General features: G+C 36.6%; 1 protein-coding gene and 1 non-coding gene across 2 annotated transcripts; one reads left to right on the top strand and one right to left on the bottom strand.

The window, feature by feature from the left end:
• Positions 1 to 13,281: 13,281 nt before the first annotated feature.
• On the bottom strand, positions 13,282 to 59,689 carry LOC132614818 (uncharacterized). Its single transcript, XM_060329365.1, has 26 exons — positions 59,394 to 59,689; positions 54,697 to 54,872; positions 52,429 to 54,612; positions 50,518 to 50,593; positions 42,815 to 42,937; positions 39,532 to 39,787; positions 38,976 to 39,446; positions 38,719 to 38,904; positions 38,333 to 38,623; positions 36,826 to 37,473; positions 29,504 to 29,897; positions 29,184 to 29,326; positions 28,809 to 28,958; positions 24,818 to 25,027; positions 23,527 to 24,087; positions 23,385 to 23,444; positions 22,469 to 22,797; positions 21,936 to 22,359; positions 19,695 to 20,159; positions 17,794 to 17,910; positions 17,510 to 17,631; positions 16,719 to 17,427; positions 15,454 to 15,708; positions 15,043 to 15,225; positions 14,511 to 14,852; positions 13,282 to 14,355 (listed from the first exon to the last, which is right to left on the bottom strand). Exons 2-26 carry the CDS (start codon positions 54,863 to 54,865, stop codon positions 13,606 to 13,608), a joined length of 9,618 nt encoding a protein of 3,205 aa, XP_060185348.1. The 5' UTR covers positions 54,866 to 54,872; positions 59,394 to 59,689; the 3' UTR covers positions 13,282 to 13,605.
• Positions 27,837 to 27,952, top strand: LOC132616405 (small nucleolar RNA snoR2/U65). The gene has a single exon (XR_009573186.1). It is a non-coding gene; the product is annotated as a small nucleolar RNA snoR2/U65 (small nucleolar RNA).
• Positions 59,690 to 70,432: the final 10,743 nt, after the last annotated feature.

Genomic DNA, 70,432 nt, shown 5'->3' with positions numbered 1-70,432 from the left:
TCACTTTTTGTTACCGATGTGTATCGCCTCACTCTTTTTTCTTGTACCAAAACTTTTAAAGCGTCAAGGAATAGCTCTCTTTCTCCCCACCTTTTCTTCTTCTTCACCAATCCTGAAAATTTACATGTTTCAAATAGAAACGACTTATGCTGTTCTCTATCCATTCTAGTTTGATTACTTAAGATTTGAAAAATAAATATATATTTAAAAAGAATTTTATTTATATGAACTAACGATACACCATCATTATTAGTTGTAATTATCAATTAAATATTTTAATTCTGTAAATATTTTTGATACCGTCGGTACATAGAACTTAAACTCAAGAACAACAACAACATACCGAGTATGATCCCACATGATGGGATTTGGGGAGGGTGAAGCGTATACAAACCTTACCCTTACCTTGTGGGCTAGAGAGGTTGTTTCTGATAAATCAGTAAAAGTAAAATTCAACTACATGAACGTATAATTGAGCTTTAGGCAGTGAGTCCCATTTGCCAGAAGAGGGAAGAGCACAGATAGTCACTTTGAAGACTCCTATTTAATGCATAGTCGTAGTTCATATATTTTTGATAGTCTAGCCGTTTCAAAGTCAACTTTAAGTTTCACTTTTTATCTAAAAAATCACCCAAATGTTCAAAGTTGTCTGCAATTCCTTGTTCGGCCTTCAACTTCAAGTTTCAATCCAAGATTCATGAAACTTAACCAAATCGAAAAGTTTTCGATTTAGTCCAAATAGAGTTAGTTATTTGTCAGTGCCTAGCTTAGTATTTGCAGTTGTGAGTAGAATTAGTTTCCTTATCAGTGTCCAGCTAGCAAAAGGTATTTCTTGCTACAAGGAGAACTACAAGTAAACCAAAAAATTCAGTTCTGTTATGAAATAATATTAAAAGTACACGACACAAGAGATATAGCCAAAGAAGTTGGGAGAGAGATTTTTATTGCCTCCCCAATTCATCAAATGGACCTCCTATTTATATGAGGAAAATGGTGGCCAAAAACATGATAATAGCTTGAAGGCCATGTAATGAACTTGGTGGCCAAGTAATTTCCTTGGTGACCAAGTATTCATGGTTTTCAAGTATCTTAAATGGATATCCATCACTAATATTTACAACACTCCCCTTTGGATGTCCATTAATAAATGATGTGCCTCGTTAAAACCTTATTAGGAAAAACCCTGTGGAAAAAAGAGTACACATATCTAGTAATACACTTTGAGAGCTGCCTCATTAAAAATCTTACCAAGAAAACCCAATGGGACAAAACTTTGGTTAAGGGAAAAAGAGTACAACACGTATTTCACTCCCCCTGACGAAGACCAAAATTTAGATGTCGGAGTCTTCGCATTCCAATCTTGAATATCTTCTTAAGAGTTGAAGTTGACAAAGATTTAGTGAACAAATTTGCAGGATTGTCACTTGAACGGATTTGTTGCATATCAATATCACCATTCTTGAAGATAATATACTCCAATATTGTATACCAACTTATCATATCTTGAGGTTGGTAGAGGATTTGTGATCAGATCTGTAAAATGATCATTTGACGAACTGGTTGATGATCTGCATCTTCATTCCTTAGATAGAGTTGCATCATCGCCATATAGTATTGTGGCAGTCATGCTAAGTACATTCTTGGCTTACTTTTATAAACTATCTGATGTTATCATTCTATGGTTTGACTGTCATGTATAATAACATGGTTTGACAGTAATCCTTCATGGAAAGAGATAACATATTTGGATCGAACTCTTATGTCAATCAGATGAATGCCTTGTATATCCAAAATGCTTGACAATATTTGTTAGGATAAACACATTCATGCCATACTTTCATTAGCAGCATGCAATTGATCTTATTTCAATATCTCCATATAGGAGTAAATTATATCATGCTTGTAGTTATAGCAAGATATATAAGTGCATCAATTGCATAAAGATATGGTACTTTAAGACCAATTCAATTTTCTTATTTCAACTTCTTTCAACAAATAATGTACTGCTTTTAAAAACTCTTCAAGATCTCCAATGATATTCAAGCCATCATCAACTTTGCATAATAATATGAAAGGTTCCGATTATCATAAAGAGACAAGGATAAACAAGACTATTTTTGTTCCCTTCATCAATGAATATTTACATTAATACGATTTCAGTACATCAACCTTGATTCATTTAATCCATTTAAGGACTATAAATCAGTTTCCCAAGAATTTGTATATGCTTCAGGCATTTTGAATCCTTCAGAAATTTTCATAGAAATTTTGTCAAGTAAGCCATATAGGCTGTGACAACTTCCATCATCATAAATTGTGACATCTTTGTAATGTCTGGACTTCAGGTCCAATTGCTTACAAAGAGGCATCATTTCACTTGCTAATTATTTCTACGTCAACATGCTTTAAGAGACGTAGAATTTTGATCCTCACAACCATATACTATATTGCGCGCTATATAGTATCAAAGATATCGTCGACGATATATCATTTGTATCGGTTCGCAATTCGACGTAACTTACTGAAATCTCATCACTTCATTATTTTCAGGTACCTGAACCTTTCATAAGGTTTATGAAGTGTTATGTCGTAGCTCTTCAAGAGCACATTGCCTCATTATTATGATCATTTGCTCCTCCCTTTTTCAAGGATTATTATATTTGAAACCGATTGGTCTACCATGCTCCATGCATGTTGTAGACTCTATCCTTCAGGGACTTTAGGAGCATTTTGCTGATGAAGTATGAAATAGTTGGGTCAGCAAATGCTTCCAACATTTGACTTGAATTATCTGAGGATCATACTGATGATAATTCACAACATATTTCTTAGCTGCTTATTCTCGCCCCCTTATTTTAGTGACATATGTCCCCATTTTCTTTGGGAAAATCCATTTGTGTGCATCATGGTATATCCATTAATCATATACTGCACATCAAATGCTATAAGATGGAAATATCTAGTTCCTGACCCTGAACCAAATATGAGGGGAGAATTTATCAAAATTTATTGATTTGAAGCATACAAGTGCTGTTGTATGCAATATATCATATCTTAGACCAACATCTGAAGCTCTGTTCTCATAAGCAATGGTTTAGCTATATTATGGAGGCATCCAATGCCAAACCAGCTTACATATAAACCAGCATTATCAAGATGAATTGTCTTGATTACATAATCTGGAAATTGTGCTTCCAACTCAATTATTTTGAGCAAGCAACTTCGTAAATGTCAAACTGCCAGTTGACAATAAACATACGTGTGACTGTCTCATAGATGCATCTATTTAAGACATCACATTGCAGATGAAGGGGCCCATATTCACCTTTTATATTTTCCATAATTTTAGGGGATTCAGTCTCAACATTAGCTGGTATAATCAACTTATCATGAGAACAAGCAACATAAAAGAAATTTTGAAAAATCTTCTAGTTTTTCAATATATTTCGAATACTTGATTAGCTCATCAGATTTAAATCAGGACGACCATAATGGCCTGGTCAACTGATAAAATTATCTGTACCTGTAAAGTTCAAGTTTACCATGACGAGTGCTTTTTATTTTAATAAACTTCTAGTTTACTATTGCATGAGATTGTATGTCAATAAACTTCTGGTTTATCATAGTATGTGATCTCATCATGCTTGGGTAACATTTCACATGCGTATTTCTTACCCGTAGTAACTTGATGATATTTAATATTCCGATCATTTGTAGTCTCAATACGATAACCATTATTATTGTTAGTAAACTTCAGATCTACCATAGTTTGTTTTCCGAACGTAACAATTACGATCTAGGATAAATGGTGCTATCACATATAACCTCTTCGAGAGACTTCAATTTATCTACCATAATCAGATATTATTGAACACTGATGGTGTCATGATACTTGTAGATAAACAATTAACTCTTCTGGTGCCCTTGATTATTAGTTTGTACTACCAAATATTTTTTAGATACTTCTGGTATCACGAAAGAAAATTTGGTTAGACACTACTGGTGTCATGAAAGAAAACAGTAATCAAATGGAATTTTAAAGACAATATTCAACTATAAACGTTAAACTATAAACTTCAATATTTCAAATATATCCATCAAGGAGATTAGCCATTGTCATTTGAATATTTTGTATCAAAACGGCAATCACGTAGTAATCACATCCTTCAGGAAGAGATACATTAATGTTGATTTCCTTGAAGGAAATCAATAACAACCAACCATAATGTATTAATGTGGTTATAGGAGAAAGCATTGTACTCTGCTTTCTTTTGCCTTAGAATGATACTTTAATAAAATGATTCAAGATGTTTTTGCGTACGACAGGTACGTGTTGCTATGTCTTAATTTCATACCACAAAAATAACATGTATATTCCTTGTATTTTATCTCCAGGATACAGGTTGTGCTATTTCTTCATTCACTTCGGGAAATGAAACCTAATTATTCAAATGTTCTTGTAATACGACATTCATCAATAGCTCGTTATTTTGCTCAAGCATAAGGAGACATTGCTCAGAATATTTCTCAGATATTTTACCCGTTCTTTCTGCTTCAGGAGTGAAGATTAAAATTTTACTACTTCGGGAGTAAAGTTTAAAGTTTTACTACTTCGAGAGTAAATTTCAAGGTCTTACTACTTTAAGAGTAAATTTCAAAGTTTTATTACTTCAGGAGTAAAATTTCAGAATTCTACTACTTCGGGAGTAGATTTCAGAGTTGTACTACTTCAGGAGTAGAATTCAAAGCCTTACTACTTCAGGAGTAAAATTCATAGTCTTACTACTTCTAGTAGAATTCAGAGTCTTACTATTTGGTGAGTAGAGCTTAAAGTTCTACTACTTCAGGAGTAGAGTTCAAAGTTTGCTACTCGAGGAGCAAATTTATGAGTTTAGTACTTCAGGAGTAAAGCATATAATATTCAGAATATTTCTTCTCAATTATTCTACCTCTTCTGGAGATGAATCATGATATTTTCACAATCAAATGCACATTCATATTTATAAGCTTTACTGCATACTATCACATTCACTTCAGAGAATGGATCTATATTTATAACATTTATTAAAAGTTCTCATTATTTAGGAATGGAACAAAATCATCTCTACGTGTTCTGAGCATATCAAATTATGATAGCTTAACACCTCTTTTGAGATGTTGCTACTTCAGGAGCAAATCAAGGTATCCATATAACGTAGAGTATTTTTCTCTAACATATCTTCAATTGTAATCACAATATGCCTGTGATAATATTATCACTTCTGGTGATTATAGGCGTAAATGAATTTAACCTCAACAAGGCATGGGAAATATTATCACTTTTGGTGATTATATATTCTTGTAAACTCTGCTGGAGATTAACTAAACCTATTATTATCCACTTTATAATTTTTCGAATGAATCGCAGTGATATGGGGAACACATGACAGGTCTAATACGCTTCATGATATGTGATAAAATAATATTTAAGGACATAAGTTCCATAGCGTAAAAGACATCTGAAAATTAATTAGAAACATATAGAGATGGCCGCATAATGTTGGTGCTAACCATATGTTTATCTCAAGATGCAATACTTCTTTCTTTATAAAAGGTTTTCACCTCAAAAAGCTTGAAATAGTCATTTACAGTAGTTTAAAAATCAATAAGCACTTAACAAAAGAGAATCAAGCTATGCATGGATTAATTGATTCATCCTACTCATACATGAATTTCATATATTAAAATTCAGTTTTGCAATTCATGATTTTGACTAGATTATTTTCAGGCCATGTAAATCTTAGAATATAATATCATGTAAACTTTACATATTTATCTGTAACTATACACAAAATAGAGATATAAATATGATACCACAGTTAGGGTGGCTTTAAAGCAAACGTACCTTCGATATTTTCATAGTATTTATCAAATATGGCAGAGTCTCGTGCTGATAACGTGTTATTAAATAATATTAAAAGTACACGACACAAGAGATATGACCAAAGAAGTTGGGAGAGAGAGATTTTTATTACCTCTCCAATTCATCAAATGGACCTCCTATTTATAGGAGGAAAATGGTGGCCAAAAACATGATAATAGCTTGAAGGCCATGTAATGAACTTGGTGGCCAAGTAATTTCCTTGATGACCAAGTATTCATGGTTTTCAAGTATCTTAAATGGATATCCATCACTAATATTTACAACAAGTTCCTATATGTTAAAATTCATTTTTCTTCTACTTTATGATTTAATTGATGGTAGAAAGATTTACATCCTTTTAGTCTAGAAATATTCTAGAACATTTGGTTTCCTTTTAAGTCTAGTTATTACATTAATTATAAAATATTTAGTTTTCTTTTAGTTTAGTATCTATAAGGAAATAATAGATTTTTATTTTATTCTCTTTATTTCTCTATAAATAGAGATGTAGTCTTTTGTTTTTCAATATAAGAAACAATGTAATAAATTAATGCAATGAGTTTTCATTCATTCTCTCTTCGATTTTCTCTCTATTTTTTTTCCATTCCCTAACACTATATTCATGGATGGTAAGAAGAGAAAGTTAACACCTACATAATTAAACAATGAAAGGGCAAAAAAGATTGTGTGACTTTTGTGCTAAAACAGTTTAAGCTAGGACATAATTATAAGGCTTAAAGTGGTACCAATTTACGGTACCAGTCCGGGAAATTAGAAGAATTGGATGGAAGAAGAGAGAATAGAGAAGAAAGAGTGAAGAAATGAGAGGAAATTTGAATATATCATATATATTGCCTTTCACCTTTACATGGATCCTATTTATACTTCTCTAGATCACATGCTATGCATGACTAAAAGTGCAGCAAAAGAAATAAAAACACAAATGAAATGCAATAAAAGGAATTTGAATTGTAACTACTCTAACTACCTTTCCCGCCAAAATGAAAGAACCAAATGATGTGCAAATATCCCACGCCTATGTGTACTACTGTTTAGCCACTAGTATGTGTATAAACACTCCCCCCTTAAACAACACCCTTGTCCTCAAGGGTGAAGGAAGGAGATCTGATTTGCAATGTAGAAGCCAACTCTCAAGTGGTATAGGAAGAATCCAGGCCAGACCACTGAACTAGACACTGGGCAACTGCCTTATTACCCCTTTTGATCAAACATCTATCCAATATTAACTCAGGTTCATGACAAAGAGGATTAGATAAGTCAATAATGGAAGGGTGACTGACAAAGGAAGGGAGATCATGACATAATTTCAATTGGGAAATATGGAAGGTAGGATGGATAAGAGCTTCAGGTGGTAAGAGCAACTTGTAGGCCACAGCACCAACCTTTTTCACAATAGGGTAGGGGCCAAAGTATCTAGAGGTAAGTTTGTAGTAAGGGAAAACGGACAAGAACATTGCCTCTAGGGTTGTAATTTCACAAACACCCAATCTCCAATCTAGAACTGCGTATCAGTCTTGTGAGCATTAGCTAAAGACATCATCGTCTGTTGAGCTCTTTGTAAGTGGAACTTAGCAAGCTGCAACTTGAACTCCCTCAGCAACATCATGTCCTCAATAATAGCATCTCTAAAGTCACCAGGCAAATAAGGAAGATACAGTGGTGGAGGGTGTGAGGACCCACACCCCTTGCGATGTGATGACCACTGGGCCCTTGCGCCCCATGAACATACATGCATACATGACATGACATGAAATACTCAGGTATTGTATGGGCAGGTGCCAACAGACAATTCGATATACGCTGCAGCGGCTGGTATCGAACCCATGACCTCCCCCCTTTTGTTCTCCCAAAGGAGACGACTCTCACCAACTGAGCTGCAGGCGCAAGGGCCCAGGGGTCATCACATCGCAAGGGGTGTGGGTCCTCACAGAGGGTAACCATAAAGCAACTCAAATAGAGAAGTATGAGTAGCAGAATGTGGATAGGAGATGTACCACCATTCAACTAAAGATATAAATGACACTCAATGTCCAGGACTTTTAGCACAAAAATACCTCAAATAGGTCTCAAGGCACCTGTTCAGAACCTCAGTCTGACCATCAGTCTGAGGATGGTAGGGTGTGGAAGTCTGTAATGTCACCCCTTGAGCAGTTAAGAATGCCTTCCAAAAGTTACTCACAAAAATAGGATCCCTATCACTGGTAATAGAATCAGGAAAACCATGCAGTTTGAACATATTGTCCATAAAATAGGCACCAAGGACTGAGCACTGTAAGGGTGGGAAAGTACAATGAAGTGAGCTGCTTTAGTGAGCTTATCACCAATGGCCCAAATGACAGTCTTGCCCTTTGATTTAGGCAAACCTTCAATGAAATCCATACTAATATCTGTCCAAGGCAAGGTAGGAATGGGGAGGGGTTGGCTAAGACCTGGCTAGGCAGATGTATCATCCTTATTTCTCTAGCATTTATCACACTTGTGAATGAAATCCACTATATCAGTCCTAATTCCCTTCCAATAAAAGTAGGTCAAAATCTTCTTTGTGGTGGCATAAATGCCAGAGTGACCCCCAGAAGGGGTAGAATGCCACAAGGTCAGTATTTTGGCCTTCAGAGCAGCATCATTACCAATAACAACCTTCCCCTTTCTCTTTCAGTTGGTCATTCAACCAAGTATAATGTTTCTGAGGACCTTGCACTAAGGATTGAATAAGGACTTGTATCTCAGGATCATTGGCCCAACTAGCCTTAATTTCATCGCATAAGGCAGGTTGTACAGAAGAAACCATCATAGCTAAGAGTTCAGCACCTTGAATCCTAGACAAGGCATCAGCAGCCAAGCTTTCCTTGCCCTTTTTGTACTCTATCTCAAAGTCAAAGGGAAGTAAATTAGCCAACCATCTAATCTGAGAATCAGTATGAATCTTTTGCTCCAATAAGTACTTCAAAGACTTTTGATCAGTCTTGACAATGAATTGTTGGCCCAAGAGGCAGTGGGACCACTTAGTGACAACAAACACCAAGGCTATTAATTCCTTCTCATACACAGATAAACCAGCATGAGCAGCAGCAAAACCCTTGCTAATGAAGGCAATAGGATGATTTGCTTGCATTAGCACTGCTCCAATTCCTATGCCACTAGCATTTGTCTCCACAATAAAGGGAAGAGAATAGTCAAGCAAGCCCAAAACAGGTGCAGACACCAAAGCTAGCTTCAGTTCCTTGAAAGCTTGTTCTGCAGCATCACACCACACAAAATTGTCCTTATTGAGAAGATCATTAAGGGTCTACTGATAAAACCATACCCCTTAATAAATTTCCTGTAAAACCCTGCTAAGCCTAGGAATCCTCTCAATTGTTTGAGAGTAGTAGGGGTAGGCCATTCCTGTACAGCCTGAATCTTCCTGGCATCAGTAGAAACACTTTCATGAGAGATGAAGTGACCCAAGTATTCCACCTGAGAAACTCCAAAGACACACTTTGATCTCTTGGCTAATAACTGGTTTTGGACCATTACATCAAAGACCAGTTTAAGGTGGCCAATATGGTCATCTAAGCTCAAACTATAGATCAGGATATCATAAAAAAAAAAAACAGTACAAACTTCCAGAGGAATTGCTTAAATATATGATTCAGAAGGCACTGAAAAGTTGAAGGTCCATTAGTTAGACCAAATGGCATTACTAGGAACTCATAGTGACCCATATGAGTGTTATAAGTTGTTTTTGGTATGTCCTCCACCACCATTATGATTTGATGGTAACCAGACCTCAAATCCACTTTAGAAAATATGACAGCACCTTCTAACTCATCTAAAATATCATCAATGATAGGAATAGGGAACTTGTCCCTAACTATGCAGTGATTTAATTCTCTATAGTCTACACATATCCTCCACGATCCATCCTTCTTACCCACCACCACCACAGGGGAAGAGAAAGGGTTATTGTTGTACTGTATGACCCCTTGCTGCAACATGTCATTCACTAGTTTCTCAATAACATCCCTTTTCATGGCAGTGTAGCTGTATGGCCTGATATTAACAGGCTTGGACCTTAGTTGTAGGACAATTATGTGGTCAAATGGTCCTCTTTGTGGAGGCAAACTAACTGGCTCAGCAAATATAACTTGATACCCCCTAACAATTTAATCACATCATCTGGCATTACTTCCTCCTTAGACAACTATAGAGAGAAATTCTAACCAACTGTTGCTTCCTTACCATGAGATTGCACCAATTGCAACATGAAAAACTCAGCATCCTTATTAGTTAATTTGTTAACTGCTTTGGAACTAGCCATCTTACAATTCTCAAATACTCCCTTTAATACATGATGCTTCCCTTGGTAATCAAATGACATAGTTAAAGCATTGAAGTCCATAGTTACAGGACCCAAAGTTTTCATCCATAATGCTCCTAATACCATATCATACAATCCCAAAGGAAAGATAATCAGATCAGTGCAATAAGTGGTACCTTGTACCAGCCATTTAAAGTTCTTCATAACACCTGATGTATCATAGTCCCTGAGCCCTCTTTTCCTGCATCTCAGCTGGGGAAATAATCCTCTTAGGTCGAGGGTTTGCAGGAGCAGGTAATGCCAAACTATTTCCCTGGATATGAGCACCAGTTTGAGATCTATTGAGTGAAGTCTCCATTGGTGGTTTCCTTCCTGATCTAGACTGCATTCCAGTTACTTTTTGAGCTCTAGCATTAGCTAACAAGGTAGCTTCTGCTATTCTAGCCAACCTATATGTCTTAGATAGGGTCTATGGATCATGCATGATTACTGCCCCTAATAATTCCTTTTTTTATCCCCATAAGAAGTATGAAATAGCTTGTTCATTAGTCAAATTACACTGAGCTAATAGTCGATCAAATGAGAATTGAAATTCTCTAACAGTGCCAGTTTGTTTCAACTGTTTTAACTCCAGCATAGGATTACCAAATTCATTTCCAAAGGTTTCAGTCAATGCTTCCAAGTACTCTTCCCACCCAGGTAGCCCTGGTGAATCCCTACACTTCACATATGATTGATGCCATGCCAATGCTTCATCATCCAAATGCATAGCAACTAACCTCACTCTATGGCTCAGAGGTGTATCATCTATTGAAAAATACTGTTTAATCCTATAGAGCCACGTTTTCAAATTCTCTCTATTAAATCTAGGGAAAAGCAAGTTGTAATTGCGTGAATTACTGGAGTACTAAGGATTGGGGCCTAAAATTCCTGGCCCATTAGATTGCGACTCCTTCGTAGAGGAATTTATTGCAGTTTCCTTAGCTTTGGAGCTTTGATTCAATTGAATTCCATCGAATGTGTCCTTGAGTGTATGCACTAAGCGAAGCAGCTCAGCTTGTCTCTGATCCATATCTTGCTTTAATTCCAAGTGTTTTTGCTCCATTACAGCTCGCAGATCCACTTGTTGAGCTGCCAAATCTTCAAATTGCTCTTGTACACCAACTGGCACAGATCCAGGTGTTGCATCAGTGGTTTTTCGAGGTGGTGCCATCGAGAAATCAGCCAGGCTCTGATACCAATTGGTACCAATTTATGGTACCAGTCTGGGAAATTAGAAGAATTGGATGGAAGAAGAGAGAATAGAGAAGAAAGAGTGAAGAAATGAGAGGAAATTTGAATATATCATATATCTTGCCTTTCACCTTTACATGGATCGTATTTATACTTCTCTAGATCACATGCTATGCATGACTAAAAGTGCAGCAAAAGAAATGAAAACACAAATGAAATGCAATAAAAGGAATTTGAATTGTAACTACTCTATCTACCTTTCCCGCCAAAATGGAAGAACCAAATGATGTGCAAATATCCCAAGCCTATGTGTACTACTGTTTAGCCACTAATATATGTATCATAAAGGCACTTGTTCTCACTAAAATTAGGCAAGTGTGATGAAGTGAAAGAAAACAATGTGAAAATGATTGACAAGAAAGGTGAAATGGAAGAAATTTCAGTTAATTAATTAATTACTCTAATTAAAGAGTTATTTGGTAATCTTACCCTTTTTCTTTCCTCACATTTTTTTAAAGTAACAATAGACAACGGAATTTGAAAAATAGTTGAAAACCCCGTTAAAGAGAAGGGTGACTATTAATAAATGAATTAATAACCTCTTCGGACTTTGAAAAATTTATTTATTTTGGAGCAAAGAAAACGTATTAGAAATTCCCTTATTTTGGACCGGAGGAAGAATTTCTTTAGCTTCTCTAGTCTTTAATAAGGCGCAAATTGAGGCAAACAGACTAGATCGAAACCCCTGCATGAAGTGCTTTTGGATCTCCTTGACAATAAGGAAGATTTTGACGGGGGGGGGGGGGGGGGGGGGGGGCACATATTAAAGTGCTTAAGGAAGTTGTACTCAGAGCTGTGGGAGTGATACTTTACCGTTAAAGTAGCTAAATGGTCAAGTCTTTTGGGGAACATTTAAGTTGTTTGGGTTACACTAAAATCCCAATAATTTTCCTACGTAATTTGTTATAATTTCCTAAATGCTCAACGTTGGCTTAGTACTTTTTGATTTAGTCCAGATATAATAGTTACTTACATCGAAAAAGTGAGTAGCTACTAATTTAGCTCTTGTTGAACCACATCTTGCTTATGCTAGGTAAATAAATCTAAGAAAGAAGAATAGTTTGGACTAATCAAATGCCTTAAATCACAACATTGAATAAGGTTTAGAGCTTCAACCATTTACCACCTTGCATCACTTATCTTGTGGAATCTCAATCCCTCTATAGGTCCTCACCACCAAAAAAGTTGCAAACAATAATGAAGAGAAATAAAAATAGAAAACAAGATCTATATAAATTCAGCATACGCTCGTCTAAAACTATTTACATTAATCGTAACCTTATAGCTTAGTTTTGTCAAATTTCTAAAATTTAAAAAATGCTTTGGTTTAGAAAAAGCATTCTTGGAGAATAGCAGTTCGTGTCTGGCTAGCCGATTTGAAAATCATTTTTGTCAATATTAGAGCAGTACCCTTAGGAAAAAAGTGTTTCTTTGAAAAAATTACCTTTTTTTAACTTCAGAAAAAATAACTTTTATTGCTACTTGAAGCACTTATTTTCTCTAAAAGCTTGACAATATACCTCAACTTTCTAAATAAGCATTTTTTTAATAAATAAAAAAAAAAAAAAACACTTTTGGCTTCCTAGGAACTTGGTAAACAGACTTCGTTGCATATCAAAGAAACAATAAACTAAGGGGTCTCATTATGAAAAAGAGACAACAAGATGCTAAGATTTTGGCAAGATCTCTTTGTAAGCTGAGGACAGAAATTGGATGACCACACGTACCATAAATATAGTAAAACTCACAAAAATAGAGCAAAATATAAAGAACTTCAACCACTTAAATTGCTTATCAACAAAAGAATTTTTTACAACATTTTACATGTCCTCTAATGTACATTTCTTTTAGACAACAAAACTACAGTCAGTTCACCCGGCCTCAGTTCAGTTGGAAAGAATTTGCACAAATGAACAAATAAAATGATGCCAAAATTTGCAGATCATCAACTCATCAGACCTAATCACCTCTTGTGTCTTCAAGAAATCAGGCTGCTTTCTACTAAAGCTAAATTTGGAGGACAAAAATTTGAAACTGAATATAATATACAACTGCATCTGGCGCCACTGACTGTAAGAGGTCTCTCTTATTACATCAGTGGAAGGTAACCTCCTCCATGACCTTTCCTCAGGACAAGAGGCCCAGCACTTTCAGGGATTTTATCGAATGCTTTATTGCACGCATCAACCACATCGGTAAACCCTGTTGCTATGGTAGCCAGTTGGTATCGCAACCTCAAGTCCCTAGTCCTTCTCAACAAACATCTGAATGATCTCCCAAGATATTTCGCCCATTCAGCCGGGAGCCCTCCCCCTGTCAACCACACAGAAAATTGTGATTGATCCCCTCTTGCAGCCACTTCAGCCCTATAAAATCTAGCAAGTTCAAGAAGCATTGAGGGTTGAAGAGGGAACACAGCCACAAATTCAGCCACAAACTGTTCAACGAGATCTGGTCTGAGCATTTGATTCCAAAGTACAAGAGCCCATTCACCTGGCTGGTTAAGGCCATAAGCTTCAGCAACAATTACTGCTTCTTGGAAACGGGATTGTTCAACCAGTGCCCTCCGTGCATTAGTTTCAGACAGATAGATAAAGTGTAAGTCTGGCATCCGAATCTGAAGATAGAGAAGTGATGCCTGCGCACAACCTTGGCGTGTTTTGTTTCCAGCATCAATTGAAGAGTAAACTTCAGCAGCTTCAACGAAGTACCGCATGGAAGCCAGGAGCTCATCAGTCTGATCCTTGTCAGAACGGAGAGACCACTCCTTACATGATTGCTGTGCTCGTGACTCCAGAAGCAAAGCAGTCTCATGTTTCATATCAAAATGCCTATAAACCTAAGGGAAAATAAAGAGGTGCACGTTATTTACTCTCTAAAAGGTGCATTTTTTTCTGCTTTGAGGTAATGAAAACAATTTTTGGGAAAGAAACCAAAATGTGTTAAGGGGGAGGATAAAGCTTCTATTTGACATGAAATTGCACAAGTACCAACCATGGCAAATGCATCATGATCATTGGGATTAAATTGCTTGAGTAATGTGAGAAGAGCCATTCTGAATCCTCTTACTTCCTCGGCAGTGCCATCATTGTCATCGACAGCAGCTGAAAACTTCTGAAGAAGAAGATCGAGCTGACCATTTTCAATAAGGATACCAAGAATGAAACTAAGTGCATGGTAGTTCCCCACTCCAGTTACCAAGCGAGCTAAACATGGAAAATCACCCTCAGATACATAAGCCTCCACCTTTTTGAATGCAAGATCTACAAGAACATCAACTCCATCGAGGCATGCCGAGGACTTGTAGAAATGGTGGGACAAAATGAGAAGCTCAACCTGAAGAACAATTTTTGCAAGAGAGGACGTGACTTCAATTAGGCTGTAATACTAAAAAACCGAAAGCAAATAGCTTCCACCATACAGACTTTATATTGAACATGCAAACACTAACTTAGGCCATGGTTTACAGAACAGGGCTTTTGAGATGCTGACAAATGGGAGATCATCTAAACAAGGATACACTTACTTCACAGGCATGTGGTATTCCTTGATAAGTGGCAACTAAACGCAGTAAAGCATGGCCAACTTCTGGTTCAGAGGGGCAAAGCTCAGCCCACTTCAAGAAATCAGAAAATCTCCACAATAAAGGAGCAGGTCCCTCCTCTTTTTGAGATTCCATGTAACCTCCACGGTGTGCTGCTAGCAAACCCTGTAATGAGAGAATTTGTAAATAAGAGAACACCATAGACAAACTGAACTTCATACTTTTCATATAGACGACAGCTTTGTTACTTCCTGTTTTGGTACTGGACAAGGCCTAATGTAACTTAGCAATTTCTACGACCGCTTAAATTTGATGCCGCCACAATATTCAGGCAATTAAATTTTGAGTCTGTCCACATGCTCCCAGAGGAATCAGGTACAAAAGAAAATGTACCTTCAAAAAAGATTCAGCAAGAATTTGAGCAATACTAGCTGCAGGCATATAATGCGATTGAACTAAGACCTTTGCTTCTTCAAAAGAGTCTTGCGCTTTTAGAGAAAGCAATTGTAAGAGTTCAATAGGATGCTTTTCAAATGCTTCTGAAAATGGAAGACCCAACACATTTGCTGCCTTCACAACTGATATTATTCGCCTGCAAAGGCCGCGTCCCCTACCTTCAGTTAGGAGTAATCCAAAACTTTCCAGTACCTGAAGTGAAACAAGATATTAATCTTCTTTTCATTTTAGTCTTGCAAAGAATCGAGGACAAGTGAAATATCAAATGAAAGCTAAATTATAGTGTCAAAGTAGAAATCTGATCATAAATAGCAACAGAAGCCAAGTCTAGCCCATTTTATGTTGGTGGAGTACCAGTTGAAAGAATGTCAAACTAAACATTACTAAGAGCCTGTTTGGGTTAGCTGATAAGAATTACGTGTTGCTGAAATTAATTTAAAGAATAAGCAGTTACCTGTTTGGATTACAGTGCTGAAATTGATAAGAAGCACTTGACGTGTTTGGTAAACAAGTGTTGTAAGCTCTTCTTTTGGTAAAATGACTAAACTATCCTTAATATTGTTTAAGAAAAATTATAAATTTAGAAGTATCTTTGTAAGGAAAAGGATGATGATGGATACGGAACAGAGAGGAGGTTACCAGTTTTGTTTTGGAAAAGGTATTTTGATAATTACATAGTTTTTTAAGGATAAAATATTAAAAATCTCGGTCAAATTAAAAGTGCTTATAAGCTGAAAATCCATAAGTAAGGGGTGATCGACTTATGTCTTTTGACTGATTTTGATTTATAAGCACTTTGAATGTATATCAAACGCATAGATAAGCCAAAAGGTGCTTACAAGCCACTTTGACCAGTTTATAAGCTTAGCCAAATACCCTTTATTGTAAAAAGAGGTAAAGCTGAGATAAGCAAATGATCTTCCTATATCCCTTTTTCCCCTTTTCTCCTTCCACCCACCTCCTTACACTCCCATCCCTGAGTCTTCCAGTTTTTTGTGAAATAAATGCACTTCCAACTCTGGAGCCTCAGAGCAATTTGTCCGAAAACTAAAGCAAGAAACTAAATGCTGAAGTGATGTACAGTAGGTCAATGCAGAAATGATTAGGGAAAGAGGGAGATGAAGGACGGTCAAATATATTTTTCTGTCAACCTAAAAGACCTGGATCAAAAGAAAAAAAAGGAGATAAAACCAAATGACTACCTGGAGAGGATCAATCACGTGTTGATTAGGGAAAAGATGGTATGACTGCATAACAGAACGAAGTTCACCATCGAGCACCAATATTGATACTTTGTTATTTGGGGTGGCAATTGCAGCAAGCTTTAGGGCAGCATCCACAAGTGTGAATTCAGACGGTATGCAACCTGGAGACAACTTATGTTGAAGCTGTCGGGAAGCCGCAATTTGTCCAAATTCCAGAAGTGAAAGGACAGCCCGTTCTAGCTCTGCAGGTCCAACTCTTTCCTCCCACTTTGAGAAAGTTGCTTCTATTTTAAGGTTTTCACCGGGTAGCTGTGAATCCTCCTTCATATTAAAATTAGTGGAGCCAGTTTCAGGCTCATTACTTCTGTCCACTGGATCAGCTAAAGACTTTCTTGAGGGTACAAAGCCTTTGGCTCTCCTTTTAACTTTTGCACTGCCCAAAATGGTACCTGAAGAGCTAGAATCTGACATGTTACTTTCCCTTATATCATTCCTCTCTCCAGACTTGATTCTCACTGAATTAATGTGGCTATCCATTTTAGTAATAATGCTTGCAGTTCGGTCAATTATGTTAGGCCCCTTGCCACTTGCAGGTTCACGACTAGAAAGGGTAAACTCTCCCTCGCTTTTCACTTGAGTCTCTGATTCAACAGCCAGTAGCCATGCTCTAGTTTCAATTTCTCTCAAAAGATGCAAGGGACAAACTCTGTTACATTTATCCAAGAGTCATATCAAGAGGTATTACAAGTGAATAATATTCAAACAGGGAAGCTCAGTAAAACACTTACGGACTGCATTGAGTAAACATCCCACTCAACCACTGTAGAGAAAGCAACAATAGTTCATGAAGTTCTCTGGCGGGGAGATCCTTTTCCGGTGCCTCTGCATGCTTGAGGAAAAATAATCCCGCCTACAGATAAAGGTTCATCGCACCCAGATAAGGAAATTCAATAACTCACAACAGCAATCATCAGGTGAAAAAGCATCCAGACAGACTAAATTTACATATTTGAAAATAAAATAAACAGCAGAGTAGGCTGATGTCACGTGTCTAACAATGCAACTAAAGTACCTGCAACGGTGGAAAAGAATATCTAAGAAAGAGAGTCTGGCAGTGACCCCATAAAGCAGCCCTTTCTTCCGGAACATCCCAAAGAAACTCCTTCCACTCTGTAACCATGGACTCAGCCTTCATGCATGAACAAAAACACAGGGAGAGAAGGAGAGAGTAAGAGGATCAGATTGATAAATAATTTGCTTTCATGAGTCAACAACAATGAAAAAGCTATGCAACAAGTAAAGGATGGACAAATCTTTAGATAACAACACAGCAGATTGCAAGATATGGTAAATGCATTATATAACAGAAATCACACAAAAGAAGAAACACCAAAGGGACAAACAATTACACCAACAAGATAGGACATATCCATGACACTGTCCAGATCGAGACCAATGATATCTCAAGATAGATTATAGTTAAAAGATCTTAAGAAAAACACTGAAAGCCAGGGAAATTAAGAAACAAGGGCACAAGAATTCTGGATCATGTATATCTCATACACAGGTCCGGTATACTTCTCTAAGAATTTGACTGATTATTGCTCTACAAGTTTTTTTTCCTGTTTTAAATGGTTGATCCAGCATTTAGTATTACAATTGTATCCACGTGGTCGTTCAGTAGCAATTTTAAGTTTTTAACTTCCAATTTGTGAATGTGGTACAGAAAATGTTGCATTTAACATTAGGCGCTTAATCATCGTTCATTATTATAAGAAAAAAGTGATCTTCACAGTCAAGATAGTCCCTTTCGTCCTCAACGCCAAAGACATTGACTTAAGTTTGATTTTGGTAAGCATACTGACCTATGACCAAACAGATATTTGATACAAGTTGTTTTAAGTTTTCATAAAGTCATCCTTTTCTTTTGGCAGTACTTCCATATGTTAATGTCATTATGAATATCTTTAACGAAAGACTCATTTGACTTTCTAAGCCAACTAAGGCTTTGGAACATAGAGTTTGATGTTTTTCCCCAGTTCGTACAGGAAATCTTTGATATCTACAAACGAGAATTGTGTTGCTTAAATTAACAAAGAAATGGCTAATGCGGAGATGCCCCACTTCTGTAAATGCCATGTAGGCTTAAATTGATTCCCGTGACTATTCGTCTCGCTCCTCCTTTATTTTCCCCACAATTAAAAGCACCGAATACTTGTTAACAACACATTTTACTATGTTAATTTTTTCTAAAATTCCACCAATGGGAATGCATACGTTTCTTCTTTCATCGGTCAGTCGAGAAATCAAATCAGTAGGCAACTATATTCCTCCCCCAGGTCAAGAGAAGCAAGCATAGGGATTGGCTATATCCTTTCTTTGCATGAAATAGCTCCTTTCATCTTGAATCACTTTAGTACCATAGGAAAATCTGCTTCTGATACTATCTAAGACATTTTATTTGATAAATGACACAATATAAGACTATCGCGCATCAGAACTTTTACGTCTTCACTGACTCAATAGCGGAAACACTTGAAATGAATTTCTCTGTCCATTAATGGACGGCACAAACTGTGAGGTGGCTTGTCTCTTATGTAGCCAAACCAATACCTGCCCCCCCCGGGCCCCCCCGGGCCCCCCCGGGCCCCCCCAACCACACACACACCCCAAATATCCCCTTCAGAAGACAGGGAAAAGGAAAGAGAAGGGAAGACGGAGTTCCTATGCTACAGGACACAAAGGGGTAGTTTCGAACATGGACTAATTATGCAGGGATTACAATAGAGAAATTTTTATTAGGTAAATAGGATTGTTATATGGTGAACAATACTACAAGGGATTGTTGATCTGGAAAGAAACAGAATAAAGATCTTCAAAAAAATGTCTAGCTATTTTTGTACTGCGAATGTAAATTGAAATGTTTGAATTAAAAACAAACAAAAGGAGAGTCCTAAATAGTAAGAGGAATACCTGTGTTTCAGTAACATGGTGCGTTGCAGATTTCCAAGACCCACCACTGGCCTCTAAATGCTTAGCCCAATTGCGTGCCTGTTCCCAGTGTCCATGTTCCTCTAAAGTTGTTAAAAGCGAAGCATCATCTAGTGGCTCGTTTCCAAGATGTAGGCCATCATTTTTGCGGAGAGAAGGTTCTGCCAAATTTACTTTCCAGTAGAGCCGTTGATAACATGTTGCAGCAGAACCTCCATCCCCAAAATCAGTGGCAGCGAGGAGGTGTAATAAGCATCTTCTTTCATAAGGTGAAGGACATCTTGAAAGCATCGCATCAGCAGCTTTCACAGCAGTAGAACTTATCCATAAACTTCCAATTTTTCCTCCTTTTCCAGCTTGTGTGTATACGTGAGGTTCTTCCTTAATTCTAGCAGAAAAGGATCCTAGATGAGCTGATGCTTCAGAGAGGCGCATTTGAGAAAATGCCTGGACACGAACAGCAAAATTTGGGTATATGGAATGAGACAACTGTTTTTATATTCACGACATATGTCTTATAAAACTAAACGACTTAGTTAGACGTTACAAACAATAGGAACAGCATCATTTTGTTCTGATGTAGTATTATTTTTATCTAGATGTCTGCCAGAGACCAGTGAGATTGTGTCACACGCAAGGAAGCAACAACACTTCCGTTCTGATTTAGTATTAATTATATAAGTGTCTGCCAGACGTCAATGATATTGTGTCCCAACATTTAATTTTGTTCTTCTTTCTGATATCTGGAGTTACAAGAGATAATAACTTCAAAGAATAAAGGAAATCTTTTATATAAAACTAAGAAAGTAAACCCTTGATACTCTACTTGACAAACATAGCGTGCAGCTTTCTCATACCATAAAAAGATAGAAATTGAAAAAAAAAAAAAAAAGAGAGAGAGACTTAACAGCTAGTCAGGTCAGTCAGAGCAGTTTTGTCTTGATGCATTTTAAGGAAACAAAAGGGTAATACTCATTGCTAGTTACTGGCCAAGGAGACGAAGAGGTTCTTTGGGTTTAGTATGTCCTATTTCTGGTAGTTAGTCTTTTTTCGGTAGTTTAAGGCTACGTATAAAACACGTGAGTCGCTATCCAATGAACTACTCATGCCAAGTCCCCCTAAATTTATCTCTCCTTTCCAAGTCCATTGCAATTAGCAGATCAGCATGGAAAAAAAATAAGGATACCAGTATCCACTTTCAAGGAAGCACTATAAGTCGTGAAGAAAAAAGAAATGAAGGCTGGGAGAGAATCTCACTTCACAGTGTATATCTCTAAATTGCACGAACTATGGGGAACTAAGAGAAGGCAGAGAGTTGAGTAACCATATCTACAGAAATCAGGGATAACTTGACTAACACGACAACCTCTGTTACAGGCGCACAAGCAAGGAAAAGGTATAACATAACTTGATAATTACTACATAACAAGTCCCCCCAACCCCCAAACCCCAACCCCAATTGCTACTGAATATATAAGTCATTAGCTTATAAGTATTAGTTACATAATCTTTTTGTCCAAACAGTTAAAAGGATCCTGCATATACATTGGAAACATTATTATTCACGAGTAGTAGCTGGAAAGTAGCAATTCTAAGAACTAATTTGAGACTCTTTCCCAAGAACTTTGTCATACGGGGCAAGTGAAAGTTGCACCTTGGAAAGTGAAAAACCATGAGGAGACTACTAAAATATCATTAATGTAGAGAATCAATTATGTCATGAGACAATCAGCTGGGTGCCAATTTGGAAAGCTGTGAATCTCAACGTTCTATTTGGCACTGCTAAAGTGTGTGATCATCTCATCTAAAAGCTTAAGTTATTAGAGACGACACTTAATATTATATTCTTAACACGCCCTCTCACGTGCGGGCCTGATTCTTTTTCTTGGTCAAGCACATGGAAATTCTTTTTGATAAAGGATGGCGGAGAGACTCGAACCCAGGACCTCTTCTCTGGTACCATGTTAAAGTGCGTGACAATCTCATCTAAAAGTTTAAGTTGCTAGAGAGAGCACACTTTTATTTACTTAATTATTATATTCTCAAATGACACCATTACAACTGCCAATATTGTGCTTTCAATATGGCAAACAACAACAAAAGACAGCAAGAACATCGATGAAACGTTTAACACCAGGAGGCTAAGAGATTTTTCAGCAGTGAGAAGTTTCTAGAGTAATGCCCCTTAACTTCAAAAAGGTAATCATCAATGGTTCAACATACCTGAAGAGCTCGGATGAAAGGTAAGAGCGAACATGAAGGAAGAAACATTTCAAAAGCCCTGAGCAGAGGAAGGAATAAATGTTGTTCACAAAGCACAGCAACCATTCTAGACAAAGAACCAGCCACTTCATCAGTGTCATTTGAAGCTTTATCGTCTTGATCAACTTGCTTTTCACATTCCTCTCCAGCAGTCATGTCTTGGATTCTCACATTTCCATCTGCCTTTCGTACATCAGGCATTGTGAAAACTAAGGAATGCACTGACTCAGGCTCCATGAGCCGCCTACGCTTTGGGTTTTTGCGATTATAATGAACTGTAGGTGCTTTGGCAGATGCAGGGAGGGAATTTGTGGCTTCCACAGCAGCCGCGACATTGTTTGCAATCTGGGAAGCAGCATTATTAACTTTGATGGCTGATGTTTCCCTGTAAAGGATGTCCATGGGAAATAAAATTCCGGAAAGTGTTGAGCGTATATGGAAGAAGGTAGAATTTTATTAATTAATGGAAAAGAAACAGAAGTTATGATGGCAACCTTGCTGCAGTTATTTCTAGCCAAACTGTCAGGCAGGACAACGAAGAGACATCTGGAAAACAGGAAGCGATTGCAGCCAAAAGTGACCAGCATAAATTCTTTGCTTGCAGGAGAAGAGCTTCTCCAGGCCTTGCTTGCCTCTCACATTCAGCGATAATTCCAAATAGTTCGGCCGGTGTACACACATTTTCATCTGGAAATGATGTCCCATTCTTCTTTTCTCCTGTATCTGAACTTGAAGAAGAGCTAAATTTCTTCCTTGATTGTATACTCTTCAGAACTGTTAGTATGTGGGTTTTCAGACGTGCATCACCGAAGTCCTTTAATGCCTGACATGTAGCAGATAATTCAAGTGAGACAAAATTATGAGTTAGCAACAACAGGTCATCTCCTCTTTCTAAAATAAAACTAAAATGAGATATTTGTAGCAGTAACGATTTATCAAGGGAACATGTAGTCAGAGCTAAGAAATGGACCTTGGGCCTCACTCAACCCAAAAACTAGCTCTTGAGGTGAGGATCGCCCAAGACCATATAAGAAGACCAATTACCCATTTCCACAATCAATATGGGACTTCTAACATGCCCAAGACCAGACATCTGAAGCGTGCACAGTATAACATAGGGGTCCAACATCGGATAAGCCCATTTCAATTACCATAATTGGAATGGGTCTGTCCTTGATACGATGATAAAAAATGGACTTTAGCTCTAACTCAACCCCAAAAGCCAGTTCAAGAGGTGAGGATGGTGCGGTGAGCGTGATTGGGTAGTGGTATTCTTATATGGTCTTGAGCAATCCTCACCTTGTGCTAGCTTAAGAGGTGAAGATTGCCCACGAACATATAAGGAGATAATAGCCCAATTTCCTCCACCAACGTGGAAAAAATAATAGTGAGAATAGATATGAAGCTTACTACTTCCATCACTGTCTCCAAGGTGTAGCCTCCAATTTGAGCTTCTGAGAGAAAACCAACCTGGCAAAAAAAAGAAACACACATAAATAGTCCACAGCGAGAAAACAAATAAGTTCAACAATGATGTTTAATAAGCTCATACCCAGTCATTGTCTCTTGCTAATAAAGCAAGATATCTAGTGCTCACAGGAAGTTGATGCGCCTGACAAAATATCGTCACCAAATTCCAGTGCTCGCTTGCAGCTTTTTGCTGAGACCTCAGTTCAACCCCATCTCCGTTACCAGTTAACAACCAAGAGCCGCACGTCACTCCATTAGCTGATGACGGAAGACTTGATGCTTCCAAATGTTGCAGGACAAGCATGAGAGCTCGAGATGGCTGTCTGTCAGAGATTGTTAACTGATCACTTTTTTGATTAGCTTGATTGAACCAATCATTCTGGCAATAATCATCTGCCAATCCTCGTGCTAGAGATTCGGTAATATTATTGTCACATGTATTTGAATGAAATGAAGAACCCCTGGGGGAAAGTTGCTGAAGGTGATTGGAACAATGGCCAGATTTATTAAAGGAATCTATTCTTCTCAAAGCTGCAACATCAATTTGGAGTGTAACAGGAGATAAACCACACAACTCCAATAGAAGAGCACAAGACGCCACCAACACTGAATCAGCGAAATGCACAATAGCAAGGGGCACGACCTAAATATGAAACCAACAAATGCTTAAGAGGAATAGATATCAAAATACGTTATCATCAGAATGTGAAGCTCTGAGGGCTCTTGCATGTGACTTCAGCTTGTTTTATATCAGTCTATCACACATAATTGGACTATTTGATCATAGCACTCTTTTATTTCAGCAAGTCATAGTCCAGCAAATAAAGAGTGGCCTTCACGTGCACTCCAACCAAAGAGCATCATATAGAGAAGGTGCATCTTCTACATATTTATATTCTTTCAAAGTACATTCATCTTAGGGTAGCTCTTATAAATTAAGTTCTTCGTCCTTTTTTAACTACCTTGAAGCATAAATAAAATACTTTACAAGAAGCTCGCAGAAAAGTAAGACCTAAGACAGAAGATATGAAAGTGGAACTATTTGAGAGTAATTTGATTCAAATGAAACAACTATGAACTATTAATATCAAGTACTTTCACTAATATACTGTCATAGAGGTGCAATAGGTAAAGCATCTTGAAGTCATTCACACAAGATTCTTCAAAATTCTTTCGATTACACAATTGGCTCCTTAAGATAATGCTGAAAGAGTAAAACGACACTTCAAGAACTGTAGTTAAAAGAGAGATTTTGCTCGCATACTAACATATGACTATGAAAGGACAAAAGAAGTATATAGTGTTGACACGCCTGAAAAATAGAAAAATATGAATGCCAATTTGGTAATTGATTAGAAGAAAGTGATCCTTACAGATGAAAGAAACAACTGTTCACTCTGTGTAATAGGTGAAAGAAGCATCTGCACATCTGACTGGATGTTGGTTTGTCCTTGCACTGGAATCCCATGCTGCCTACGAGAACTTTCTGACTTCAACTTTTGAACTCTATTTGACAGCAGCTGATTAAAAGCTGCCAATGCACGTCCACGATGTAAATGGTGCTCAATTCCAACTCTAGATTCCTACAGCCAGAAAGTGACTTGGATAAGGGATGATAACAGGAGCACGGTTTAAAATTAGGAAAGGAACCGGACTACACGAAAGGCAAATTGTGAGCACGGCAAATTGTGAGCACCTTAACGAACTTTCAAATTCCATCAAAGATATTTCCAACCAATGAAATCAAAATACAAGAGCAATAAACGTTAGTTCTTTCCCACTTTCCACTCGGAGAATAAAATACAGAATCAAAAACACATCACATGATAAACCCATTTTTGAGTTTGACATCACATGAAAAAGAGAAAACAGAAGATACTGAAAACTCCTTTTTTCCGTTTGCCCTTACCACAACATATTATGTATCCTATGCAATGAGAATTACTATGCATGATTTAGTAGATGAAAGATTGAACTTTTCTCTAAATATTTCTTCCTTCTTCATTTCCGTATGCATAGTCTACTTTTTCTTCTAGCAAAGAGCATCCACATATGATAATTAGATGGAGAATCCATGTTTTCCCTTTGGAAATCTCACTTTGCTTTTCCGGCAAAAGGGGGTCTATGATCCATGATATGGGGCACATATGCCACTTCTGGATATGTGGAGGAACAAATAAGTTCAAAGCCAGGCACGAGTCTTGTCAAAACAATTATAAGGCTGGACATTACCGGTTTCCAAAAAATATATATATATATATATAAGGCTGGACATCCGGACGACTAAGATTGTTCAAGGATGACAGAGTATATTGACATGCATTTCCAAAGACTATAAAAACGTCAGTTAAGGAGAAGTTCAAACTTTTTGTTCTGGTCCTCTTTGCACGACTTGATTGATCAACAATAATAATGCCTAATAAACGTGTACAGCATAATTGTTATGTTTATCTTCTTTATTCTGTTGTGTCTGGTGAATGAATTAATAATCCAAACATACATTAGCAAGAATCTGGGTCAAACATATCATTGCCATGTCTATTAGGAATAGTATGACAGCTATTGTTTCATAGAACCGAGAAAACACCGAGGGAAAATGGTGCACGATTCTAAACACAGTGGATAATGGGCCCGCCCCTCTACCCTTCTCTACCAGATTCGGAAAAGATAGTATGACGACTATTTTTTGTGTTGCATGCGACATTTGTCCTATGAATGTGCTAAAGTTGGTCAGCATTTTAACATTGAACTCGTCATCATTAAATAAACTACCAAACTAAACATTATAAACTTGTCCTTGACTGACGTTTGTTGGAGCTTTAAGCGCAAATCTGAATTAAAGTGAGGTTACAGTGAAGAAAGGCCCAGATGAGGGAAAACAAATAATATACATGTAATTTACAAAAAATAACTATGCATGCTAACTGTGACAAAAACACACAGGATAAAGAACGAGAAGCGTATTTCATAATGATTCTCCTAAGCTATTGGATGTTCAAATGGTACATACACCTCTTCTAAACTAGTTAAAAAATCAATACTACGTAGTACAAATAAACAATACTCCCTCCGTCCCATAATAAGTGTCACCTTAGCCAAAAACGCGCATATTAAGAAACCAATAATACAATGTGAAGTTTACTAAATTACCACTCTATAATAAAAATAAATTACTTTTTCCTCTTGATTAGAGCATGCACAAGTAGTTAACCTTTTGACATTATGTGGCTTTTCCAATCATCATTTAGATGTTACTTTAACTTGTCAGTTTTTGTCCAAGGGTAGAGCTGGAAAAACCTAGTCAATTTATATCTTGATTTCCTAAGATGACATTTATTATGGGCCAAGCTTTTTTGGCTAAGGTAACACTTATTATGGGACGGAGGGAGTATCTCCCTAATTTATTTATTTTTGATGACAAGGGAACCCGCAGCCGCTACCCTTCGGGTGCGCACAGGGTAAACCCCGCTCATGTGCAATAACCCACAAACCACACAGGAGAGATAACCCGCTCTAGGCAAGCCTCGTGCGACGAGCTCGACCTAGAAGGCGACGGCAGGGGGTTTCGAACATGAGACCTCCATTATGGGAGCCCCATGCTCAACCAACTAAGCCACCCTTGCGGGTGGGAGTATCTCCTTAATTGATTCTACACAATATTCTTTTTTTCTTTTTTTGATAAGGTCTACACAATATTGTTGTTATTTCAATGTTGCAACATCAGCTCATTTATTTAACTCCATCTTCCATTTCTTATTTTAATCTGATCTTGGGATTGAATATGGTTCTTGTATTGGTTTCCGCATCCGTTGTCTCCTCAAAAAGAGAAATGTTGGTAGCGCATGGAGGGGTATGGATGGCCCTATGGTAGCAAAAGTATTGGGCTTAGGTTGCACGAGGGTGCCGACCTTATTGGTGGTAACGGGAATGTGCAGTGCCCTGGGGAAGCAATGACACCTCGAGGTGCTTGACAATGGGTTTTCTCTCCTATTATGTCACTTGTAGCCTGCACACTGACTACTTTCTCACCAACGGTTCTGATACCATAAGAGATGAAAATACACTAGAGGAAGAATGAGAAGTCTATTTCATAATGATTTTCCTAAGCTATTGGATGTTTAAACAGTATACACACACATTCTAAATTAGGAAAGAAATCAAGACTATATAACTTATCAAAAGAAATCGAGACTACATAATTAAAAATAAACATCTCCCTAGTTGATTCTACACGGTATTATACAAAATATTCTTAATACTAACAATACTTATATGGACAAAGCATTGAAAATTTGCAATTACTTGAAAATACATGAAATACTAACAATATTAAAACATTAGTGATAAATTTTTACTAAATTTATAATTTCACACAACAAAATAAGCGATGACCGACAGATACTATGATTGGACCAATAACAAGTTTTAATTTAACATTTCGCATTTTGATATGCATCTGTGTATGGATCTTTAATTCCTTCACAGAGCCGTTTCGTGCGATTACATTTTCATTAGCTCTCCAAATTATTATTTTTTCTTACAAAGAACAAAATGATTAGACAGGATATGGCACAGCTTCAGCTGACTGAGGACATGACCTTAAATAGGAAGATTTGGAGGTCGAGAATTCGGATAGTAGGTAGTAGTTTTTTTTTGTAGCGATGTGTGAGAGAGAGGTGGGGGGATAGCTTTTCCATCTCCTTCTCTACTTGCCTTAGTACTATTATTTTGGTATTGCGTAGATCTTTAACCTTTTGTGTATAGTACGATGTGTTGCTTCATTTGTTTGGTCTCTTGATATATTGTTGTCTTGTTTCTCTTGCAACCCTGCATTGACTTCGTTTCTTTTGAGCCGAGGGTCTATCGGAAACAACCTCTCTACCCCGTAAAGGTTGAAGTAAGGTCTACCTACATCTTACCCTCCCCCGACGGCTAAACCCCACTTGTGGGATTACACTGGATATGTTGTTGTTGTAGTTGGTCTCCCTCTAAGATAGAGCATGTGGATGTTGAGGTGTGCATAGTGCCCACATTAAATGGCCAGTTAACTGACGGAGAGCACCTAGCTTGAGTTGCACTGAGGACTAAGCACGCCTCAAGCGGGCCTAATTCTTTTTATGGGCAAGCCCGTAAAATCTTTTTTTGACTATAGGTGACGGTGTGATTCGAACTCAGGACCTCTATCTGAGACCATGTTGAAGCGTGTAAACATCTGATCTACAAGCTTAAGTTATAAAAGAGCGCACAATTTTATTTACTTAATTATGTTTTGAACAAACACAATATTAGATAAGGAAACAGGACAGGAAAAGACAGTATCTCAAAAAGTCGACATAAGTAAATGATCATAGAAGCATTACTCACCTTTAATGAAGAATCATACAGCTCCTCCTCAATGTTTTTCTGGATGTCAACTTCCCAGGACAAGGGACTGATGTCAGAAGGAACAATGTCCCTCAGCAGAGAGGGATCATCCACTGGCAAATCTGCAATTGATTGCCAACCAAGTGGGCCCTACCATAACAGAGATATTACAACCAAGCATGAAACAGGCAAGTTAATAAATTTGATAGTTAGAGTTGGTGATAGTAAACTTAGAAACTACCAAAGATAGACTATTGTCTCCATAGTATATAGTAGTTGGAACTTGGAAGAACCTACTTTGCTTTCCTTCCCATGAAACCTTTTTATAAGAGCAAGTTATTAAGTTAAACAACAAACTTAAGTTTCATAGGCCACCTGCACATAAAGCTGAATTAATCTCCGGACAGCCTTAGGGAACCAGCAAGGAAGCATCTGTGAGAGTGAAGTATCATGTGCTGAAGAGAAGAACACACCCTCGCGCCAATTCAAATAGTCTAATAAATCAGAATAACCAAACACTGCAGAAGACACATGGTTAATAAGAAAAAGGTCTTAATCAGATAAAAGTGCAACTTTGGTTAGGCCCATGTGATAAACACTTAAACTGCCATCACTAGAAAACTTCTTGAGGTCCTTCCAGGTGGCAAGCAAATTTAGGGGCACAAACCTAGAGAAATTAAAAAGTAGCAACTCACATTTCGGTTTAGGACCTATACTGCTGCAAGTTGGATCTTGTCCAAAACATGCTGCAGTTAGTGTACGACACAAAGTAGGAAAGCGTTGGAGGAATGGCCTAAGATTCTCCAATGTACACTGCACAGAACTATTGAGCCTGTTCACGCTGCCACTGCTCAAGCAGTCTTGAATTGGAATTGGAGCATACATCAATGTGGCCAAAGCTGCCATTTCTCCTGCTCCTTCCGCTATGTCATCAACAGTATGTATTACATCGTCTATCTCCATGGTGCTGAAACTGTTACCGGCAACTAAATTATGTGATACAACAGCACGGGCATTAGAGAATGACGCTTCATACTCTTTCCCCTTGACCCTTTGCAAGAGCAACCACTTGGCCCATTGGTTATCTCCCTGATGATAATATAGATAAAAACAAGAAGGTTAGTGAATTGGGCCGTCAAAACGGACAAAAAGATAGTTCAAAAGTAACATCTTCAGTTAAAGAGAGATGGAAATATATAGCTGCATAAAACAATAAATCTTTTTACAGGAAATCAGCAATTAAGGACAAAGCATAATCAAAGGCTTCTTAGAATGAAAGGGCATAAAAGACCTCAATGGAATGAGGTGCAAAGGCAAGTTCTGAAAAATGTAACTAGAAGTCCACTAGTCAAATGAACTTGAGAACTATTGTTTTGTTTGACCTCCCACTAGTATTTTCATTTAGACATAACTTATATTCCACGTAGTGGAAAATAGTGAAGTTCTCCGATCAGGTGCACCCTGAAAGACTGCAACAACGGTCCAGGGAGGCTATAACAGCATCTGGCTTCCCTAATATAAACCACCTAGGAGTAGTGAACCGAGTTTTTTGTGAGAGCTGGAGAACTACAAAATGTTTTTGAGATATACTGTGCGTGATAAATCTAGACTTATATGTCAACCCAAATCAGAAGGAAAAGAGAAAGGGCTAACCAAGTGCAGATTTTCCCTTTTCCACAAACAAGTCAAAAGAAAAATAAACAAAAATGAGGGCTCCAATGAAATGAAAATGAAATCTTCAAAAGAAGAATCTAAGGCCGTCTGGATTGCTGGGAAGTTGAAGGCCCAAATGTCTTTCAAAACTCCCAGTTTCCCGAAGTACCAAAATAAAAGAGAGAGTCTTGTCATTTGACACATGCTGATGCATAAAACCCTACAGGAGTGCCTTACTGGAGTAATTCACTTGGAGTTTTCCCTACTGTGGCTGCTGCATTATAGCCTATTGATTGGGATAGAACAATTCCCTTCATTGTCCATCTCCAACATGTAATTGTGCTTTGGCTCAGAGAAGTGAGCCGCACGGAGATGGCTCCAGTGCCTTTACCAACTAGTATGTCAGAAGCATGAAAACAAATGGATCTACAAAAAAAAAAATTGTGAAACAATTCACCAATAGAAAAAAGAGCAACAGAAATGTTAACACCTTACTCTTACACCACATGGACAGGCTTTACAAGCTTGATTACAAAAATGACAAATTAAAGTTCATCACTCTACAAGACATTTTCCGGCTAAGCTAACAAATTTCCATTTTCTTTGGTTACTTTATAGAATACATAACGCAGCACGAATAAGTCGACCATGTTATGGACTGGATAAGTTGCAGACCGTCTATTTCTTGAGTGGCTCAAATTGGATAAAAACGTATCGCAAAGTGATGTGCTCTATTTTTTAGGCTAACTGTCTAGTTGTAAATGGCACTGATAGATTCAGTTTTGCAGAAAAAAAACAAATTAAAGTGAAACATCATACTGAAAAAACCACAAGTAAAAATGTGCATACGGACTATGATCTTAAATTGAAAGAAGCAAGTTCACTTGCTATTAACAAGGTAGTACTCCCTCCATTTCATAATAAGTGGTGTTTTTATCTTTTCATTTTGTTTCAAAATAAGTGGTGTTTCACAAAATCAAGAAGGCATTGATTTTTTTGTTCCAATTTTACCCTTTTTTAAATAAATTGGAGTTTTCCTCACCAAGAAACCATTAAAGAGCTGCTTCTTTTTCAAGGCTGCAAAGAAATGGATCATGGGCCTAACCCAACCCCAAAAGCTAGCTTAAAGGGAGGAGGATTGTCCAAGCCATATAAGGAGTCCACCCATCCCTTAAACAACCAATGTGGCATATTTTAACACCCCACCTCACGCCCAAGGCTGGACATCTGGTGCGTGGGCAATTTTAATATGGGGCCCACTATCGGGAAACAATAATTGGTAAGAAAATGGATCATGTGCCTAACTCAACCCCAAAAGCTAGCTTAAAGGGAGGAGGATTGTCCAAGCCATATAAGGAGCCCACCCATCCCTTAAACAACCGATGAGGGATATTTTACAAAGGCATTTGATTAAGTATAAATTAGTAAAAACACATTTTATTTGCTACGACTAAGTAATTTTCTTAAGGGGTGTGCCCAAGCTAAAAACACCACTTATTATGAGGAGGAGGGAGTATATCAACGATAAGTACCTGAAAGAACGAGTTTCAAGAAAACAATTTCAGACCAAATAATCATGAAAATTCAAAACAAGATTAATAAACAAATGTTGAACCATCTTGGCTTTGCTTGCACAAAGACGACAATTATCCCAGTAGCATCTACAGCATTGCTCAGGCAAATACGTTCACAGAGCATGCATGAAGCATTTTTATTTACAGGTTTTTTGATGGACATTTTGAAAGTAAAGTGTGAGAATTTATATAAAGGCAAGCAGACATCTTACTAAGTCCCAAATTAATCAGATTAATGACAGAGGAAGTTAATTGCTGTAACTTGATGAAAATAAAGTCTTTTGACAATCATGAATAAAGGAAAGCCTTGATTAATATTACCTATAGATAATGTGCTCAAGCCACCTTATTCCAACTGTTGATTTGGTATTAATGACTAAGATTGAGATGCTGATTTGATATTGATGATTAAGATTGATAGCTTAATTTTAGGAATATATTGTATTGATGTGAATGATTAGGAATTGATTGTGTAATATTGTCTTTCCTTATTTAGTCTTAGAACTCATGTATAAGTACCCATTCTTATGGATTGTATATTCATTCAGAAATACAAGAAGCCCTTTCTTCTTGCTAAAAATCTTCATGGTATCAGAGCCATTGCTGCCTTTTTGAGGTGAGTTTTCTCCCTCGCAGCACTAGGGTTCCGTGTTTTATCAAAGAGGTCGAGGTTTTCTCTCTCTTTGTGGCTGTCCGCACAAAAAACGCCTCCCGCTCAGTTCGTTTCTGGATTATTTTTCTCTGTTGGGTCGCTGGAACATTCTGAGCCTATCCCTATCAGTTTTGATTTTTTTACGATCACCGGAATTAGGATTCCGGCGTGGCAGCCAACTTTCCGGCGATTTTTTTCTGGAATTTTTTTTTTTTCCAGTTCTCGGGTCATAGGCCTATTTTAACCCTTCCCATCCAGATAATATGGGTGACACTACTTCTGGAGAGACTTTGTCTCAAGATGAAGTTCAATATCTTCGCCGTCTTCTGAACAAACTTGGCTCTTCTAATGTTGCTAGCCCCAATTATGTGCAGTCAGGTATTGCTTTTAATGCTCAGCTTAATTGTTGGATTATTGATTCTGGTGCGAATAGACACATGACAGGCTCTTCTAAAGGCCTTCAAAATTACTCTCCTAGTCCCAAAGGAGATTATGTCAGAATAGCCAATGGCTCCCTAACCCCTGTCTCTGGAACAGGTTTTAATCTTTTGTACTCCTGATATTACCTTATCATCCATTCTTCATGTGCCTGATTTTCCTATTAACCTATTATCTGTTAGCGCTATCACCAAAGAACTAAACTGTAGTGTCAGATTCTTTCCTGATTATTGTGTTTTTGAAGACCTTCATACAGGGAAGAAGATTGGCAGTGGTAGATTGCATGATGGCTTATATTTGATCGATGGAACTAGAGACTCTGGTCAGGCCTTTTTTGTAGGAAATAAGGATGTCAACCGAGAAATAATACAGTGGCATAGACGGTTGGGACACCCATCTTTTTTTGCTTTAAAAAAGTTATACCCTGGTTTATTTTCTAGAACTGAGTTTGAATCTTTGTCTTGTGATGCATGTGAATATGCCAAGCACACTAAAAACTCTTATCCTCTGAGTGACAATAAAAGCACAATTCCCTTTTCGACTATTCATTCTGATGTCTGGGGTCCTACTCAAACACTTTCTTTGTCTGGTAGTCGATGGTTTGTTACTTTTATCGATTGTTGCACTAGAATGACATGGGTATATCTGTTAAAAGCCAAAAGTGAAGTTTTCTCTTGTTTTAAGTCATTTCATAAGATGATTTGTACTCAGTTTGAGGCTAAGATAAAGATATTTCGAACTGACAATGGCACAGAATACATGGATAAAACTTTTGGAGCTTACTTGGAGTCTTTTGGGATAATCCATCAAACTAGTTGTCCTTATACTAGTGCACAAAATGGGGTTGCTGAAAGAAAAAATAGGCATTTGTTAGAAGTAGCAAGATCCCTTTTGTTTACTATGAATCTGCCGAAGCCTTACTGGGGGGATGCCATTCTAGTAGCTGCCTACCTTATCAATAGAATGCCACTTAAAACTCTTAATTTCCGGAGTCCTTTAGAAGCTTTAAAGGGTAAAAATGACTATACTGTTCCTCCAAAGATATTTGGGTGTGTTTGCTTTGTTCACGCTAGGAACTCTGGGAAACTTGAACCTAGAGCTCTTAAATGTGTTTTTATTGGGTATTCTCCAACACAAAAAGGGTACAAATGTTATCACCCTCCTTCTAGGAGATTCTTTGTCAGTATGGATGTTACCTTTCGGGAATCTGAGCCCTATTTCAGTATTACACCATCACCTCTTCAACGGAAGAATTATAAGGAAGAAGAGATGGTTTTTCCTAGTTCTATTGTTGAAACTACTGCCACAAGGGAAAGTGAAATTGGAGAAAGAATTCAGGGGGAGACTATTGAAACTACTGCCATAAGAGAAAGTGAAAGAATTCAGGGGGAGACTGTTGGGCGTTTGGATAGGCCTGATTTGATTACTTACTCAAGGAGAAATAGAGCAGAGAAGAAGCCATCATGCAACCTGCCGAAGCCGAACCTTCTTCTTCTGGTGAATTATCTATACTTCCTAATGAGTTAGATTTGCCTATTGCTCACAGGAAAGGAGTCAGATCTTGCACTCAACACCCTTTATCTAACTTTGTTTCCTATAATTCTTTATCGCCCTCCTATAGAGCCTTTGCCTTGTCTATTTCTTCTGTGTCTATTCCCCAGAATTGGAGGGAAGCTTTTGCAGATTCTAAGTGGAAGCAAGCTATGATGGAAGAAATGAAGGCCTTATCAAAGAATGAGACTTGGGAACTTGTCGCATCACCACCAGACAAGAAGTTGGTTGGTTGCAAATGGGTCTTCACTGTAAAACATAAAGTTGATGGTTCCATTGAAAGGTTCAAAGCAAGATTGGTGGCTAAAGGATTCACTCAGACTTTTGGAGTGGATTATCAAGAGACATTTGCTCCTGTTGCAAAAATGAATACTATTAGAATTCTTCTATCTTGTGCAGCTAATCTTGACTGGGACTTGCAACAGTTTGATGTGAAGAATGCATTTCTTCATGGAGACTTAGAAGAAGAGGTGTACATGGAGATTCCTCCTGGTTTTGGTACTGAACAAAGTCAAGGAAAGGTATGCAGACTGAAGAAAGCCTTGTACGGATTGAAGCAATCTCCTAGAGCTTGGTTTGACAGATTCTATAAAGCAATGATCTCCTTTGGTTACCAACAAAGCAATGCGGATCACACCCTCTTTATACGACATTTAAAGGGTAAACTCACTCTTCTCATAGTTTATGTTGATGACATAGTAATGACAGGAGATGACAAAGAGGAGATGACCCGATTGAAGAAGTTGTTGGCACAAGAATTTGAGATCAAGGATCTAGGAAAATTGCAGTACTTCTTGGGAATTGAAGTTGCTAGATCAAAAAGAGGAATCTTTATTTCTCAAAGAAAGTATATTCTGGATCTCTTGAAAGAAACAGGTATGACAGGTTGCAAACCAGCAGAATCACCCATTGAAAGCAATCACAAACTACAAAGCGGAGTTGGAAAGTCAGTTGATAAAGAGAGATATCAGAGGCTAGTTGGAAGACTCATTTATCTCTCTCACACTAGACCAGACATAGCCTATTCAGTCAGCCTAGTGAGTCAGTTTATGCATGATCCTCGAGATCCTCATATGCAAGCTGTCTTTCACATCTTGCGGTATCTGAAGTCTGCTCCAGGAAAAGGTCTACTTTACTCCAGACATGGTCACCTCCAAATAGAAGCCTTTACCGATGCAGATTGGGCTGGGTCTTTAGATGACAGAAAGTCTACATCCGGTTACTGTACACTCGTAGGAGGAAACTTGGTCACTTGGAGAAGCAAGAAGCAAAGTGTAGTTGCTAGATCAAGTGCGGAGGCAGAATATAGAGCTATGGCCCAGGGTGTTTGCGAACTTTTGTGGTTACAAAAGTTACTAGAAGAATTGAGATTGTCTGAAAAAAGGAAACTTTCCTTGTATTGTGACAACAAGGTTGCAATCAGTATAGCTCGAAATCCAGTCCAGCATGACCGAACAAAGCACATTGAAATTGATCGACACTTCATCAAAGAAAAAGTCACAGGTGGTGTCTTAAGTTTATTCCACGTATCATCAGAAAAACAACTAGCTGATGTGTTTACTAAAGGCCTCAACAAACGGACTTTTCATACACTGGTTTGCAAGTTGGGCATGTGCGACATCTTTGCACCAACTTGAGGGGGAGTGTTGATTTGGTATTAATGACTAAGATTGAGATGTTGATTTGATATTGATGATTAAGATTGATAGCTTAATTTTAGGAATATATTGTATTGATATGAATGATTAGGAATTGATTGTGTAATATTGTCTTTCCTTATTTAGTCTTAGAACTCATGTATAAGTACCCATTCTTATGGATTGTATATTCATTCAGAAATACAAGAAGCCCTTTCTTCTTGCTAAAAATCTTCACCAACTAAACTTGCACTAGACCTAACTACTACAAACAACAATTATCATAAAATTATACAAATATAGAAGCGTCTATCACCTATTGCACGGTTCCAACAGTCAGAGTTTGACACATCAGCTTTTCAAAAGTGGAAACCATATGAACATGGGTCTCCATTGTGGCAAGTAATAATCAATAATAAGATTGGAATTCTAAGGTTCTCACATAATGAAAAACCATACAGGACGTAAGCCAAAACAAAATATTCACATAATGATAAGTCGAGTTTACTCACTGCTGCACCCTGCATCCAGGAAACTGATTCATGATCTAAAGCCAATTTGTGGTGGTCAAGGTAAAGATCCAGGAAATTCAGCAAGTTGTGCTGTGAACAGTGGTGAACGATAACCTTATGAAATGCTTGGATGGAATCTGGATGAGCTCTGGCATCACTAATAGCTAGTACAGATTCTGACCAGCTCTCAGCCGGCTCATCCGTCGGTAAAGATTTATGCACATCACGGATAAAACCTGACTGGGAAAGAAGAGACACAATATCTGCAGTAGCTCCCCAGTAATCCTTCAGAAAAATAAATTTCTTAGCAAGTTCCCGCTCCATAAGCATTAGCAACCACATGGAGCACATGCTGTCCGCAGAAAACCTGAATATTTGGACACTCGGCACATTCATGCAAACAGCATCCACCTCTTCAAGAGAATATATGTAACTGCCACAGTCTTGAGGTTTCTGAAGATCTTCGTCAACTGATGAAGAGTGTATACCATCCAAACTGACACTGAGGCTTCCACTGGTTAACGCATATGACGGGATTACCTCTAAAAGTCTTGATACATCCAACCAGTCACTATGGCGAATGTGGTAATCAAGTTGTGACTCCCACAAAACATTGACCCCCATAAGGAAAGGTTGATCCAGCACTATCTGTCGGCAAATAAGATTACGGTTATTGCCAGCAACACATATTTACAGAACAAAAAAATCACCAAAACTAAGATGGAATAATGAAATAAAAAAGGATATGAAACAATCAACAATATCAAAGAAATTATCAAAATAAATGCTTTTCCAATTTGATTGCATAATAATTCAAGCTTCATTTTCCAAGTCATTATGGAGGGAGCTGAGGAAGAGGAGTGGCACGTGATGATGTAAAATTCTTGAGTGACTATCAAGAGGCATTTAGCATAACTAATTACTATTTTTTAATAGGAAAAGTCAAATAATTTCAAATTACGGTGATTGTTAATGTATTGAAGCATTAACTGTAATGATTGCAGTTTCTAGACCTTTATGTGGCAATATATCAGAAAGAAATCTGTTTGGTTTACAAAAATTCCAAAAATATTCTTGGAACTGAAAATCAAATTGTTTCATCGGAAAACGGATTCCGAGTATAAAATATCATATACATATACTTTTTTGAAAATCTTAAAAAATCATTGAAAGGTAAATTTTTGATGAAAATCAGAGAAGAGAGTGATAGTTGAGAACTTCAGTCTTCTTAAATCAGAGATGAGAATGCACGAAAGTGAGTAAATTTTTTAACCCGTCCTGCATAGTCTTAAACTCTTAAACCCACCACACCATGCACCCGCACCCCCCCCCCCCCCGGCATCCCTACTTATGACCAACTTTTGCCCCAAGTTGACCGAACTCATCTTTACCTAAGCAAACTTTGGCGGGACGGATGACTCAACCCATTTTTACTGGTTCCCAACCAATTGATACCCCTTCTGATAAGAAGGAAATTTGTGGCAAGCATTAGAGAAAAGTTACTTACACAATCAACAACTCTCTGATCCCAGACATCAAACCACACTGCAGCAGCACTCCAGTAACTAGAATGATTACTATCATCGTCAGCTTCGGGAGCAACTGGTTGTTCGTTGACATTCATCCATGAACCCAGCACAACTCCATCAAGTTCACCGCAGGCAATAACTAGGTCTCTACCCAATGGAGCCAATAAGTGCAGTTTTATTTCTTCTGCTGCATTTCCATTTGATTCTCCCTTGAACTCTTTGTGCCGGCTAGAGAAGGTACTCCAGAAACTGCTGCAAGGATAAATTCTCTTTGTGCAAAAACAAACTGTCAGCTCGAAATTCAACTCCGATCTAGACTCATAGAGCCAGTTAGAGGAACTTTAGTAACAATAATTCCACCTACCTCAATAAGTGAGATCCTCTCCAAAATTTGCCACTCATGTTGTCCAAGATACGCAAGCCCTTTCATGACTTCAACAATTTGCATACGTAGAGATCTCCGGACGGTACCGAAAACTAACTGTTTAAGGCTGGTTCCAATATCTTCCCCCAGCCTTTGAAGTGTTGCTACAGCAAGTCCAGTCTCACCCTGATCATGAACAATAGCTGACTCATTACACATACAAAATTTGTCTATATGAATAATCGGAAAAGACCTACCTTCAGGAATAAGTCATAAGCAATAGCTCTTCCAACATCACGAACTTCATTGAATGTATCTTGATTTTCCTGATCCAACATCAAATCTCTTGAACGATGGAGATGCAGCTTAAGAACGGCCAAAGGAAGACGACCAGCAAGTATAGCGTCTTTGACAACTGTTTTGACATCCAGGTTATCTATCTCCCACCGTGCAATCATATCCTTTGGATTTTCTATAGAAAAGACTCTTTTTTCTTCAGATATTAAAGATGGTTCTTTAAAAGTGTCCAAAGAAGATATGTCCTTGCAATCAAATCCATCCACAGGCATCAAAGCAAGGTCTTCGCCATTATTTCTCTCCATCTCAGACGCAGGAGCCAGTCCTTTTTGGTTTGAAGCCTCCAAAGATAAGATATCAGCAGGAAGATCGAGAATCCTGGACTCGTCCTGTGACAAATCTGTCTCACCTACAGCTTCACCTTGATCCACCTAGAACATGAGATAAAGGAGATGTAATATCTATCAACATCAAGCAACTGATAATAATGAACTTTGGAGGACCAGACTAAAATACCAATTCTTGGCCTAGCCTTTTGCATTTGTATGTGAGTCGCCACTGCAGATTCCTTATGATCTCCAGAAAGTGAGCCATCTTCTGAAGCCTTTCCAGATCTTCCGTCCCGTCAGGTCTACTATCTATCAACTCTGAAGAAAGAAAAGAATTTTGCACACCTCCAGCTTTCCAGGACTCCATTCCATCTTTCTTATGCTGCAGTAAACCATATTCTCGTATCATCTTGGTGGCAAAGCTAGTTCCTAAAGCAAGAAGCCTGTATCAAGATCTAAGCATAAGAAAGAGAACCTAAGTGAATTCAGACAATAAAGAAGACGTCATAAAAATAAGCAATGACTTATCTTACTCAACCATTATAAACTAAACACATAGCTAAGAATATCATCTTGGTAGGACCACAATATTGTTCAACCAAGCTTTATAGCTTTATAACAATTAATGAGAAAACCATCTTCAGAAATTATGAAGCGACTGTTGAAGAGTATTCCCTCTGTAATATCTTAAGCTAGTTCAGCATGATCCATTCACACAATTTAACTTGATACCAGAGCAAGCAGAGGTATTGGCTTCAAGTCACAAGGCAACAATCAACAAAATTATTTCCGCATACTTGGCCCAAGGAAATCAAGGATGCACGTGAGGGGGGCATGCTGTAGACCTTTAGTTTTTTTTTTCCCCCTTATTAGTAGAACAAATTAAATATATACATGAAATGGTTCATGCAATCCTAGAAATGTTTTTTCTGAATCCTAGAATGATATGCTCCAATTCAATAGTATGTCACTTGCTAACTGTGGGATTCCTAATGTATGTAAACGTCAATTAATCAATAAATTTCAAAAATCAAAAAGTACATATATGAGTACCCGGTGTTTTAAAAGTGAAAAGTGTAACGACTAGGTCTGTGGGACTTGAAGCAAAAAGCAAGAAGTGAAGTGCATGCTTCTTCGAATTGAAACACACAATTAGTGAAAAATTAAAATGCGGCAAACATAAAAATGCCAATATTCATCCAACTGTCACAGTTAAAATTCAAAGAATTGTTTTTTTGTTGGATCACTTTGTGCGTAATTGTTTGAAGTGCATGGTTTCACCCATGAAGCGGTAATCCCTCGCTTAGCATCACTGTGATGGCCTTTAGTAGCACCCGAATAAACTAGCAAAATAGCCAGGGAATTTATAACAAGATCCAAATATGCATTTCCAACACAGCCCAAAGTATTAATGTATTCAAGTCTGAAATATGTAAGCTAGCTTTAGGGAATGTAAGATTAGAAGGATTTGAAGTTGTTTAACATTTAAAAGAATTTTTGGTTGATCATGCAAAGAAACATAGCAAATGGATAGCACCTAAGGGTGCGGTCTAGTGGTCAATGAAGTAGGCAATTCCTAGCAAAGGCCAAAACACTAGGTAATTTCTTCCCATCTGTCCAAGCCTTGGTGGATAGAGTCACCAGGTACTTGTGCCGGTGGGAGGTACACGGTACCAGTCGCGCTTAAGCCCTGAAGCGAGGCTCAAAACATGTTGAGCACTTCGCCTCGCTTTATGTGCGCTTCAGTGTCATCATCAAGGCTCTAAGACATACTTTTCCTTGCCAATGAGCCTCTTTTGAAGAGATGACACTAGATAATTGATATTTCACTTTATCGTAATGTTTTTTACAATTTCTTTGTCCATATATTTGTTATTCATGCGTATTATTATTAGTCTTGGACTAAACATATGTATATTTGTATTTTTGCGCCATTGAGCCTCTTTTCAGTAAAACCCCCGCTTTATTTGCGCTTTGCGCTTAAAGCCCCAGCTGACCATAGAGCTTTTTTGCGCTTTTCACTTTTGATAACACTGCACGGTACCCCGTGGAATTAGTCGAGGTGCGCGCAAGCTAGCCCGGACACCACGTCTATAAAAAACGTAGCATTGATAAAAGTTTCCAAACGTATAGGAGGACGATGAAAGAACAAGAATTTACAAGGAAAATAAGAAGCTTGATTATGTAAATCGCAATGTTGGATTCATCAACAACAAAGAGAAGACAAGCAACAGAAAAGCAGCTCCAGCAAGCAGCAAGAAATACTGCATTCCAAAACTGTAGCTAAGCTTTTCACCGTGCCCATAATAAATCCCACCTCCCATTGAGCATCTCCATCATGATTGGAGATGGTACTAACAAAGGAAAAGATGTTTTGCTACCCATTGAAAGGATACCTTCCATAGGTACAATCTCAAGGATGAATGTGGCCTCTTATTGTTGGCACCAGAGGCGCATGGGCTTTTTCTTGAAGCAAAGAAACATATTAATTTTTAAGAATATATTTAGATGAATGCATTACTGAGTAATGACTCGGAGTAGGACATCAGAAATTAGCAACAGAAAACGAGTTGGAAACTTAATATTCGCATCTTTACATATGAATGAGAAATAAAACAACTACTACTACTATTAGTATGTCTCAACCCAAACAAGTTGGGCTGAGTTAGAAATTTAAAAGGTCCGCTATTTTTTGAGAATGTATAAAAGGTCTTTTCTTAATTTTGATAGACAAAACCTGATGCTTTTCTTTTATTGTAGGTGTTTTTCTAATTGTTTTGTTTATAAATTGTTGTTGTGTTGTTATTTTTACGTTTAAAATTTTTTCATTTGACCATTTCTCATAAAGCGCATGACTTAATTTCACATTCGCGTAAAGGCCAAGCGAACTTTGACGCTTTTCTACATTGACAACACGGGCAGAGAACCAATCTAGCAAAGCTGAAAAGAAAGGATAATTGTCGAATTCATAATTGATAGAATTAAGTACAACAACAACATACCCGGTGTAATCCCATAAGTGGGGTCTGGGGAGGGTAGGATGTACGCAGACCTTACCCCTACCTTTTTGGGGTAGAGAGGCTGTTTCCGATAGACCCTTCGCTCAAAAGGAGGTAGACAAAGCAGGATAGAAAGGAAAATACAACAACATACCCAGTGAAATCCCACAAAAGGGTCTGGGGAGGGTAGAGTGCATGTAACCTTACCCCTATCTTAGGAGGTAGAGAGGTTGTTTCCGGTAGACCTCGGCACAAGGACAAGAAGTTCAAAGCAGTATAAAAGACATGGCCAAATACTGCATCGAAAGGAAAACAACGACAGCAAAATAACAAGATAAACAGAGCAAATGAAGCAACACGTCGGAGTGAAAAGATGACAGAATTAAGTAACCATTAAAAAACAGCAACAAAACAAGGAGAAGAATTTTAGCACATAAAATTATAAAATAACACACCTAGAAGACCGCATACCTTGATGCAGCAGAGACCTCATTATCATTACCAACTTTGGAGGACATCAGATAAACAACAACAAGGAGCATCCTCAAGACGCCTTCTTCAGCCAAATTGACATGAGCAAGCATTTCTAAAGACCTGTCCATAAAAAGACAAACATACGATGTTATTCTATGCCATGTCTCTAAAAGTCCTTCGGTGACAAATCCAGAACTCATGTTTTAGAGATGAAATGACTGAAAACCAAAAACCAATTTACATCCAGTTTCGTTCATCCAATAATCTTGTGGGACGAATCTGAGCCACCAAGCAGTATAATTATTGTTTCTTAATACTTTATGGAGTTTCGAGGTAATATAGCTAAGTTTTTTCTTTTAATTTATTAGTTTTATTCAGAGTCGTCAATATGGGCTTGGCCCGTTGGGACCATCCCAACCCATGATTTGATAGGGTTGGGTTGAGATTTTGGAGCCCATTTAAGAACAAGGTTTTTTAGTCCAGCCCAAGTAAGTACACTGGCCCGTGAGGCTTGAGCGAGGCTGGGCTGGGCCGGCCCGTGGGCCAAATGAAAAAATATTTATTAAAAAATAAAACAAATAAAAAGAAAGTAGAGTACTAAAAATAGTTAGTCGCATTGTTACTCATTAGCTATTTGGTTCGAGTAATATCAGTTATAATATGTTAACAATGTAAAAGTTATTCAGTTTCGCAAAAGCTTTTTGTCCAACAAGATCGTTTTCTTGAACGGTTGAATCCAAGATATTTGCAAAGAATGGTAGAGATTTTCAGATTGAAGTCATACAACCAAATTTTTACTTGAAGCCAAACTTGATTTAAAAAACCAGCAAACTTGTTCTAAGACCAGCAAACCAATAAGAAAACACCATATGCAGCTTAAATTGTAGTGAAATTAACAAACCAATACGAAAATTTCTTATGTAATGCGCATTATTAGCAATCGAAAGCATTGAAAAATTAGTACTAAATAAGTATTATTAGAATTATTTTATTTGTGGATTTGAGAGTTGAGACTCGAGCAGCAAGTGGCAATACCATGTAATATTGTCTTGTAAATATTATGTTAGCATTTATAGATTAGAATTTTAATTAAAAAAATTACAAAAAAATACTTCTATAAAAAATGTGGGCTGGCCCAGCCCACAGCCTGTGTAGGGTTGGGTCGGGCTTGCTGTTTTTAAGGCCCATCAGCCCGGCCTGCCCTTCAAATTCCAAAGCCCGTGAGGGCTAGCCAGTCTGGGTTAGGCCGGCCCATATTGACAGCTCTAAAATCAGGATAGCTATCGATCTATTAGTAAAATTACTTTTCTGCTGCCCCTTTGTCGCTCAATCAACTCGTAACTGCTTTGCTTCGAGTGGCACAACTCATCTTAGGTAACCCTAATAACACCAACTACACCTCAGTCAGAAACAAGTTAGATCAGCTAATAAGGTTGATGTGGCAAGTTGGCATGCCATTTTGGCTAAAATGGATGGGGTTAACGGAGGAAGGGTAAATTTGAGCCACTTCTATAACTTTAAAGGGGCGTTTGGTTTGAAGACAAGTTATGCTGGGATTAAAAAAAAAAAAAAAAAAAGTGGAATTAAGTATGCTGGGGTTCGTTATCCTGGTACTGGTATAACAACAACATACCCAATGTAATCCCACAAGTGGGGTCTAAGGAGGGTAGGATGTACGCAGACCTTACCTCTACCTATGTGGGGTAGAGAGGTGGTTTCGTAGACCTTCGGCTCAAAAGAAACATAGTCAATGCAAGACAACAAAAATTATCAAGATAAACAAATGAAGCAACACATAATAATACACACATACGAGTATGGATCTACGCGATAGCTAAATAATACTAGTAAGAAAAGGAGATGGGGAGATTGACAGGGATGTCACACATCGTATTGGAGCGGGGTGGTTGAGATGGAGGCTCGCATCTGGTGTCCTGTGTGATAAGAAGGTGCCATCAAAACTTTTAAAGGTAAGTTCTATAGAGTAGTGGTTAGACGGGCGCTGTTGTATGGGGCGGAGTGTTGGCCAGTCAAGAAATCTCATGTCCAGAAGGTGAAAGTTGCGGAAATGAGAATCTTGAGATGGATGTGTGGGCTTACTGGAGAGATATGATCAGAAATGAAGATATTTGGGATAAAGTGAGAATGGCCTCCATGGAGGATAAGATGCGAGAGGCGAGGCTGAGATGGTTCGGCCATGTCCAGAGAAGAGACGCAGAGGTGCCGGTGAGGTGTGAGAGGCTGGCGATGCAGGGCTGAGGGAGAGGTAGAGATAGGCCAAAGAAGTATTGGGAACAGGTGATCAGGCAGGACATGGCAAGTCTTCCACTTACTGAGGACATGACCTTATATAGAAGGGTGTGGAGGTCGAGGATTAGGGTAGAAGGCTAGTAGTGAATAGATTCGCATTTTGCTTTTCCTTACCAGGATTAGTATTAGTTTCCTCATTTTTATTATTTTAGTATTCTAGTATTTCTTATTCTTTTATTACTACTTGTTATAAAAAATTTCAGATTTACCAAAAGTTGAAACTTGCATTAGGCTGCTACAGTTACTGTTACTTTTCTTCACAATGCTTATCTATGGTATTTTGGCATGTATATCTAAAGCATTTTATCAAAAGTTGAAACTTGCATTAGGCTATTGCAGTTACTGTTACTTTTCTTCATAATGCTTATCTATAGTATTTTATCATGACTTCTTTACTTTCATCAATCCTTGTCAAACCTTTTGTCATGCTTTCTCTTGAGCTAACGGTCTTTCGAAAACAGCCTCTCTACCTCGCAAGGTAAGGGTAAGGTCTGCGTACACTCTACCCTCCCCAGACCCCACTTATGGGATTACACTAAGTATGTTGTTGTTGCAGCATTGCATAATTTCTAAGAAGTTGTGTTTACAAAGATACCCTCCACCTTTATAGAAGAAAAAGGATTTGAGGGACCTCAGGGTATTTTTGTCATTTTCATCATTTTATCCAAGAACAACTAATCCTGGTATGATTATTCCACCATCTGGCATGCATAACTTATCCCGTTACGATTTCTAATCCTGGTATAACTTATCCAGGGATTAGTAACCAACGAGGGATAACAACAACAACAACAACATACCCAGTTAAATCCCACAAACAAGGGATAGATAGTACTAATTTTTATCCCATGACTATTTATGCTTGTCCAGCATACCAAACGAACCCTAAGGGCATATATGAACTGATGGTATAACATTAAGGGCATATATGGACCGATAGTATAACGGAGGACAATATTAAACCTTTTTCAATGACAAAGGGGCAAATATGACCCTTTTCCCATTCATAATATTAAGGAACTTGCAAATATTTAAATTTTTTAGAGTAGTCTGTAGCTTGAGTTTCGAACTTGTTAAAATGAAGGAAAATAAATTAAGATACGGGGGCAAATACCTAGTTTTTAACTCGAAACCTCCTGGCGGACTTTGAACACCCTCACCATCGCGCCAAAGGATTTGCTCATGTCTAGGGGTGTTCAACATTAAATATATATAATCAAAAACGACATAATTTGACCTACATATACAGTATTACAGTGTAATTTTCCGCAAAGGGTGTCCACTTGACCACTCGTCCGGCTGTAGCACCAGTGTCTGATACCTTGTAGAATTTAAGAAAGAAGAAAGTCGTCGCTTCTTTGTATTTCAGTATGTCTGAACAACCCACGAGAAGGGATTTATACAAGGGAATTCTAACTGATTAAGGAAATACAATCAATTACAACATAAGAAATTATTTTATTCCTATAATTACGCTAGGAAAAGGAAAAATAAAGTCTCCTAAAATCATTGCTAATTAACTAACACTAACAACAATAGTGTGTTATGATCTCATCTAAAAGCTTAAGTTGTTAGACAGAACATATTTTTGTTTTTCACTTAATTATTTTTTTGATCAAGTAAGGAATAATTTCATTAATAAAAGGGAAAAACTCCTTATACATGTAGTATACCCAAAAAAAAAAAAAAAAAAAAAAACTACAAAAATAAATGGTTCTTTACAGTGGACACCCATTCATCTGTACAACTAGGAATCTCATTGGTGCACTAAAAAGAATGAGGGATAAAAGGCTATTCTTCAAGTATACAAAATCATGTTCAATTTCTTCAAAAGCTCTTCTATTTTCTCTCCACTCTACCCACATAAGAGCTAATGGAGCAATGTCCTATGCGCTGCGCCTCTCTTCCGTTTTCTAAAAGCCTAACTGAACAAAGCGTCCTTTATCATCCCGGCACGGTCCACAATAGTTCAAACCATCTCAGAATCACTCAATATAACCTTGAGGCAACCTGACAATGTAATAAAAGGTGATCCACATCCTCGCCCCAGTTTTTTCACATAAAGCACAAATTAATATAGGTGATCCTCATTTTCCTAAGATTTCTGCTATCAAAATTGCTCCTCTAGTAGCCAGCCATGCAAAGAAACATATCTTTCTCGGCACCCTGGAGATCCAAACAGAATCGTGCGGGAAAACCGTCTCATTTCTTGTGAGCATCTTTGTATGATAGATTTTGTATGTAGAGCGTCTCAAGCAAGTTTTGCAATTTCTCTTATCTCCAAATCCTGAAGATTTCTCCTAAGTTGAAGATTCCAAAGAGCATTTGCTTCTTGTATCTTCCACATTTGTTGGGCTGTCATCTCCTTTGGCATGAAATACTATGAATGTTGAAAAAAAAAAAAAACTACAAAAATAAATGGTTCTTTACAGTGGACACCCATTCATCTGTACAACTAGGAATCTCATTGGTGCACTAAAAAGAATGAGGGATAAAAGGCTATTCTTCAAGTATACAAAATCATGTTCAATTTCTTCAAAAGCTCTTCTATTTTCTCTCCACTCTACCCACATAAGAGCTAATGGAGCAATGTCCTATGCGCTGCGCCTCTCTTCCGTTTTCTAAAAGCCTAACTGAACAAAGCGTCCTTTATCATCCCGGCACGGTCCACAATAGTTCAAACCATCTCAGAATCACTCAATATAACCTTGAGGCAACCTGACAATGTAATAAAAGGTGATCCACATCCTCGCCCCAGTTTTTTCACATAAAGCACAAATTAATATAGGTGATCCTCATTTTCCTAAGATTTCTGCTATCAAAATTGCTCCTCTAGTAGCCAGCCATGCAAAGAAACATATCTTTCTCGGCACCCTGGAGATCCAAACAGAATCGTGCGGGAAAACCGTCTCATTTCTTGTGAGCATCTTTGTATGATAGATTTTGTATATAGAGCGTCTCAAGCAAGTTTTGCAATTTCTCTTATCTCCAAATCCTGAAGATTTCTCCTAAGTTGAAGATTCCAAAGAGCATTTGCTTCTTGTATCTTCCACATTTGTTGGGCTGTCATCTCCTTTGGCATGAAATACTATGAATGTTGGATATGTGGCTCTCAAGGTTTTATCCCAAACCACTTGTGCCCCCGAAAACTAACCCTACTCCCATCCCTACCTTGAAAGTTACTAATTTTCTCCACCCCTTCAAGATATTTCTCCAAAAACTGCACCCAAAAGTAGGAGTGGGCATGATACAGTATTGAAAACTTTGATTCGGTAATTTCGATTTTCGGTTTTTAAAAATACTATACCATTACCGCACCTAATTAATTTGGTATGATTCGGTATTTTTAAGTTCAATTTTGGTATTTTGCCATAGGTAAATCAGTAACCATAGTTTGTTTGACTTCGACTTACATATACTCGTATAATAGAAAATTATGATTTCGACTAATCAAGAAAAGTCTCAATTTATATCATACTAACACCTTACGCATAAAAACATTCAAAAGAAAGTACAAGAATTTCATTCATTAATCAACAATTAAGATGGAGTAGTCAAAGTTCCAACATCTAAACATTTAGCTTTGTACTAATACTAGTTTATATATTTGTTAGTATAATAATAATATAGCCTCCCCTTTGCTTCTCCTTATTAGTACTACTATTTAGTGATCGCGTAGCTTCCTTTCTTTAGTGTTTATTACTATTTGTTGCTCCATGTGCTTTGTATTCTGTTATTTTTCCATCTTATTTTCTTGAAACTCAGCTCCGATTTCTTCTTCTATTTTGAGCCATTGGAAAGAGCCTCTCTACCCCACAAAGGTAGGGATAAAGCCTATTGTAACTATATACTTCGGGATGGTATTCGGTATTTTATAAATATTGAATACCGTACCGATTACCAAAAAATCTTAACATGCATACCAAAACCACAGTACGAAAATTTCGATATGGTAATTCGGTATCTACCATACCATACCCACCCTTGCCCGGAGTAGTAATGTTTCTAGTTCTCTGTCCTCCCCCCCCCCCCCCCCCCCCCCAAAAAAACAAATAACTCCATATAGTTTCACTATCACCTCTCCATAATGTTTCTAGTTCTCCACCCCCCCCCCCCCTTCTATAACTCTATATTTTTTCGCTATCACCTCTCTTAATAGTGCATACAACTCTATTCCAAATCTCCAAAGCCACTTTCCTACCAAAGAGCACTATTAAACTCCCAAAGATCTTTTTACTTAATTATCTCTTCAACATGTTCTCTCACGTGCACACCTGATTCGTTTTCATGAGCAAGTACGTGGAAATTCTTTTGACAATGGGTGGCTGTGAGACTCGAAGCCAGCACCTTTGCCGGATCTAAGCTAAGCCTATCACAGTTTTTTCCGAAAGGCCTCACACCATTAAGAGTAGTCTTACACCTTACATGTACCTTCCCTTTCTTTTTAAGCTACCAATATGGGACTAATGTAGGGCTTTTTGTTCGTACACCCAACAATCTCTCCCACGAACTAAGTTATACATGCCCCATCAACAAGCCCCTCGAACTAAGTTATACATGCCCCATCAACAAGCCCCTCGAACTAAGTTCTAAATGGCCCTTCACCTCATGGACTTATAGGGAGATTCAATGTGTACCACCCACATTGTCCGAGTACTTGTGGCCACGGAAGCCCATATGCTAGTTTCTTTTTGCGTGGGCATCTCCAAGCACCGGAAAGGCAATAAACCAAGTCCTACGCCATCAACTCTGACATCTCCATACTCATCCTGCTGAACCATAGGCTCTGATACCATGTTATAATGTATTACCATCTCATCCAAAAGCTTAAGCAAGAGAGCACATTTTTATTTTATTTAATTATCTCTTCAACACTAACAAACTTGGGAACTAGTCAAAAACCATTTTACAAATGAGGAGGTGATGTGAATCTCCCGTTTTGATCCAAAGAGTTTCTCAATCTATTCAATTGAAGACAATACCCAAAAGTAGAACATTACAACTGTTTTCAAAAACAAAAACAAAAAATGTAAAGGTGGTAGAGAAATTTGTAGACAATATCTAGTCCTCAAAACCATGTTTTAAGTAAAAATAACGCACAGACTAGCTAAAGCTCTCTGATTTCTTAGCATATTTTGCCTAACAAAAATTACAAAACCCTAGAAAGATTTTCAAGTTCCTTTTAGACTCAGGTACAACAAGTCCATTTCAAAAAAAGAGTCAGGTACAACAAATAAGAGCAAACAAGGCAGATGGATAAGGATCTTCCCGCTAAATTTTTTTTGAGAAGTGCCAGCTAAGTTAAAATGCTCCGACACTTTACTTCCACATGCTACTCATTTATATAGCCACTCTACTAATAAGGCTCAAAATAAGCTACTCAAACTTACTTTTCAATCTCCTCGAATTTAAGGTATTCCAGTGCCAGCTGCAAGTTCCGAATCCACGTAATACTCAAGTCCCATCCTGCAAAATTTGCGGAAGGCCATCACACTTCCTACATATCATGATATTCTTCTTCTCCAGTGAAGGAAAAAGGTTCTAAGCCAAAATCAGCTGTTTCTGTTGGCATGACGTTGTCCAGCGCAGTACAAAAACATATAACCCTAGAATACTTATGCAGAAATATTTTCTCCAATAATTAAAGAACTTGATTTGATAACAAGGGCATGAGTTAGTCATGTTGAGTTCCAAAATATAGGAATAGCATAAAGTTTTCAGGTTATATCCATGAGATTGTGGACAAATATTGGGGAATCACAGTTTGTCTGATGTCAATTGCTCTACACCTGATTTTGCACAGTGATGACCAATCTTTGAAGGAAATCCCAAGCATAAACTGTATGTTGTTTGTCAATAAATTGATAAGTCTCATTGTTATAGTTTCTACGGAACATGCAGATTCATGTTAAGAGGAAGAATATATGTAGGACAATAGTGTTCCCAATAAGGATTTTCCTATAATATGTAAAACATGCAAAGCAAGTCAGCCATACTAAAAGAATTTCAGCTTCATCTAGACATAAAAACATACAGCACAGAGGATGAGAACATGGAAATCAGCATATTCCCGAAGTACAACACGTAGAAAGCAAGTCTCACTATCTTCACTAAGCACAAGGATGGTGCCCACCAGCATAATCCGTGTAAATAATTAATAAGGTTTAAATAAGAAACTATAGAAAGCAAGTCTCACTACCTTCACTAAGCACAAGGATGGTGCCCACCAGCATAATCCGTGTAAATAATTAATAAGGTTTAAATAAGAAACTAAGTAAAATTTGAAATGCAAGTGAACTGCTGAAGAAGCAGTAAACATTGGGAAGAAGTCTAACTTCCGCAGGGGGGCTGCTCATTAGGTGGTTTCAGATTAGATGGATCCGACCAGAAGTATGGGAACCAACTGCCATGTGCCCCATCCACAATTCATATAATTACCTCTGGGATCCCCTATTGCCAGGAGTTCTAGATTAAACCCAGTGGGGACAATAAGTCTTTGGAAGGGATATTCCCTCCTAGTTTGACAGATTAATTGGTAGAACCATTTATTAGGCCTAAAAAGTATGATTCAGTAACTATTTTAATATACTTCGCTAAGCGAGGATAAATCTGCCAAGTTGCCAGTAATTACACCTAAACAACACATAACAAAAGTCCAAACATAAGGCAGTGTGTCTTTTGTATTTAAGGTGTGGTTCTTATTATTGTTTGTGTGTGGATTCTATAACCTGGAACAGCTTCACCTTTTTTTTTTTTTTTTTTTGATAACCGTGGTGTCCGGGCCAGCTTGCGCACACCTCGACTAATTCCACGAGATACCTACCACCTCCCACCAGCAACAGGTACCAGGTAACTCTGTCCACCAAGGCTAGGACAGATGAGAACAAAATCACCTAGTGTTTTTTTGTCTCTGCTGGGATTTGAACCTGTGACCCATGGCTCTCAACCCACTTCATTGACCACGGCCACACCCTTGGGTGTAACTTCACCTTTCCATGTCCTTTTTTCTTTTCACGAAGTAGCATCCCAGCCCAGGCAACCCATCAAATTTTACTATAGCTATGATATTTCAAATTTTCGATTTTACCGAAGACAACAACAACAGTATTCCTGATTCACCAATTTAACAATTAAAGCATGTGCACAAACTGTAAAATTCAAGTAGCACAAGGTAAAAAGTAGGACATGGACAATTGGTTAAATAAACTCTAAAGGGACATATTTATCTACTAATCTGGAAGCATTAGGGAGCAAAAATGTGAAGGCTAGTAAAAGGGTGCATTTCAGCTTCAAGGAATTACCATTTTCCAAGCATAATTGATCTGCCACTTCAGGCCCTTCATACAAGAGAGCTTTATCCAACACCTCCACTTTCCATGGAGAAAAAGGCCTTTTTGTGCTTTCAAACTCATGAAGCTTATGCACTCCATACTTTGAGCCAGCACCATAACAAGAATACTGCTGGTAACCAATTGCTTCGACCGGATAGAAATTTGAAGGAAGAGAAAGACGAGGCAGAACTACAGCAATACCGTCCTTTGTGACCAAATACAAACAACCATGAAAACTACAACCTATAGCTTCGTCCACTATGGCATCCCAACCTTGGATGTTATAGCTACTGTCATCATTTATTGCCATGTTTACATTTAAACTGGAATGAATAAGTCGACACTTTCCATTTCCCTCAGAATATTTTCCCTTCACTAGCCGAGTGATTCCAAAAGGAGAAAAACAAACAACGCCATCTTCTTTAGATCCATCTATAGCAAGGAAAACTTTTCTGCTATAGAATGACTGTAATCTATTATCAAAAATCCTATTCTTATTTACATCAAGAGCATCAGATGGGCTACGTCCATATGAGCCATACTTCCTTTCCCCGTGTTTATTATCGGCAAAAGAAGATTCTCTAATAATGGATGATTTGCTTTGTTCTTTCTCACCGAAAAAATCGGATAAGACCCTTTGATAGCCAATTTCAGCAGCACCTACCTCCCAAGCAGCCAACATTCCATCACTCAATTGTTGATAGCGAGGGTGTAATTTCTCAAGTGAACAATACTTCTTTGGGATATGATCGTCTAAGTGTATTACATATGTTACACCATATTCGTCGATCACACAAAATGTCAAGGAATGGGAAATGACAAGAAGCCTTTTGAACCTTCTTCTACCAACAAAATCTCCTGCTTGATTGATGAGCTGACAACATTTCTTCTCTTCAATACAACTTTCTCTAATCTTCAAAGATGAATTTTTTTGTTCTTGAGATACTAAGGAAGGAGAAACTCCACAAACATTTAACAGATCTAAACATGCTATATATTCACCGGTTAATGCAATGTAAATGGAGACTAAGCCAGAAACATTAAGACAAATAAGAAAAGCATGAGAAAATCTAAACTCTGGCCACTCAATTGCTGGCCTGCCCTCAAGGCATTTGCCCACTGTCACCGAGCAAACCCACTGCATTCCCCAATTAATCAACCTAGCCAATGCAACTAAAACTTTACAGCCTGTTCCATCATCTATATTTGTGCTGTTAATTTGAACATTTTTCTTTGTATTTAAGGCAAACCCAATCAAGCATTGTGCATCATTAGAGAACACTCTGAAACAATTGTAAGAACTGCTCATCTGATCAACTAGAGCATCAGGGGACATCTGTGTGGAATCTGTAGATACACTGTCTGCATGATCTTCAGCTGAGATGTTACCATTCTGTTTGGCATGTGATATAGGACAACCATCAGATAGAAACTCCAATAGCTGTGGACAACTGAGAAAATTACTAAATGAGACAACTGAAGCAGATGAAGGAACCGACGATTTATCTGGGAACTTTGTATACACTGTTCCATCAGACTTCATGGTTTCAACTTTAGTCAAATAAGTACGCAACCATCTTTTCACTCCAAAACTCTCAGATGACACCTCCTTTTGACCCTCCATAGAACAGCTATTCGCTCTTCCCCCAGTTGCACTAGACCAGCTCATGTCACTGACATCCAGGGAGTCATTGGACTGCATGGTGGAGTCATACACAGCTCCCGATGGTTGAGCTGAGGCTGTTGACGGCCCCCACTCCGCCCATGATCCTTGACCTACATCATCTTGTTCCATGGGTGTTATTAACTCACTCATCATATAAGGTTGACAAAAGGCATGGACAGTTACCCCGTCACCGCCTAACACGAAAAGCAGTTCTTTGAAAGGAACACTGTCATGCTGACTACATAAATCTTCACACATACCCCAAGCCACAGTGCTTACATCAGAAATAGAAGGGAAAGAGTTAGATCCTATAAAATCAGCTGACTGGGTTTTTTGGTTACACGTCTCCGTCTCAATTGACTGAGAAGTGCTCTCAAAACCATCCCCTAACTCTGTTTTACCAGGTACCATGCGCTCCAGTGAGCTGGAAACCGAAGCATCCTGACTCTGGAAATTCTTAAAGCTTTGTGGATCCTTAATATTTTTACCTGCAAAGAACAGGAATCTATTAGAGGTAAATACAAAATCTCCATTGCTGAAGCGACAGGTGAGTTAAATATATTAACATTTACCCAATGGAAGCAGCAAAGCTTCACAATGATACGAAAGTAGCACCAATAACTCCCGTCTTGGAGAGATGAAACCTTCACAAAAGTCTGACAGGTTGACTTGGACTTGCGAGGACCCCCATTTCTGCAGCTGCAGTATTGCAGGATCTTCACCACCATAGGCAAAATCCATGCCACTCCTATGCAAAGGGAAAAAATAAGCAAAGGCCAAAAAGAAATGATAGCCATTGACGTATTGGGAGTTGGAGGCAACAAATTCATGAGAGACGATAATATGTTCAAAAACGCCCATGAAATTTGTTAGAGACCAAAGACGTGATTGACTTTCTTAGTAATTTTCAGAATCTGTAATGGTTCCATCTTGGATGTACTACCCTCTGTGTTTTCTTTTTGCTGACATACATCAATAATACACATAACATTATCTATCAAAAAAATGCTCATGAAAAGTTAGAAACAATTAGATGATATCAGATGCTTTTCCAGTTGCAGACAAGGTCATAAATAGAATTCAATTGGGAAGGTAATAGGTAATAAGAGAAATGGCACACCTAATATCACTATTAAGGAGCGCACGTCTAAATGGCTCCATTTAAGGACCGCAAAGTAAAAAAGACTTGGACACCCACCCTCCCTACTTTCTCCTCTATCCTTTATGGACAACAAAATGGCTATAATTGAAAATAAGCTTAACCCAAAGAAGCCCCATCTTTTCCTAATTGTAATGCTGACTTATTTTATGATATGAATATGTGGAATGAGATCTAAGAATATACTTATAAAAAACATGGAGCAACTTTCACCACTACCCAACACAAAATACATGTATCGCAATTAAGGAGAACAGAGTCTAGATGACCGCACAATGAACATCATCCCCCTAAATTCTCATCTAGCCTTCTGGGACACAGCAACATGGCAATAATTTAATTGAAAACAATTTCAAGCCTACTCCAAAGCACTACTTTTTCATAACCTTGAGGCGGACTTGTTTTCGTACATGATCACGGGTAAAAAGTGATGATTTAGGAGCTGCATCAAGAACTGATAGGTCTCTTGGTTCGAATGAATGCAATGGTGGATACAGCATTATCAAACCATCAGTCCTGCCTCAAATACTCTCTGATCATCGTACTGAATTGGTATGTAGGCAGCGAAACAAAAAGGGTATCTTACTTCAAATAAGGGAATATGTGATTGGAGGTACAAGGTTTCACGGATATAGTTAAAGGATGGCAGAAAGTCAGTGGGAGGCCTGATTATGCTTTTGCCAAAAAAGCTTAAAATGTTGAAGCAAACAGGCCAGGATGGAATGTGAACTATTTTGTAACATAGAAAAAAGAAAAGAAGAGTGATTTACAGGAAAGGCTAAGGATGAGTGCAGAAACATTTAACTGAACAAAAAATGACAGAGAAGGTTGCGACCTTGATGAAACTACAAGGGATGGCCAAAATAGAGATATCGTAGTGACAAAAGTTGAGATGTTTATGACTAAAGCACTTCGGAGGTTTTCCGATCTCACACAAGAGATACAGTTAGATTGACAAGTTAAAGGTTGCAAGGGAAATCAAGGATAATCAAGACTAAATTAGAGTTGAAATTCTCAAGTCTTACAAATAACTTTACAGTGAACCAGTTTGCTGTTCTGTCAAGGTAAATGTCTCCAGAAAATCAAAAGAGGAAAAAATGTGGTTGCAAAAGCCCCTTCATTTAAGAGGAAGTGGTACAGACAATTAAAAGTTGCGAAGGGAATTGTTGCTGCACAGATGCCCCGGTGCGGAGGTGTGAGAGGTTGGCTATGGACGGTTCCAGAAGAGGCAGGGTTAGGCTGAAGAAGTGTTGGGGAGAGGTGATTAGACAGGACATGGCGCAGGTCCAGCTTACCGAGGACATGACCTTAGCTAGGAGGTTATGGAGGACACGGATAAGGGCAGAATGTTAGTAGTCAAGTGTTATCCTTTCATACTAGTTAGTGGTAGTAGTATTCTTGCAGTTCCTTGTCTTTTGATTTCTGCTGTTATTTGTTCTTTCTTGTTCTTCGATCAACGTTATCATGCTTTTCGTAGGAGTTTGCCATGGATTATTTTTATGCTGCTTTGAATTGCTTGTTCTTGTGCCGAGGGTCTACCGAAAACAACATCTCTACCTCCCAAGGTAGGGGTAAGGTCTGCGTACACTCTACCCTCCCCAGACCCCCACTTTGTGGGATTTCACTGGGTATGTGTTGTTGTGTCCTTACTCCTTCCTTTCTGTAAATTTATTGGACGCTGATTAATTTCTTTCCTATTATTTAGATTTTTACATTATTTCCAATCGGGTTTTGGTACCTTTTAAAGAGGAATTTAGGCACTATACGACATGAGATGACTGATTGTCGATCTCACAGGATAATGTAGTCTATAGTGGCTTTATAATTGAATCTAGGGTAACATGCTAAAGCCACTTTGAAGCTTAGATATGCTTTTTAACACATACATATAAGCCATTGGAAAACTTTTAGCAGTACGTTTACTGTGAATTAATTATATGAATCAAAGAAATCGATTTCAATTTGAGCTGGCACAAACCTCAATGTGTTAATACTAACACTAAGGGGTCGTTTAGTAGGGTGTATTAGGTAGAATAATTGCAAATTTTACATCTAGTAAAACTAATACTCCCTCCGTTTCAATTTATATGAACCCATTTGACTGGGCACGACATTTAAGAAAGAGGGAAGACTTTTGAAACTTGTGATTCAAAATAAGCCTTGAAAATTTGTGTGGCTATAAATCATTCATAAAGTGAATTTGTTTCCAAATTAGGAAAGAGATCATTCATTTTGGCACGGACTAAAAAGGAAATAGGTTCAAACAAATTGAAACAGAGGGAGTACTATATTACTTGTACACCCTATACAGTATTCTTATACAGAGTAAGCCATAGCATTGCCATTAACAATACCAGTACTATACTTATAATAATACACCCTATTCAGTACTATTTAGAAATTATGCAATGCGTGTATACACGATGCTCCAATGCGAGGCTGAGATGGTTTGGGCATGTGAAGAGGAGAGACACAGATGCTCCAGTGCAGAGGTGTGAGAGACTGGCTATGGACGGTTTCAGGAGAGGTAAAGGGAGGCCGAAGAAGTATTGGGGAGAGGTGATTAGACAAGATATGGCACAGTTTCAGCTCACCGAGGACATGACCTTAGATAGGAGGTTGTGGAGGACTCATATTAGGATAGAAGGCTAGGTGGCTTATCCTTTCACCATAGTAGTTGTAGTTTTGCTCATTTTTTTATTGCCATTTGATTGCTGCTTATATTTGTTGGGCCGTTGTACTTTGGTTATCTTATATATCTATAGTAGTTAATGCTCCTTTCTTTCCGGACTGTTCTGCCATGACTTTCTCGCTTTTGTTATTCCTTGTTTTCATATTGTTTTCGATATGCTTGGTCCTATCTGACCTTTTGTCTTGTTTTCCTCTCTTGAGCCGAGGGTCTTTCAGAAACAGCCGCCCTACCTTTCAAGGTGAGGGTTAGGTCTGCGTACACTGTACCCTCCCCAGACCCCACATGGTGGGATTATACTGGGCTTGTTGTTGTTGTTGTGTATACACGAAAATCAAATGAGGAATAATGCCAGCATAACTAATCCCATCATCACTAATCCAAGCATTACTAATCCCGGCATAACTTGTCTTCGAACCAAACGACCCTTAAAGCTTATAGAATTAAGTCTGCATGCAATAAGCTTCAAGTCCTAATCTCATCGATCCCAACCCACAGGTCAACTTACCTACTCTTGAATTCAAAAGAAGCAACTCGGTATCAGATTCTTCAATGCCTCTTAATCACAAACTAGTTTGGGTCCGCTATATTTATCCTCTATATCCATTCTGCTACAGTTCACAAGCTCAATCCCACTAATCAATACTTTGTCCAAAGAGGTTTTATAAAACAAGGGCTTCACTAAATCTCACAACTAGCCCTACTCTGTCATACAATCTCTGACCAAACAAGACTCCAGTCAAACAAATAAATTCAGGCGCCCAAGGGTGTGGCCTAGTTGTCAATGAGAAGTTGGGTTTGACAACCATGAGGTCTCAGGTTCAAATCCCAGCAGAGATAAAAGCACTAGGTTATTTCTTCCATCTGTCCTAGCCTTGATGGGAAGAGTATGGTACCAGGTGGTGGGAGGCGGCAGATATCCCGTGGAATTAGTCGAGGTGCGCGCCACGGTTATCAAAAAAGAAGCATGTATCCCATGGAATTGGCCGAGGTGGTCACAAGCTAGCCCGGACACCACGGTTATCAAAAAAATAATAGTAATAAGTTAGCTCCAAAATTTGCAATCCTCCATCCTAAACTACCACTGTTGCAAGTTCTCAACTCATTAGCCCAACCCCACATCAAATTCCCACTGTTGTTGAAATTCTAATGCAGCAAATTTGTTTCAAAGTCTTCAAAAATGAATCAAATTTAGTCAGCTACAAGATTTGCAATACACCATATTAACCAATCCAATCTTCCAAATCAAAAAACTGAAATTGACCCAAGTACCAGATTCCAAAAGGGTCTTTGATTCACCAAGAATCTTGAAAAACAAATACAAAATTAAACAATCAAAGAATAAAGCCTTAGCAGTTTTATGAAAAGTTTCAAACTCATATAACTTGAGAAAAAACAGTAAGAAGAAAATAAGGTAAAACCTGAAAAGGATAAAGTCTTAATCGATCGGTTGTTTGAAGGCTTTGCTTCTCATTAGTCTTCTCTCTGTTCTATCTTTCTCTCTCACACAATTTCGAACCAAGGAAATGGTGGCTTTTGCACGATCTCAGAATTATATTTTTATGTAATTTATCAGTAATTATATATTCAGTTGTTTTTTTTTTTTTTTGTGTTAGGAGACTCTTTGATATTATTTCCAGAAAATCCAACCGTGCGAACAACCGAACAAGATAAAAGTTCAGGTAATCAATTTAGTGATCTATGAAAATTCTCCTACCCTTAGTTTTTTAGAAAAAACAAAAGATTATTTCGAGAAAATTATAAAAATGGTCTCTTATGTCTGATGGTAGGTTTAAGATAGTGTCTTAAATATATATACTGAATAATTTTGATTCTTTAAATTTACAAGAAGTTAACACTTTTAGTCTCTGTTAAATATTTAACAATTTATATTTGTTAAAATTGATGAAAATAGTGAAAGAAAGATTTAAACATAAACACTAAGAATGTCACATCAAATCTTAAAATATCCAACACAAAATGTTGTACTAGATGCTAAAATATTTTAGAAAAAATTGAATTACACCTCAAAAAGTTAACACCAATACACCATACTCTAGAAATAAATAAATAAAATTATACCTCTAAATGCAGGTTCCTGCTAATTTTCATTTTTTTCTATAGTTCTCGTTTGATAAATATTTAACGAAAACTAAAATGATACTTTTGGTAAAATTAAAATATCAGAACTGTTCGGTGCATACTGAAGAGATTATTTGAACCTTTTCTCAAACATAAGGGACTAATTTTGTCATTTTCTCATATAATTTCACAATTTTCTGAAATGGACTACTTAAAAGTTAAAATTATTAGAGCAAGGAAAGATATTATTTCACGATGTAATCTTGGGTATATCGGAAAGTTGTAAGAAAGGCATCTTTTTGATTCCTTAACCTTTTGGCTTTTAGCGTGATGTTGAAACATGGGGAATTTATTTACGTCTTTTAAAACTTTAGGTTAGTAAAATATTACTTAATTTATTTCTTATAAATTGAAATATCAAGGTCATATGTTAACTATTTATGAACGAGTAAACTGAAAGGATCAATCCCTCAAATTTACACTACTAAACCTATTTTATTCGAAATTAGTAATTATTTGTTATTAAGTTAATTTTTCAAATTTTTCAATTAGTTGATTTGGTTATTGTACCCAAGGTAAATATGTAGTAACTTTTTGGGGTTAAAAAGCTCATAACTACTTGTAAAATAATTGATTGTCGTCTAATGTCCATTTACATGCCTCTCTGACTTAATTTAATCAATTTTTTTCTATTTATTAATTTCACAAGCATAATGATTGTTTGGTCAATAATTAAATATACATACAAAATCAATTATTAATGCTAATAACTGCTTCAAATGTCATCTTAATTAATCCTCATGTAATTACTAACTTTAATAATTATAAATTGCTTTAATACTCCAAATCAAGCTGGATCTAAATTAATTATCAGAATCATTAATTAAAGATAGTTTCTTAACCACTAACCAAAACAAGACATTCCGTGTGTTAGTTATTTAGCAACTAAATTTGAATTATTTGCTCATTTGACTTTTTATCCTAACTTAACTAGTTCATGTGTGAAGTAGTCAATTAACAGATAAGGCTAATATGATATTTCGTGTCCTTAAATTGAACCTTTGAAACATCGCTTTTGTAGTTCTTCAATTATATCTCCAACTAGCTGTAAATTATTTTCTTTATATTGGCCAAATATACATTGATTTGATTTAATGGTGTCACAATCCAAATTTATGAGCTGTGATGGGCAGCTAAAAGGCGATTATCCAATAAGCAACCCTTTTATTATCAGCTCAAGCATTCTCAAACCACGGAGAAATCAAAATGCAACAAATAATTATTATAGTAATAATCTCCCAATATAACAATGAATGGAAGTCAACAATAAGGGTACACGTCTGAAATCAACTCAATTATTCAATACACTGTCAAGAAAAATCAATAATGAAACTGAGTACAAAAGTTCATGATATAACATGATTTTACCATTGAATAATTAAAAATAAAAAAAGAGATGCCAGCACCGTCTAAAGCAAATTGGCTCACATTAACTGGATGACAAAGCCAGTGGCGGACCTAGAATTTTTACCAAGTGGTTCAATATATAAGAAATATATAAATAACATTATATATATATATATATATATATTTTTTAAAAACAGATTAAATATACATGTATATACAATGTTATTTTTTGACGAAGTGAGTTCATATGAACCCACTTAAAATCACATAGGACCGCCCCTGGCCAAAGCTGTCTTGAACAAGATCAAGGGTGCCCAATAGTTCCACTGGTAGAAGGATCACAAGGCTGGTACCGGTGTTCATGGTTCGATTTAAGTCAATATTCTTTTAAATGGAGATTAAACATTAGTTGGTTTTTCAAAAGCTAGAATCAAACCAGTTAAGTTGATTTTTCATCGTTTTGATTTTTATCGATTTTTTACCGATTTGTGTAAAAATATATGACAATGTACTATCAAGCACATATTAGATTGATCATACTCTAGCATAACACTATCAAATCAATTAATCTTTACGAGAAAAAACTTTATATGTAACGAGTCATATATGCAGCCTCATCAAGAAATCGTATGGTCCAAGAATTCAGCAATTTCCAACAAACTTAACAAATTTTCTTACAATGATTTTTTTTTTTTTTGTGCAAAAAAAAAAAAAGAAAATTGTGATTACCAAGACATTTTGACGATAAGTGAATTAAACAATGATCAATAATTAAAGAACTCAAAGACAAGTTATTTTAACATGAAATAGATTCTTAGAATTACCAAAATAAAGACTACAAATCAAACTAGAAAGTACAACAACAAGCCCAGTATAATTCCACCATGTGGGTCTGGGGAGGGTAGAGTGTACGCAGACCTAACCCTCACCTTGAAAGGTAGGGCGGCTGTTTCCGAAAGACCCTCGGCTCAAGAGAGACAAATCAAACTAGAAAGTAAAGGAAAGAAATTATATTACTATAAACGCAAACACCTAAATTACGAATCAAGAGTACAAAATATAATATTTAATTTGGTTATTTTTTTGCTTAAAATAAAATCGAACCAATAATTTGTCGATTTTTTAAAATTAAAACTCAAAACAATGACTTCAGTGCTCCACAAATGGAAAAATGTCTGAATTGAGAAGTTGGTCGTGACAGGAATGCAGTCCGCAAATCGGAATAGGGACCACAGATGGTCATCGGATTTTGGGTTCCCCAGTTCTTTTTCTTCTGTCTACTTTTGCGGTTGAGTTGATTTTTCCGTCCGCAGATTTGATACTTTTCTGTATTGCTTCAATTTTTCCACCTTTTGCCCATTTTTGGTGTCCCAATACAAAATTCCTACAAAAACACATACTATGAAATTGACATAGAATGTGCCGTACTCTCGCGGCACATAATTCACTCAACGAGTAATATAAGTTGGGTGTCAGTTACATCTTATATCAGTCTGAGAGCGTAACAAAGAAGGTGTATAAATGTGTATACCACCTGTATATTTGTATATTGTTGAATACAGAAAATAAAAACTGCCTCAGACATCGGGTCTAACAATCTGCAATACTTCTTGTGTCGGAAAGTAATAAGTTGCAATTTTAGAAAAGTGTAATTAAACCATTTGAGCCTTTTTCTTTCGACTGGAGATTAAGAACAACTTCACTTACTTATAATTACTTCATGAAAAATTATTAAAATTTTGATACAAGCTTAAAAAGACAAGAACTGCATATTAAGCTTTAGATATTTCTTCATTAATATTATGATCCTCTAGTTAGGGGTGTACATAGACCGGATTGATTCGGATTTTTCAAATGCCAAATCAAACCAATTATGTCGGGTTTTTAAATTTATAACTCAAACCTAAACAACAAAAGTCGGGTTTTTTCGAGTTTCTCAGATTTTTCGGGTTTTTTTCCGAAAAACTCTTCATACAAAACATATGACTTTTACTTCAAATATTTTGTTTAGTCCTAGTAGGAAACAACAATATAAGTAAAGTGTTTCTTAAGAAAATAACATAAACGTGAGATGAATGATGACCTTATAATAAAATATTCAACAAAAAGCTAATGAAATCGCATGAAATAAATATCGCTAATTAATAAGCCATAATGAAAATAATCATAATCTAAAACTACAAAGTCATCCTAAATAAGTACGGCTAATAGCGTGACAAAGGAAAAAATAAAATTCAGTTATATCTTCTCACTGTCTAAACAAATGCAAAACTAAATAATAGATATCGAACATTATTACCATTCTTAGTGTTAGAATTGAATTTCTTTTATTAGCATTAGCATTGATTTAGACTTTATTTGAGTTACTAACATCTATAAGATATAAACTTATTGGACCATGCTTGAAATAATATGTTAAAAAACAAATTTAATAATGAAAAAATTTAAGAAATATTTATAAATTACATTACAAATAAGTATTTTTATGTATAAAATATAAATTTAAAATCGTAAATATGTAATGTCGAGTTGGTTTGGTTCGGTTCGGTTTTTTTTTATTTTTTTTTTACTTAAAATGAAATCAAACCAAACCAATTATGATCGGATTTTTTTCTCAATACCAAACCAAGTCAAACCAAACCATTAGTCGGGTTTTTTTCTCGATTTAATTCGAATTATCGGTTTAGTGCGGTTTGTCAGTTTTCTTTATACACCCCTACCTATAGTAGTTTAAAATTCTTATGGCTCAATGTGCCCTTATTCAATAACATGTAAAATATATTAATACTCTATCCGGTTCAAAATAAGTGTATACTTAGCTTTTTTTATTTTAGTTCAAAATAAGTATCCACTTATATAATCAAGAATGAATTAATTTTATTTTTTAAATTTATCCCTATTGATTCAAGGCAATAAATAAGCAAGAGTCTTATTAATTAAGGGTAATTTAGTCAAAATACTTTTTTTAGGAGTTTGAGTTTTCTTAAGAAGTGTGAAAAAGGCTAAGTGTACATTTATTTTGTATCGGAAGGAATAATATATTTTATGTGTTTATTAATGAATATTATATGTGTTGATATAAAATAAATAACTTGGTACCTCTGCTCTGAACTACCATTCCCCAAAGAGAAAATACATCTTTTCTCCCCTAAATTTGGCCGTATAACTCAATTTAGCAATTAAACTTTATGATCGTTTATTTACCCCCCAAATTCTTATTTGAAGTGAAGTAAATATCACCCTGAGATTATAATACCAATCTCACAATGGAAGGTGTATTGCACACGCGTCACGTGACTGCCTCGTCAGCACCACGTCAGAGCCACCTCGGAGCCCCATCTAAAATTATCTAAATTTTGATTTTTTTTATTCAATTTTTTTTTTTTTTTTTTTTGTGTATTTGAAGTCAAATCCGTCTCTTCCACAGGCCAATGTCGGAGGTCTATGTCGGAGAGGGGCGAACTGTTGAAGGCCAAGCGGAAAGAATCGAAGGATTGTTTTTTTTTCTTTTGAACAAATATCAATTCTTTATCACAATGGCGGAAGAAAGATGTAAACAACTTCAATTTTACCTTCTAAATTCTGAGAAAGAAGATGAGGAGGGCTAATCAAAGTTTTAACAGAGTTAAATTATCAGAACTTGTCCGGTTATATGCGGCGAATTGTGAACTTTCCGGCGAGATTCCACCGGAAATAAGAAAGCTTGAGAAATCAGATTAGTTATTTTTTCAAGTAATTGCTCTTTCTGGGTCTTTAACAAATGAGTTGGGTAATCTAAAAAGCTTGAAATCCTTGGATTTGTCGAACAATATGTTTTCCGGTGACATTTATTGGGTTGAAGAATTTAACACCGTTAAATTAAAGTTTCAAGCAACCCAAATCATTTGAACCCTAGGGATTGCTAGAAAAAGAAAGGAAAAAAATTAAAAAAAGAAGAACAGAAAATGAGAACAGCTATGGCGATTAGAGGATGGGAAAGAAGGAGAGGGATCGTCGCGGCGGAGGGGGGTGGCGTGGGGGTAAGAAGAAGTAGAAAGGGCCTGGGGGCCATATTTATTTTTGTTTTTTATTTTTTATTGTATAATATAGATATTAAATGGGGACCACCTTTTTTTTTTTTAATTTTACGCGGTTTGATCTTCTTTTTTTTTGTCACGTCAACAGGTGAAGTGATATTTATTTCACTTCAAGCAAGAATAGGAAGTAAATAAATTACTATAAAGTTTAATTGCTAAAGTGAATTATGCGGTCAAATTTAGAGGGGAAATGATGTATTTTCTCTTCCCCAAATAATAAACCTCATACCCGCAAGGTTGAGAATTCGAAGTATACTAGACTGATATTAAGATCCTTAGGGATGGTTTGGTATAATGGATAAGCAAAAATAGTGATGAGATAAAAATTTAGTATCATCTTATTCTTTGTTTGGTTACTAATCGTGGGATAAGTTATCTCAGGATTAAAAATAGTGCTGGGATAACTTATACCTATCAGAGGGTGGAATAGTAATCTTGGGATTAGTAATCCCAGGATAAAACAGTAAAATTGACTAAAATAGCCCTGAGTTCTCAAAACCCTTTTTCTACTACATAAGATGGAGGGTATTTTTCTAAACAAACAATTTTTTCTTAAAAGTTATGCAATGCATATTACTTTAAATACAACAAACCAAACAATCAATAAGAAACAATATCAGGATAATTAATCTCAACATAAATAATCTCAGTATACCTTATCCCAACATAGTTAATCCCATCATAACTTGTGTTCAAACCAAACCACCTTATACTAAAGTTTGAACTAGTACAACTTTGGCTATTGGTTGCTATGTTAGCTAGGTCAAAAGTTTCTTGGCTAAGCAGGTGTAATTAGGTGTAAAAAGATGTACGTTTGTGCCATTCTTTTCCAGATCTATAATTTTTTATTTTTTTTTTGAAATTGTCATGCCTCTCCCAAGTCAAATGTAGAATTAATATAGTTTAATTTAATGGACGGTGGAATATTAGTGTTTCTTTGTGACAATAGTTGCGTATTTTCTCCTCTTACTCTATAAGGGGAAGTTAAGCTTCCTCTTAACATGTGTGCCTTAGCTGTATGCTTGGCATCACAATCAAGGGCTATTTGGTAAACTAGGAAAAAATGCTTATTTTGATTGGTCCAAATAACTGAATAAGTAAATAATTGCGCATGCATTGTCAGCATTTTACTGCAAAGACACTATTGTTTATGTAAATCGTGTATGTTTTTAGTGGACCGCTTCCACTTTGATGCCAAAGACTTTGTAATCGTTTTCCCATATTTATTTTCTATATCTACTATTTACTTTTACTTTTACTACTTTATTTTATATTATATTTTTTTTATTATTAAGAAGCACGGGTGGGGCTCATTTTCGTCGTCCGTTATGGCCCTTCAATGAAAAAAAAAAAAATATTTTGAGCCCCATATTAAACAGTCCATAAAAAAAATTATAAAAAGAAAAATTGTGGGCCCCATATATATTAAACAACAACTAATATTAAAAAAATTGTGGGCTCCATATTAAGTACCAACCAGTATTAAAAAAAAAAAAAAAACTAAAACCCACCACATCCAAACTCACGGGAACAAAAAGTGAACCCCATATTAACAACATTAAGCAATATTACAAAAAAAGTGAATCCCATATTAAAAAAACAAACAATGTTAAAAAATAAATGTGGGCCCCATATTAAACACCATGCGTATTCGTAGCAAACACTAATATAATAAAGTTTTAAATACGGAGCACAAACTACAATGTTATATTAATCGTGTTTTGAACATATTTTCCCATATTGACAAAATCAAGCAATATATATATATAAAAAAAATGAATCCCATATTAAAAAAATAAACAGTGTCAAAAAAAATGTGGGCCCCATATTAAACACCATGCGTATTCATAGCAAACACTAATATAATAAAGTTCGACGAAAAAGAAGCCCCAACCCGTGCTTCTTAATAGTAGTAAAAAAAAAGTGAATCCCATATTAAAAAAATAAACAGTGTCAAAAAAAAAGTGCAGACTTTGTATTCTTAGCAAACACTAATATAATAAAGTTTTAGATACGGAGCACAAATTACAATGTTATATCAATCGTGTTCTGAACATAGTATATATATATATATTATATGCATAAAAATAGTGCAAACCAATAATGTCCAAAAGGGCTAGCCCATACTAAACAACACCAGGCAATATAAAAAATAAAAATAAAAATAAATAAAAAACTATATAAAGCATGGGTTTAGACCCATGCTTCATCGTCCGTTGTCCCTTAAAAAAAAGGTGGGCCCCATACTAAATAACACCGAGCAATAAAAAAAAGGAAAAAAAAAAAGTGAAACTCACCACATCCAAACTCATGCGAACAAAAAAGTGGACCCTATATTAACAGAATCAAACAATATTAAAAAAAAAAAATGAATCCCATATTAATAAAACAAACAATGTTAATAAACAAATGCTTAGAAAATCAAACAATTAAATCAATAATGATGGACTCATGCCAGTGAATCTCATATTAAAAAAATAAACAGTGTCAAAAAAAAATGTGGGCCCCATATTAAACACCATGCGTATTCGTAGCAAACACTAATATAATAAAGGACGACGAAAAAGAAGCCCCAACCCGTGCTTCTTAATAGTAGTAAAAAAAAAAAGTGAATCCCATATTAAAAAATAAACAGTGTCAAAAAAAAGTGCACACTTTGTATTCTTAGCAAACACTAATATAATAAAGTTTTAGATACGGAGCACAAATTACAATGTTATATCAATCGTGTTCTGAACATAGTATATATATATATATATATATAGTGCAAACTAATAATGTCCAAAAGGGCGAGCCCCATACTAAACAACACCAGGCAATATAAAAAATAAAAAATAAATAAAAAAAAAACTATATAAAAATGAAATTATTGTACAACAACATACTTAAAATACTCATATATTAAAATAAGATAGAATTTAATTACTTTTTCATTTTTTCCTTACTCTAATAAATGTGAAAAAAATTGTGGGCCCCATATTAAACACAATGCGTATTCGTAGCAAACACTAATATAATAAAGTTTTAAATACGGAGCACAAACTACAATGTTATATTAATCGTGTTTTGAACATAGTATCCCATATTGACAAAATCAAGCAATACATATATATAAAAAAAAAGTGAATCTCATATTAAAAAAATAAACAATGTCAAAAAAAAAAAATTGCAGACTTTGTATTCTTAGCAAACACTAATATAATAAAGTTTTAGATACGGAGCACAAATTACAATGTTATATCAATCGTGTTTTGAACACAGTATATATATTTATATACATATATTATATGCATAAAAATAGTGCAAACTAATAATGTTCAAAAGGATGGGCCCCATACTAAACAACACCAAGCAATATAAATAAATAAAAAAAAAAAAACTATATAAAGCATGACCCATGCTTCATCGTCCGTTGTCCCTTAAAAAAAGGGTGGGCCCCATACTAAATAACACCGAGCAATAAAAAAAAAGGAAGAAAAAAAAGTGGAACTCACCACATCCAAACTCATCGGAAAAAAGAGTGGACCCCATATTAACAGAATCAAGCAATATTAAAAAAAAAAAGTGAATCCCATATTAATAAAACAAACAATGTTAAAAAACAAATGCTTAGAAAATCAAACAATTAAATCAATAATGATAGACTCATTGCCACATGCGTATCAACCCATTAGTGGGAGCAAATGAAATTATTGTACAGCAACATACTTAAAATACTCATGAAAAAAAAAATGGACCCATATTAAAAAAAAAAAAAAAAAAACGTGCACCCCATATACTAAAAAATCAAACAATATTCATGTAATTCCCAAAGTATCCTCATCAAGTCAATAAGAGTGGATTCATTGCCAAATGTATATTAACCCATTAGTGAGAGCAAATGAAATTATTGCACAACAAAAAACATGGACCTCATATTATTACTTTTCTTCAAAATATTTAATTGCTGTATTTGCTATTCCGCCATGTCATTTATTTATTATGTTTACTAAAATAAATATACTTAAAATATATATATTTAAAAAATAAGATACAATTTAATTACTTTTTTATTTTTATTCTTACTCTAATAAATGTGAAAAGAGATTAATATCAAATGAAGATCAAATAATGAATAAGATAAATTAGTCAAATTCTAATTCTAATTCACATTTCCTTAAAAACCCATGCAAAAGACAAAATGACAAGTAAAATGAGTTAAACCGAAAATATTTACTAAAAATTTAAAAATAGCATTTCTTCGTTTAAATAGAAAATTAATTTCTACTTTGTTTCGTTTCAAACATGTAAAATTAATTTAATAATGTGAATTATCAAAATTTGATAAAAAATAATAAGTATTTTACACTTTTAAATTAATCGAAGTAAAATTGAAAATATCAACTGATGCTTAAATATTGCTATTATTTCATCTCAAAGAGAGGAAATTTTCATAGCAAACACGAATAAAATAAGTTTTTAGATACGGAGCACAAACTACAATGTTATATTAATCGTATTTTGAACATAGTATATATATATATATATTATTTAAACACAACTACATATACATAGATACACTATAATCCGAAGTGTTGGGCCCGTGCGCAGCACGGGCATAAGCCATCTAGTACTACTTAGAAGAGGGAATTTGGTCGTCCCTCTTCGTCGTCCGTTGATGGGCCCCATTAAAAAAATAATTTTGGGCCCTATATTAAACAGGCCCTAAAAAAAAAATTGCGGATCCCATATATATTAAACAACTAATATTTTAAAAAAAATATGGGCCCCATATTAAATATCAACTAGTATTATAAAAAAAAAGTGAATCACATATTTAAAAAACAAGCAATGTTAAAAAAAAAAAAAGTGGGCCCCATATTAAACACCATGCGTATTCGTAGCAAACACTAATA

This window comes from Lycium barbarum, chromosome 10 (genome assembly GCF_019175385.1).
Source record: "Lycium barbarum isolate Lr01 chromosome 10, ASM1917538v2, whole genome shotgun sequence".
In the NCBI taxonomy this organism is placed as follows: Eukaryota; Viridiplantae; Streptophyta; class Magnoliopsida; order Solanales; family Solanaceae; genus Lycium; species Lycium barbarum.
The sequence above is the reverse complement of the archived record's forward strand: the minus strand, read 5'-3'. Positions and strand labels throughout refer to the sequence as shown.

Excerpts from the sequence above, each read along its gene's own strand:
- LOC132614818 (XM_060329365.1), bottom strand. The coding sequence starts at position 54,865 with ATGGATTTTGCCTATGGTGGTGAAGATCCTGCAATACTGCAGCTGCAG. Across the intron at positions 22,360-22,468 it reads CTAGAAATAACTGCAGCAAG|GGAAACATCAGCCATCAAAG; the intron begins GTTGCCATCATA and ends CATCCTTTACAG. Across the intron at positions 14,356-14,510 it reads ATCATGATGCATTTGCCATG|GTTTATAGGCATTTTGATAT; the intron begins GTTGGTACTTGT and ends ATTTTCCCTTAG.